Raw genomic sequence first — 72089 nt, 5'->3', positions numbered from 1 at the left:
AGCTGTAAAATTGAATTCATTTTTTTTTCAAAGTATGTTAGCTGATTTCCGAAAGAAGCCAAGACAACCTTTACAACTTATTAAATCATGTGGACCATTACGAGAATTAATTCGGTTTTGGCGAGGTGCTATTATAATACCTTCGTTATATATTTGATCTGTGTTGTGGATAAAATCTCCCTTTTTCCGAATAGAATCAATTAGAATTTTTCGATTGCGATCGTTAGCTGAAAGAACCATAAATTTCTTAACATCTGGTTCATTCATATGAACGTTTTGTAAGTGTCGACCAAATTTTGTTTACAATTTTTTGCAGAACATACAAAAGTGTCTTTTGCTCTTTGTTTGTGTTTTTGTTCTGTAGGTATTTCAACATCTCTAAGATCAAAAAGAGGTACTTGAGCTTCATATGAAAATGACTCGTTTATTGTTAATGATGAGTTGATGCCATCGTATGTTGCAGATTCTGGCCAATTAGAGCCGAGTGATTCCAAAGTGTCGGTATAGCCACTAACTGCTTTTGAACTAAGTTCTGTTGAATCTATTAAAAATGAGTATTAAGCTTTCTTAATTAACATTTTAAAATTAGCGTATCTTATAAAACTATAAAAAAAAAAACAGGCTATAAACACTCTGTTCACTTATTACGAAAGAAATATTTCGTAGACGGACGGGACATTTTATGGATTAGTGACATTTTTATACTCTATACATGAAATGAAAAATGCGAATACTTATTAGGTTTGTGCAAAGTGAAAATGTAACATGTAGAAGACGACAGACCCTACAAATATATATTATTGATGATCAGCGTGACGAGATTAGTCCATTGAGTCATGTCTGTCCGTCCAAATGAACAACTGGATCTCAAAGATAATAAGAGCTAGAGAAAATTTAAACACAAATGCCCTATGTATATAAGCAGTACGACTTTGTTTAATTATAGAAATTAAAAAAGGTAAGAGAACTAAAAAAAAATTTGATCGATTTTACCTCTTTTGGTATTCGAACTCACGTAAAGGGTGTATAATTGCACATATACAAAGCAATTGCGTCTATGTGAGTGTATGTATGTATATGCTCGTATATTCGTGTCTGTGTTGTAATGTTCTTACTCTGCCGCGGGTATGCTCGCCGGCCAGAGTTTGTTAAAATTTAATAAATATTAGGCACCCCAAAGTGCCGAGGCGTCCGCTGAATAAAAGAGGGCGGTATGCCGAAATCTGTTTCACGTGTTTTTTTTATTAAAGTAAAATTTATAAGCTGCGCTTCAGTGCGCGTTCGGCCTCCAAAGCCACCAAAAAATAACTAACACTCCTCAATATTCAAAGAACTTAAAACTACTTTGCCTTCATGGCTTACAACTACTTACAAATACTTATTACTACTTAAACTACTCAACGTGACGATGCGTCTGAAATTGCTGTATTAATGGCCAATTGTGCTTCCGGCAGTTGTTCATCCCACGTGTTGTGCTGCCCGTCTGCCAGCTGAGCAATCAATGTTTTGACCGTTCTATTGGTCCGCTCCGTGGGATTCTCCTGAGGTGTGTATGGTGCCGTCAGTTGTTGCTGTATGCCTGCCTCGGCGAGGAACTGCTTCAGCGCGCGGCTCGTAAGCTGGGCTCCGTTGTCTGTAATGAGCTTTCTTGGTGTGCCAAACCGCGCCAGAATCCGCTCTCGTAAGGCCAGCTTCACTGCCGCTGCCGTCGCCTTGCGGATGGGGACCAGTTCAGCCCATTTACTGAACTTATCACCAGGACCAGTAGATACGCGTTGCCTCGTTTGGACCGCAGCAGCGGCCCCACAAAATCGGCGCAGACGACGTCCCACGCTGCCTCTGCTGGTTTGAAATGCATCTTGCCTGCCGTCAGCTGTTGCTGGGCTTTATAGCGTTGGCACAACAGGCACTGGTGCACATACTTCGCTACGTCGCGATACAGACCAGGCCAGTGGTATCGGTCTGCAACGCGTGCACAGATTCGGCGTACTCCCATATGGCCCGCCGTTGTGTCGTCGTGGCATTCTATCAACACCTCCTGTCGTAGAGGCGCGGCCACGCATAGCCTCCATGGTGACACCTCATCTTCTCCTAGCACGTGGGCGATGCGGCGGTACAGCCTGTCGTTCTGTATGGCGTAATCTGGGTACTTGCTGGGACTCTCCAACACCGCTGCCGTCAGCCGCTGTAACCATTTACAAGTTGGCGCTGCCTCTGGCTCCACGTGTGCACGGCCGGCCACCTCGCGCGGCTGTCGTGACAGCGCGTCGGTCACCACGTTCAAGGATCCTTTCCGGTACTGGACATCGAATGTATACTGTTGCAGCTCCAAGGCCCAGCGTGCAATGCGACCAGTGGGACTCTCGATTGTGTTGAGCCATCGCAACGCCAAGTGATCGGTCACGACGGTAAAGTGATAGCCCTCCAGATAGTGTCGCAGCTTTCGGATTCCCCAAACAATGGCCAGACACTCCTTCTCCGTGGCGCTGTAGTTGACCTCTGCTTTCTGCAGTTTCCTACTGGCGTACGAAATCACGTGCTCCTAGCCGTCTACGTTCTGTGTCAAAACCGCGCCCAGCCCATACTCGCTGGCGTCAGTCTGTAGGCAGAAGCGTTGTGTGAAATCGGGGCACGCTAACACCGGCGCTTTCATGAGCTGTCTTTGGATACAATCAAATGCCTCCTGCTGCTGCATTCCCCAACTCCACTTGTGGCCTTTCTTCAGCAGTTCGGTGAGGGGCCCAACCGTTGTGGCGAAATTTGGTACGAAGCGTCGATACCACGAGGCCATTCCAATGTACTGCCGCAATTGCTTTAGGTTTGATGGCGGCTTCAGCTCGTGGATGGCTGCTACCTTCTCCGGATCCGTTTGGGTGCCTGCCTCCGTCACTAGATGCCCCAGGTACCTAATGGATTTACGAATGAATTGGCATTTATCTCGATTTATTCGCAGATTGGCCGCCCGCCGGAACACCTCGCGCAAGTTGCTCATGTGTTCCTCGAACGTCCTGCCGACCACCACTATGACGTGGAGGTATGCAAACGCGTGCGGTGCCATGTCCGGGCCGATGACGCTGTCCAACGCCCTCTGGGATGTCGCGGGAGCCGAGTGAAGGCCAAACGGCATCACACGCCACTGGAACAGCCCGCGTCCTGGCACCGTGAACGCTGTATATCGCTGGCTTTCGCGCTCCATCGGAATCTGCCAGTACCCATTCCGCAAATCGATGCTGCTTATGCATTTGGCCTGGCGCAGCTGCTCCAGAATGTGCTGGATCCGCGGAATTGGGTACGCATCTGGTTCTGAGCGTTCGTTCAGCTGTCGGTAGTCGATGCACATCCTCCAGGCGCCTGTCTTCTTGCGCACCAACACAATGGGTGCGCTGTAGGCGCTGTCGGAGCGCTCGATGCAGCCCTTTGCCAGCAATTCGTCGACTTCTTGATTGATCACTGCTTGCATGGCCGGATTCCGGGGGTAGTACCGCTGTTTGATGAGACGCTCGTCTTTCATCCGGATTGTGTGCACCGCTGCCGACGAGACTCCTGTGATGCTCTCGAAGCTTGCCAGTTCCCCCTCGAGGAACCTGGCTGCCGTCTGGGTCTGCTGCTCCGTTAGGTGGGCGGCTATAGTGAGCCCCGCCTGCTCGCTTGTCACCAAGGCTGCATGTCGGGCTCTGCGATTCCGCCTCCGCCGCCTGCGTGGCCGTTGGTCGTCCGCTCGCAGTTCTACAGTTTGGCCGCCCACAGTCACCGCCCCGTTGGCCATATGGACGTAATCTAATCCCAGTGTGAGCTCATCTATGCATCCGGGGAGCGTGAGCAGCGGCAGTACTACGCGACTGTCGCTCACCGTGATCGTTGCCTTCGTTTCTTCACGGACCGTCTTCTGTGTCCCGTCAGCCATGGACACAGTCACGCTCACGGACCGTACATTTTCTCCGTCTGGCGCCCGCAGGCGTTGCGCCAGCCTCGGATTCGCGAAGCTGCGTGTCGCTCCGGTGTCCACGACCGCCTCTACTAGTACACCAATCACAGTCTACTGATAGCGCGGCCGCTAACCTGCGTGTCGTTGTTAATTGGAGTTTGCCTGCGTGGGCTCGCCGGCTGTTGATGTGGGACGAGCCCCCCTGGCGTTTCCCGTCGCGCGTCGGCAGCATTCGTTCGCACGCACCCCCATCTTCCCACAGTGCCAACAGTAGAGCTGTTGAGTGTTTGGGCACGCGTCCATATTGTGTCCTCCCATCCCGCAACGTCTGCAGATGGGTGGGCGACGATGCGTGTCCGCTGGGCCAACAGCCACCGGCTGTGGGATCGGCGTAGGGTGTGTGGCGTTCGTCTCATCATTGCCGGCCGCCTGTGTCCGTGCACGCCATGTGCCGCCTGCTTGGTACACGCCATGTGCCGCCTGTACGTACCCATCGAGTGAGCTCACTTCTTCGCCTGCCAGGCGGAGGTTGGCGCGTATTTCTGGTAGCCCGTTGGCGTGGACAAGTCTCAGCTGCTCCTCTGCAGTCATCTCCGCGTCGCGCATCAGCCGTCGCACCTACTCGATAGGTGTCTCTGATGCACCCTGGACCCGGCTGTATGCTTCCCGCCGGCGCTCTTCTATATGGGGGCCTGCTGGATATTCTTTTAGTAGGTCTTGGCGGAACTCGACCCACCGTTGTGCCAAATTGCGCCTTGACCACTCCCACTCCTTTGCCTCGCTGACCAGGACTTCCGGTAATACTGTCACCAAATCGTCTAGTCGCACGTTGCTCATATCTGCCTTATCTTCCAGATCCCGAAGGAACGTTCTTGGGTCCCCGCTGCCGTCAAATCGGACGCCCCACTGTGCTACCTGTGTCTGAAACGCGACTCGTCTGTCTCGTTCGGCTGATGTTGGCGCATGTTGCTCTGCCACCGCCAGCGCACTCGCGAGTGGTGGCGCTGGAGTCGGTGCTATTGGGTCATCTTCGTCAGGTGCATCACCAGCAGGAGCAGCAGACGAGGTGGAAGCGCAGATCTGGCTCGACAGTTTCTGGAAACCATCCTCCATGGTCTGGGCCAACCGATGGGTGTACTGCGCCAACGCAACTGTCATCGAATCGGCAATTGCTTGTGCCAGGTCTACCGTTGAGGGCACTGGAGCCACTTTTGACGTCGCTTAGGCTGCCGTGGGCTCGGCTTGCCTCTGTCGCTACGAGTAGCCCCTCCGGTACGTCCTCTTGTTTCGGGACTCCCAGCTGTCCGCCGGGCACCGGGCTCAACTGGCCTGCCGCCGCGGTACGCGACGACATGTTTTCGTGATATGCCGCTAGTTCTTCCAGGCGGGGTCGGTACTCTTCTTTGGCCGACTTAACCTCGATTTCGAACTCGCGCAGCACCGCGCTGAGCTCTTCCTTCCGCAGCACACGTATCCAGCTCGTTCGTAGCATCGTAGGTCCACGCTCTCTTCTCTACTTGGTCGGATCTAACCTCAAACTTCTTTGGGGTCCCTGCTCTGGCGCCACCTGTAATGTTCTTAGTCTGCCGCGGGTATGCTCGCCGGCCAGAGTTTGTTAAAATTTAATAAATATTAGGCACCTCAAAGTGCCGAGGCGTCCGCTGAATAAAAGAGGGCGGTATGCTGAAATCTGTTTCACGTGTTTTTTTTAGAGAAAATTGCGATTCGCATGGGAGAGGGGGGAGGGAGGGAAATTCCAAGAATATATATACTTTGTGGGGTCTGCCGCGCCTCCTTCTGCCTGTTACATTTTCAGATCCCGCAAACCTAATATACTCTTGTACATTTTATGTACAGAGTATAATTAATAATACAGTCATCTTTATAATAATCAAGATACCTTACCAGAATCTTTTTGAATGTTTTCTTTGTTAACGCCACCATCAGAGGTTTTGCTCTTGGCCTCTAAAATGGAAAAATTTAATTAAAAATTCGTTTTTGTTTGACACTCTTTTATATCGGTGAAAAACATTTTATACTTACTGTATAACGCCTCATTCATCTTTTTGCATAGGCCTTCGAGAAGTTCTTTTGATTCTACATAAACGTAAATATGTACATACGAATGTACATAACTATGTGTGCATGTTAGTATGACCAAATTTACGATGCAACTTACCACTGGAATTAATAATTTCTGCTTCAAAAGTAGCTCCATTTATTTTTGTTAAGCAAATGTAGAATTATTGTCACCAATGATAAGAATAATTATAATTGTAAAAGTTTATTCACGAGTAATATATACCCATATTAATATTAAAACAAAGAAGAACGCTACAGTCGAGCAAGGCCGACAGTAAAATACCCTGTTCCCAGACTAACTTCCGGCACCGAGTTATACATATGGCGCACCCTGTATGTATGTGCCCAGTTGTGGGCGAAGTACTGTAGTGAATTTGTTTGTCTAACAACTTTTCTTTCGTAGAATAATTATAGAATTTTAACGAAATTGTAATATTATAAAAGAAAAATGTTGATGGATTACTATATAACTGAACATTTACATAGGAATTGTGTTTGTATGGGCATTTCATGCCTTTATACTTAAGTATAGATTTAAGTTTGTTGAAATAATCTGAATTGTAGATATAAGTTGTTTGAATTATCATTGAATTGTAGACTTAAGCCGTTTGTAAGTAATTAGTTGTAAGCGCTCATAAATGTTAATTTGTAATAACAGCTGTTTATGTTAGTCTCTTGGTCGCTGTTAAGTTAATGTCCACATTTTGTTATGCGTATGCTAAGCCTTGCATGGCTAGCAATAAAGCACTTGAAAATTGGAAGTCGATTTGTGCAGTTTACTTTCTTTCGTTTCGGTGCTCTTCAGTGAACATAAGCCAGTGCGTTCGTGCATATAAGTACAAGGGTACTTATATACATACATCTTGATTGGATCGTCGCGACGAGGGACCCCTTCACTTTGCCTACCGGCAACTTTGGTTGATCTGAGCGATCATTTTGGCGCCCCCGGGTGGACTCATCGTGGTGACTTGTTGGACACTGGACATTGGGTCTGGAGTCATTGCTGCCATCTGGTTGCGTGTTCTGGAGATTTGGTTTGGAACTTTCCTATTTGCGGTAGCTGGCGATGCAGTGCCCAATTCCACAGGGAAGTTATACACAGGTAACGAGTGCAAATTAAATAGCGGCCAAATCTGTCTGATTGGAATTGGCACATACATATGTACATCCATATGTTAATTGTCTATAAAGGCACATATGTATGTGAGTGTATGCGTTCAATGCTTTCGCATGACTAGGCCGCAATTTACATGTTGGCATTCGATTTGTTTGTTACCATATACATACAGTAAACTTTTAAATAAATAAAGTTTAATATACATTTGTTGGTACATGAGTGCATAATTTTCATTTGGTCGTACGTACATGCAAATTTGCCAACATACATACATACATACATGTATATATACACATATATATAAATACCTATGTATATACATTTGTGCTTGTACATATGTGCATATAACTGCTGTACTTTGGACATTTGTTATACCAACGTACCGCAAGAATTTGAAAGCGCCAAAGTTAGAGTTCAGCGCGCCTTTCTTCTGTGCCGTTTGATTTTGGATTCTGCCTTTTGCGCTCTCTTCGTTATTGCCGCACTGGTCTCGCAACTGCAAGCTAGAGTCAATTTCGCTTGCTTGTGCATTGTTGTTGCTGGACTAATTGCTAATTGCGCTGTGGTTCTTGTTGTTGTTGTTCTAATTGTTCTTTGCGCTGCTTGCGTTGCTTGCAGGTTCAGCCGTCGACGTGCTTCGCTCAGCTAGCGTCGACGTCATTCGTTTCCCTTACGGACATATTGTTGTTGCGTGGGTTCGCTGCTATCGTGCAGTTTGCATTTGTTCAGCATTAATTCTAACAGCTGCGCGTCTCTCGCCTCTCGCTGCTGTTAAAATAGTTGCGTACATACATAGGTTTATACGTGCGTACAGTGCTGGCCACAACTGTAGACATTACATTTATTTACCATACAAAGTTAAACCTTTGCGCCTGCGCTTTCTTGCCAATAGTATACAGTGTATACATTTGTGTATATTTTTGTGTATATTGTGTATATTTTTCTGGACATAGTCCGATTATACATTTATACACTTTTAGTCTTGTGCAAACATTTAAAGACTCGCTACAAACATGCCATCAAAACGCAGCAAGCAAACTTACGGCAAGCTGTCGGATGATTTGGAGTCGAGCAAGTTCGATGCATTATTGCAATCACACAACAATGTTGTCAGAGATATAGAACGCATTAAAGATTCCGTGCAAAATGCCATTAAGCCCATTGAGTCTGTTGAAATGGAGTGCCGGTTGAAAATTTTAACCAGATATATTGACAGAGCGTTCAATCTGCAGGAAGAGTTGGATCAAATCGATCCGGCCTTAGCCTCATATGGATAGCCTGGCAAACTCTACAATGTTTGGATCAGGTTGCCATAGCAAGCAGCTGCCGTCGATGAAACTCCTTAGCCTCATATGGATAGCCTGGCAAACTCTACAATGTTTGGATCAGGTTGCCATAGCAAGCAGCTGCCGTCGATGAAACTCCCAAAATTCAGTGGCGATTATTCGGAGTACAAAAATTTCATTGGTCTGTTCGAAAACTTGGTTGACCATGACGCATCTCTGACGAACATAGAGAAATTTAATCACTTGCTTTCTTGTTTGGACAAAGAAGCGCTTGGCACAGTCAAAGCTTATCAAGTGACTGATGCCAATTATCCAAAGGCGCTAGCAGCATTAAAACGAGTGTATGACAATAGTTGCCTAATCGTTTTCGACAGCGTGTCCAAGCTGTTCGACTTGCCCAAAATGCAAGGGCCGTCTGCTTCATCTTTGCGCTCCCTAATAGATAATGTAAGGGCAATTTATGAATCGCTGTTGTCATTGGGTGATGAGAAGCAAATAGCAAACGTCATTCTCATACATTTGGTTATGGGTAAAGTTGACTCCATCACTCGATCCAAATGGGAAGAGGGCCTTGACTACAGTGAACTTCCATCTTGGGAAGAATGCGAGGCCAGTCTTAATAAACGCTACCAGCATCTGTCTGCTGAGGAGGCATCGTCTGGCCGGCCCAAGAAGCCGAGTTCCGATGGGTCAAAAAGGAATGGTAAAACGGCGTTGGCAGTAGCACAGCCAAGTCAGCCATTGACCCCTAAGTGTCCGTTTTGTCAGTCGAATGACCACTACATACAAGTAGTGCCGTAGTAGTACATACAGCGATCGCTAGATATGAGCGTTTTAAATTTGTGAAACAGGTCCAGTTGTGCATAAACTGTTTGCGAAAGGGTCATACTACTAAATCCGGCAAGTCTGGTTGTTGCAGAGTCTGTTCGAAGCCGCATCACACGCTCTTGCACAAGTACGAATATAGTTCGAACATTTCGCAAGCTGCGGCTTCTAGTCACACGTTGGTAGCACAATCGGCAGTACCAACGCAAACGTCGGCGGTAAACCACGCCACGACAGTGACTGACCAAGTAATTTAGCAACAGCAATTGTTAAGGTAATGGACCAGTCAGGTTCCTACCAATTAGCCAGGGCACTTTTAGACTCTGGTTCGCAGGTCAATTTTATGACCGAGGACTTGGCCAGAGTCCTAAAGCTTAAGAGGGAGCGCAAAGACATTTGTTTATTAGGCATAGGCAAACGAAAGTCTGAAGTACGTCATATCGTTCAAACTTCTATAGCTTCTCGAATTGACAAATTTGAGCTGACGGCAGAATTTGCAGTGTTGAATAACATTTCTTCGTACCAGCCTGAAAAACTGGTAGTAGACGTTGACGTGCCTAACAGTTGTGAATTGGCAGATCCGCAATTCCATCGGCCGCAACGCATAGATCTGCTACTTGGGGCAGATGCATTTTTTGATTTGCTACGAGAAGGGCAAATAAAGGGTACCAGTGACTCGCCGGCTTTGCAATTTACGGCACTTGGCTGGATTGTAGCTGGCCGTTGCCGTTCTGCGGGGTCAACTGAGCTGCCGTCAACATCGCTCGTGAGCTTAAATCAAAGCTCTTCTTTAAATCCAGAATGTCAGGAACTAGATAGTCTCATCCGTAAATTGTGGGAGTTGGAAGAAGTTCCAAATTTGTCCGATCAGAGTTTGTACACCCGAGAACAAGTGCTTTGCGAGAAAACATTTCTCGAATCGGTCAATCGCTTACCCTCGGGCAGGCTGACTGTTTCGTTGCCATTCAAATCCAGTCCCAAAAGTCTCGGAAATACGTATGAGACAGCCTTAAGGCGGTTTTTGGCTCTGGAAAGAAGAATGGCAAAGCAGCCTGATACACAGTCGATGTACATTACCTTTATGAAAGAGTACATTTCGTTGGGCCATATGAGTGCCATTGAGAACAGTGTACCGAGAGAGCCGCATTATTTTATACCGTACCAATGCGTGCTAAGGCCACAAAGCACATCAACAAAGTTGAGGGTCGTTTTCGACGCGTCTAGCAAGACGTCGTCACAATTGTCTTTAAATGACATCCTGATGGTTGGTCCAACCATACAGCCATGTCTATACTCAACATTGTTGCGATTTCGACTTCATCCATTCGCCCTGCCGGCAGACAGTGAATTTGTGAATTTGCTGACTGCAAAGTCAAAGGTAGCGCCTCTGAAGACAAAGTCGGTGCCACGCTTAGAATTGTGCGCAGCACAGTTGCTAGCAAATTTGTGGGAGAAAGCTCGGCATCTTCTCCATGTGCCTGTTGACCAAATCGTATTTTGGTCTGATTCAGAGGTAGTCCTGCATTGGTTGCAAACTCATCCTTCACATTTGAATACATTTGTCGCCAATAGAGTTGCTACCACACAGTTATTGACATCAGACGCCACTTGGCGCCATGTACCGACTGCAGAAAATCCAGCTGACTTAACTTCGCGTGGTTGTACCACTGCAGAATTGATTGATTCACATTGGTTTGGTGGTCCAAAGTTTTTACAGAATGACCAGAACCTTTGGCCAACTAATTCTCACATTAAGTTGACCAAAGAGCAATTAGTGCTGGAGAAGCGGAAGAATGCGACAGTTCTCATCGCGGCCGATAATGCTTCAAATCCAATTTTGGATTTAATTGAAAGGTCGTCGTCGTACTTAAAAATTCTCCGCATAGTGTCGTACATGTTTCGATTTATAAACGGAAAGGGGTCAGGACACATATCGCTTGTGCCAACTTCGGCTGAATTGCACTTCGCCTTTTTGGCTATTGTGCACGTGATCCAGCATACTGCTCTCGCAGCCGAAATAGTCAAATTAGACAAGTCGGTGATCCTGCAACCGTCGTACCAAAAGCTTAATCCATTTGTGAGTCCGTATCAGTATGGAAAGCGAACTTTGATGTTGGTACGAGTTGGCGGCCGTTTACTCAAAGTGCCGTTGCCCCACAATGCGAGATTCCCATTACTCATGCCATATATATCTGCGATACTTGCACCTTACCAATTGCCATGCAGGCCCTCGTGCGCTCTTGGCTATTCTTCGCCAGAATACTTGGCTGGTAAACGCTAAGCAAGCGTGCAACGCAGTGGTTCGGCAGTGTGTGCATTGTTTTCGATACAAGCCAATACTAGCCAACCAAATAATGGGAAATTTACCTGCTGATCGGCTACATGGATGTAGGCCGTTTGAAGTCAGCGGAGTGGACTTTTGTGGTCCAATTCCTGTCACGCTGGGGATACGTGGCAGAGCGCCAGTTAAGATGTACGTTGCCGTCTTTGTTTGTTTTACGTCCAAAGCTGTGCACATTGATATCGTTTCTGACTTGACTGCTAATTCTTTTATAATGTGTTTATCCAAGCTTTTGGGTCGCCGTGGAGCAGTCAAGCGGCTATATTGCGACAATGCCACCAATTTTGTGGGTGCAGCACGCTTGCTGGAGGAGTTCCGGGCGACTTTCATCAACAACCAGGATGCCATCAGGTCGTATGCTGCCACCAAGGGAATAACGTTCCAGTTTATTCCCCCTCGAGTGCCGCATTTCGGCGGCCTATGGGAAGCGGCGGTAAAGTCGGCAAAGGGGCTCCTCCTCAAGGCAATAGGAAGCGCCAAGCTGCGGCAGGACGAGCTAGCAACCGTACTGGTAGAGGTGGAGGCCATCCTCAATTCGCGGCCAATCGTGGTGGACGGAGCCAATCCCAACGACGGCGAGGCGATAACTCCAGCTCACCTACTCGTAGGCGGAACGCTCGTGCCGCTTCCAACCGGGTCAGGGCAGCCCGTGAGAGACGACAGGCTGACCTACTTGCAACGCTGGCAGCTGATCTCAGGCATCAATCAGCGGTTTTGGGCAGACTGGTCAAAAGACTACCTGCTGAGCCTGCAGCAGCGCCAAAAGTGGGCAGTGGGTCGGCCAGATCTGGAAAATGGAACGATCGTACTCGTCCATGAGGACAACGCGCCGCCTCAGCAGTGGATGCTGGGAGTCGTCCAAGAGGCGATAAAAGGCGCAGATGGAAAAGTGCGCGTGGCGATAGTACGGACGAAGGCAGGAGAATTTAAGAGGGCAATTCATCGCTTGGCGCCTCTGCCAGTCGAGCTGTTTTGAAGCGAATCGCTTCAACGCGGCCGATGTATGGGCATTTCATGCCTTTGTACTTAAGTATAGATTTAAGTTTGTTGAAATAATCTGAATTGTAGATATAAGTTGTTTGAATTATCATTGTATTGTAGACTTAAGCCGTTTGTAAGTAATTAGTTGTAAGCGCTCATAAATGTTAATTTGTAATAACAGCTGTTTATGTTAGTCTCTTGGTCGCTGTTAAGTTAATGTCCACATTATGTTATGCGTATGCTAAGCCTTGCATGGCTAGCAATAAAGCACTTGAAAATTGGAAGTCGATTTGTGCAGTTTACTTTCTTTCGTTTCGGTGCTCTTCAGTGAACATAAGCCAGTGCGTTCGTGCATATAAGTACAAGGGTACTTATATACATACATCTTGATTGGATCGTCGCGACGAGGGACCCCTTCACTTTGCCTACCGGCAACTTTGGATGATCTGAGCGATCAGTGTTTTTGTGATTCTATGCGTGTATGTATGTACATATGTGTCAGCATCAAAAAAATTATAAAATACATACATATGTCTGTATGAACGCAAAGATCTCAGAAAGTATAAGTCTTAGAATAACCGAAGAGAAAGTACGAGTTTGAGTTTTTTTCCGACAATATATTGTTATCGAAAATTCTTCAAAACACTTAAAAATTTTTTTACTTTTTAATAAATATCCTCTGAGAAATATCCCCTGTGTCGCCAAAGAAAGAGAAGGCAACCAAAGCATGTGTCTCGCGCAGCTGGGTATTCATATATTTCAGCTCTACTTTTAACGTTCTTTTTCTAACGTTAGGCTTCTAGCACTGATTTAGCTTAGCTTTGGCATTTTTTATTTGGCGGGAGAAATAAAAAAAGTGGAATAGGGGCTGTCCCTACATTAAAATACTCTGTACATGTGTGTAGAATATTTATAGAAATTAAAAAAAAAGAAAGGAATGCTAAAGTCAAGCAACACTTAATTACCCTGTACCACCCCACAAAAAAAATTATTAAAAAAAATGTAAATTAATTTAATTAATTAATTAAATTAAATATAAAATATTCCATACATAAATTTACATTTACATTACATCATATGTGTGCATTAAATAATTATGTCAAAGCAGCAACAAATACAGAGCTTAGGCTTGGTTATATGGCTATAACTTTCTTTGTAATCAACCTATTATAATGAAACCTGATATGCACATATATAATCACTAATTGGATGTGACTACCAAATCAATCAATTCAAAAAATTCAAATGAATTGATCAGGATGACAAGGCGAGTCGATATAGCCATGTCCGTCTGTCTGTCTGTCTGTATAAACGCAAGGATCTCAGAAAGTATAAGAGCTAGAATAACCAAACTTGGTATCTAGATTCTCCTGAGCCCGAGAAAGGACGAGTTTGTTCATTTTTTCTGATTAATTAATTAATTTAATTTCTTTTTTGTGGGGTGGTACAGGGTATTTAAGAGTTGAGCCTGCTCGACTTTAGCATTCCTTTCTCGTTTTCAAATGAAAGGTTTGTGTTATAAATTTTGTCCGATCGATTTCAAATTTTGGGCTACAAATTCAAAATTGCTAGATATACTACTTGGCATTCAACGATTTCAAAATATAGAAATAAGGCTTTCAACTCGCATATAAAGCAAATAACAAAACAAATATTAAATAGTTGGGGACATCACGTAAACACACTCAAAAGCACACAGTCCCAAGGATTAAATATATATTTTTTTATTAATTAGATACATTTATTTATAAATTATGTTTAGAAAATATTTTAAAATATTTTTTCTTTTTTTGCTGGAGTAAAGGGTATTTTACTGTCGGGCTTGTTCGGCTGTAGCGTCTCTCTACCTGTTTTATTGGGGATAAGAGTGGGCGTGGTCGGATCGGTCCAAAATTTAGCACAGTTCTTATACATGTCATTACAAGTACAAGTACTAAATTTCAAGTCTCTAACTTCACGTTTCGAATTTATGACAAAAAATCGGCTTTCTGGCCCAATGTGCAATGTGCATACATCTGCCCGAAATGCGAAGCAAAATATGCGTAGGTCCGTTTTCAGTTTCTGCTTTACTATCGCTTACACAGTCGTTGCCTAGCGACGGTAACTGTAAATTTTTGGCATTTTGTCTAGCAATAACAAGAGAGAACGCTGCCAGGTAAACTTCCGTCACTGAGTTATATGCGCCCATAGCAGCAGCAAAAAGAGGAAGAAGAAGAGCGAACTTGTTGCGGGGGGGGGGGGGGGGGGGGGGGGTTGTACTGTAGAGAATTTGTTTCGCTAATAACTTTTCTTAGAATTAACCGATTTAGATGAAATTGGAAACGAAAGTAGACTATTGTGTCTGAATTATGTGTGCAAAGGTGGTTTAGGTAGCATTTAAAATGTGGACGCTATTGACAAAATTCTGTAGCGGGGGAAGGGAAGGAGCTACGTAACTAGTGGCGCCCGGGCAGGGACCCTAAGAGAAAGTGAGGTTAAACACGACCGCGCCCACGCTGGTTACAAAAGTAAGGCGACAATTGTTGGCTCGGGATGGTGTGGTCGAGTTGGGTGCGAGCAGTGAAGAAGGAGGAGCTGGTAGAGCTGTTGCGGGAACCCGTGGCACAGTGGAACTGATGAGGACGCGTTTCACCAATCCTGCGATGCAAGCCGTGATTGACCACGAGGTAGACGAATTACTGGCAAAGGGCTGCATTGAGCTGTCCGATAGCGCGTACAGCGCACCCATGGTGCTGGTACGTAAGAAGAATGGGGCGTGGCGGATGTGCATCGACTACCGCCAGCTGAATGAGCGCTCGGAGCCAGACGCATACCCCATTCCGAGAATCTCACATATTCTCGAACAGCTACGACAGGTGAAGTACATCAGCAGTATCGACTTGCGAAACGGATATTGGCAAATCCCCATGGAGCGACACAGTCGCAAGTGTACCGCATTCATTCAGTGAGAGAAGACGGGATATCAGTCTCCTGTCGTGCCTATCGAAGATATTCGAAAAACTACTCCTGAATCGGATATAAAACCGCACCTACGCACCAACAGTGCAATCCCAAATCACCAATTTGGTTTTCGCGAAAAACATGGAACCATTGAACAAGTCAACCGATTAACCTCTGAGATACGAAATGCATTTAAAAAAACGAGAGTATTGCTCCGCTGTTTTTCTGGATGTCGCCGAAGCCTTTGACCGCGTTTGGCTAAATGGCACAAAATCAATATATTACTTCCACAGAATATCCAAATTCTAGAGTCATTTGCTATAGCAAAGAAGTTTCGCAGTTAGATGCAAAGATTTCCTCTCCGCATACCATCCAATCGAAGCAGGTGTACCCCAAGGAAGCCTGCTTGGACCGACACTGTGTATCATATGCACAGTAGATATACCGACAAACAGTCATACAATAATTTCGACATTTGCTGATGATACTGCCATCCTAAGTCACTCCAAGTGCCCAACAAGAACTAAAGAACTCTTATCATCTCAACTCGTGGCCATAGAAGAATGGCTAGCAGACTGACGCATACATGTAAACGAGCAAAAGTGCAAACATGCCACCTTTACCCTAAGTAAACAAACTTGTCCTCCATTGTCTCTAAACAACATCAATATTCCACAAAAAAATGATGTAACTTACCTTGGTGTCCATTTGGATAGACGGCTTACTTGGCCATTAATCTACATTGGCTTATAAACGTCCGTTCACCACTAAAACAAAACAAAAACACTAGTACAAAGTACTCTTGTATAATGCAGTTCTCAAACCAATTTGGACATATGGCTCTGAACTATGGGGAAACGCTTCCATTAGTCAATTAGAGTTAATCGAGAGAGCTCAATCGAAGATACTGAGAACCATCACTGGGGCACCCAGGTACATACGGAGGAAAAATATCCGGAAAGATTTAAATGTGGGACCTCTTAAAGATGAAATCGCCAAGGTGAAAGCAAAGTACCAGCTCAAGCTACGGAACCATCCTAATAAACTTGCGCAGAATTTAACTTGGAAGGCTAGCCATACACGACTCCGGCAAATAGACCTCCCAACCCAGCAATAACAGTTAGGGCCGCAATTCAAATATTTAATTGTAATTAATTAAAGAACTATATTAGATTAAGATTTTACTACTTATCGTAAGTCTCCGTGAAAGAAGATTCGATAAATAAATAAAACTTGACAAAAAAAAAACGCTATGGCGGGCAATACACAGTGAAAGCGTTCCTATCACCGGTCATTGTGCGTTTACAGCCAATAGCAGGAGACAGGAGCAGAACGGCACACGTGCGAGATCTCAAAACCACGGCTGTCGAGGCATTCCAACAGCCTCGGCAGCGTGGAGGAGCTATACCCAGGTGAGAGAAGAACACAAACATAATTTGAAAATTAATTACAGGTTCATGGCGGGATAACCTTGTTTTTCCTATTCACCAGCCCATGCCCGGGCGAGGCAGCGGAAAGTGCAAAGGAGTAATTGCAAAACTTCAAATGACCAGATATTAAATTGCGAACCCCAAAATTACAATAAACGACAACACGTATACAGCAGCTGCAGCCCCACAACACATGGTCAACAGGTGACAGCGCTGGCCGTCAGATCCCAAGCTGACCGCTGCAGAAAACCAACGCATTGAATGGGTAGCACTGTTTCCTAACACATCTGGTCAACAACAACAGCACAGGCAGCAGCAGATCGCGACACAAAAAGGAGAATATGGAGGGCAGAGCAGCAGCCGCAAGTCCACAGAGCAGCAGCATCAGTTGCACAGAGCAGCGGTCGCAGAGCAAAGCAGAACAGCAGGGGTAGGCAGGAATTTCGTTGCCAAACCGGCGGTACCAGCGGGCCAACCGGCAGTCAGCCGCTCCGAAGAAAGGGGGGAGTGTAACGATGCCCTGGCGACCGTCACTGGGTATCGTCACTAGAAAATCACGGCGAGGTGTAGTTTTAAGGAAAAGGAAAGATGTATAGTACAGTTTTCTGTATAGTTTTTGTACAGCCACGAAGGCGAGCAGTTGCTCTGCCACCGAATTTGATAATAAAAGTATTGTAGTTAAGTTTCCCCTAACCCCTCGCCCCCATCGATTCTGTCAGTTGCCACTGGAGGCGGCATACCATTAAATAAAACGAAGATTCTACAGAATTGACAACCAAGTCAACAGTTATTTCGGAGCCTGAAACCGAATAATTTTGCCAGAGCTACGTTACAGTATCCAGTTCTGTCTTTCCCTTGCCCATATCAGTCGTTTTGTTATTGGCTCAGCTTTGAGCAAACTTTTTCTTTGACATAAAAACATCAAAATTATTTGTTATGTTCAGCAGGAGCTGTAATCATACCTTATAGAAGCCATATTAAGTTCGTTTCATTTTCTGTCGCGTCCATTCATAGTTTACTGTTTTCCCAATATTTTCAGACCATTTTTCCTCTATATCTCTCACAGTATTTTGCTGATTTTGCATTACAGTCGACGAACTTCTTTTGTTACGTGAACTCATTTTCGAGACTCGACCAATTATGCTTTGTTATTTTTTGGCTATGCGCTCCAAATTGTGATTTTTTCAACAATAAAATACATGTAAATACATAACACAATGTTTTAAGATAGACTTTGTGCAAAAAACTGGAATAAATATTAGGGTATTTCCTAACTGTAAATTATACAATGGTGGTGTTTTTTTTGTTTCTATCGCATTTTCACGTTCGTGTCTTTTTGTGCTTTATTGTGTCACCACGAACACGCACGAAATTGGAATATGACACACGGCACTCGTGTCCACGCAGTGCAGTGATGTGCCACGAACAATAAAGAGCACCGATTTTGCCCATCTCTGTGTCTGTGAATGTGTCACTGTGTGTGTTTAAGTGATGTCCCCAACTGTTTGATATTGTGCGCTCTTTGTTATTTATTATTTTATTTATTTATTTTAACATTTGTAACTTAGAATTAATGCTAAATCACAAAATTTGATACATATAAAAAGTATATGTATAGCCAGAGCAACGAAGGCCTTCAGGCTGTTTTTTTTCTATTAGTTATATGTTTATATGTAGTTTAGAAATTAGTTTTATGAAGTTATTAATATTTACATTATTTGTCTCTGCGAGTAGTTGATTTGGCGTGGGAATTTTAAAGGAAGTACATTGGTTGAGGATAAATTGGCAGTAGTTGGTGAAGTGTTCTATAGTTAGAGTGCTTGCGTTGCAGTAAGGACATAGCGGCGGTGATGATTTGGTGAGCAAGTATTCGTGTGTAAGTTTTGTGTGTCCAAGTCGGAATCTTGTGTATATAGTTGCGTGTTTTCTGTTTATTGCTATTGGTATATCTGTTGGCTTTCGAGACGGATTTATTGTCTTGTAGTGGTGAGTGTATTCATCCCAGATACTTTTTAAACATATTTTGCTTGTTGTGTTAATGAGATTGTTAATGTCTCTTTTGTTGGAGGTGTTGTGAAGAATTATTGGAGCTATTGTGGCGGCTTTAAGTTTGATTTTAGTTTTTCCTGCGGAGATCATGTCCCTAATTTTGCTTATGGTGGGTTCGTTGTTGTTGGTGTTTTGAACAGCAAGGAGTGTTGAGAGCGAATCAGTGCATATTATATATTTGGCTCGTTTATTTGCGCTTGCCAGCTCGACTGCAGCTAAAATTGCTTCTGCTTCGGCTGTGAAAATGGACGTATAGGAAGGTGTTATTGCGGATCTGGCAATATTATTCTCCTCAGTGACCACGCTAAAAGCTGTCGCGTTGTCCGTTTTAGATCCATCGGTGAAGAGAAATTTCCATGCTGGGAAGTTTGATCGGATACTATTGAAGTTTGTTGTGTATATCTCCTTAGGAGTGGTGTCCTTTTTATAATGTGGAGTTGGAAAATGATTGAGTTGGTGTCAAAAAACCAGGGAGGAAACTTTCGTTTATATCTTCGCTGGGGGGATATTATTATGTTGAGTTGCGAGGCTTTTTTGATGATGAGTTGGAGGCTTGATGGGATTCGTTGTTCTTTTTTGCGTTTGAGTTGGTTTATTAGTGTTGTGTGCAGCGACGAACCAGATGTGTTGTTCAGTCTGTTGATTTGCCTGCCAATGCTCCATTCGAATCTGGTGCTCAGATCTGAGAGTCCAGCTTCTGCGAGAATGTTGGTGATAGGAGTGGTCCGGAAAGCACCCAGGGATAGTCTTATGGAGGAATGGTAGGGGGTGGATAGTTTGTTTTTATTTGTTTTGTTTGTTTTGCCGTACACGCAGAGACCGTAATCTATTTTTGATAATATTACAGCTTTTGTGATATTAATCAGAGAGGTTGTGTTACACTTAAGGTTTTGGCTACTTAAACATTTTAGTATATTTAATATATTGTTTAGTGACTTTATTAATGTTTTAACATGTTCGTTCCAAGAGTGCTTAGTGTCAAAAATTAGTCCTAATATTTTAAGGTGTTGTGTTTTAGGTACAATTGTATTGTTTAATCTAATATCTATGTTTGTACATGTATATTTTTTACATATATGTAGGTGTGATGACTTTTCACTTGAAATTTTGGTGCCACTTAAATTGCACCATTGGTTTATTTTAACAAACAGATTATTGATTTGTATGTTATAGCCGGCTTTTGGGTTAAATATTAGGCAGAGATCATCTGCGTACATCGTATGTGAAAAAAATTTATTTTGATTAATTATATGGCTTAGTTTGTTGAAAGCTATCAAGAAGAGAGTCACTGACAATGGAGATCCCTGCAGGATACCTTTGTGCAGTTGTTCTTCTCTTGAGAGGGTATTATTAACTTTTACACGGAATCTTCTGTTGCTAAGGTAGTTGCGTATGTAATTTATTATTTTTGGTCCGAGCTTCCATTCATATAGCTGTTGTATGATGCAGTGAATTCCTACTCTGTCAAAAGCTTTTTCCATGTCGATGGAAAGAAGTGAGACATGATTTTTTGTGGATAGACTATTGCAAATATGATTATCTATTATTAAAAGAGGGTCTATGGTACATCTATTTGGTTTATATGCGTATTGGTTTTGGGAGAGATTGTTTTCTTGATTAAGAAACCACATGATTCTTTTTGATATTATTTTTCCAATGGTTTTTGAGAGACAGGAAAGGAGTGATATTGGGCGGTACCCATTTATTGAATTTTTTGGTTTGTTGGGCTTGCTGATAGGAATGATTGTTGCTATTTTCCACTGCTGGGGGATGATACTGGTATCTAGTATTCTGTTGTAGAGGTCTAATAGTTTGTTGATGCCGGTTGGCGGTATGTTTTTTAAAATTTTATAAGGTATGTTATCAAAGCCGGGCGTGGAGCCTTTTAGACTGTTGAGGCAGGACTGGAGTTCTGTTTTTGTAATGGGTGTTTCGATAAGTTTTGCTTTGGCTTTCGGGATATATGTTGGGAGTGATGGGCTATGTGTCGGTGTTTGTTTTGCCTGAAGGAATCTGAAAAGTTTGAATCTTTCGAGTAATCGGACCAGACTTTACTGAAAGCATTTGCAATTTCGCTTGAATCACAGGTATTGTATGGACTTTGTCCCAAAGCGTTTTTGTTGTTGTTGTAGGGTTAATGTCTTTCGTAAATTCTACAAAGGAGGTTTTTTGAGCTTTCTATGCTTCATACTTAAACTTTGCATTTGCTTTTTTGTATCTTAGCATGTTTTCTGTGCTTAATTGTCTTCTGAGATTATTTAGGCATTTAACTTTTTCTCTTTGTAAGTACTCTAGTTCCCTGTTCCACCAGTAAGTTTTCTTTTTCGTAGGTCTTTTAGGGTTTGTTATTGGTATGGAGTCGTTTGCAGACGCCTTAATAATTTTGAGAAATTTGGCAGCGGCTTGGTTTGTGTTGTTTGATATATTAATTCTGTCTGACCATCGGTTGATGTTATTTTGAAACTATTCCCAGTTCGCTAAGTGTAATTTGTATCTATGTGCTTTGAAACCTATGTTACGCGGTTCTTTGGGAAAAAAACGTATGCATATCGGGTAGTGGTCGCTTCCATATAGGTCTTCACAAATAGACCAAGATGCATTAAGGTTAAGTGGTGGCGAGCAAATGGAGATATCTACATTCGTGAAGGTATTGTGAGTTGTGTAATGGGTGTGATTTCCACTGTTAAGGAGAATCAGGCCGCTATTTTGTATAAAGTTTGCAACTACATTGCCCCGCTGGTTGTTAGAGGAAGATCCCCAGAACGAATGCCAGGCGTTAAAGTCGCCTATCATAAGTATTGGCTTATTAAAGTTGTTGAGTAGATCGTGAAGATCGTGCTCGACAAATTTGTCAGTTGGTGAAATATAAACGCTTAAAACTATAAAAGGAATTTCAGATTGTATTTCTGCAGCGATAACAAGAATGTTGGAATTAAAGCTTATTATTTTGTGTTGGATGGATTTTGATATAAGGAGAGCAACTCCTCTGCTTGCTTTTGTGTGTAGTGGGTCTATGTCGTTTTTTTGGTATAAGAAGAATTGCTTTGGAGTTTGAAACGATGCGTTGTCGTTGACGAGATGGGTTTCTTGTAGCGCTATTATCTTTGGTTTGTATTTAGATAGTAAGAGAGAGAGACTGTAATAATTGGTCTTGTATCCGTTAATGTTCCACTGAATTATATTGAGTGTCATTGTTTAGTTTGAGTTGTTTTTTTTTTTTTTTTTTTTTTAAAGCTTACATGATGTCTCTCTTTGCTACCTCTCTCAAAGTCGCGATAACGTTCCGATTATGCATCGGGTCATAAAAGGCGTTCGCGTGCATTGAGAGCGAAGAGGGCATGATAATTATAGCTCAATATCTTCTCTGATATCAGCATCTGAATCAGAGAGAATTGAGTCATATTGGTAACATTTTTTGCCTAGTTGTTTTTCGTATTCTGTGAGCTCGTATGTGTCGATTTGTGAGTCGTGTGTTGTTATCATTTGTTCGTGTGTTGGGTGAGTTGCTGCTTTCGAGGTGGACGGTTTTGTTTCCGTTAAGTTTTTTTCTTGAGTTGTTTTTGCGTAGTTTGTCATTGTGAAGTCGAAAGGTTTTTGTAGAGTGTTCTTCGTGCTTGGTTTTTGTTTTTTTGAGTGGTCTATTGGTATTGAGATGTTTTCTTTTGTGGAGGTTTTTGGTTGTGTAGCTGTAATTTTTGAGTATGTTTCGCTGTTATTAGGGAGTGCTTGAGCTTTCGTTTGAAGGAATTTTGTTTTGGCTTCGTACATTGTACATTTTTCCACGGTTTTGATTTTTAGAATTTCTCGTGCTTCGATATATTTTGGGCAGTCTTTACTGCTCGCAGCGTGTTCACCACCGCAATTCACGCATTGAATACGTGGACACGGGGTCGAGTCGTGGAGGGGAAGACCACACGGGTCGCAAATGCTTTTGCCTTTGCAGAATTTTGCTGTGTGACCAATCAGTTGACATTTCTTGCATCTCATAGGATTTGGGATGTATTCCTTTACACGAGCGGTGTGCCAAGATCAAAAGTAAGCTGTACCACTCCAGTTGGAGTAGCTTTGCCGTCTATTTGGCGCGAGAATTTATAAATATCAACAACTCCCTGTGATTTAAGCTCTTGGATAATCTCATCGTTAGGAATATGATTGAGACAAGGAGCATATACAGTGCCTTTGCAGTGGTTGAGGTTTTGATGATATTCAGTTTTAATTTTGCAGATGCCGTGGAGTTCTTTTGTGGCAATGAATTTTTCGGCAATTGCTTTATTTTCAACAAAGATTAAAAGCTTGCCATCGCGCAATTCATTAATTTTTAACACTTTATTGCTTACTAATTTTATTGCCCTTTCGACTGCGAAACACGAAAATGAGGAAAGTGGCTTGTCTGGGTTTAGGGATGACATTATAATTAATTTCGGCTTTGGTAAGCTGACCGTTGGTAGCTCTGGGAATGCTTCTGAAAGTGGGATTGGCTTTTTTCTTTTACTTTTGGGCGTGGCAGACCCCACAAAGTATATATATTCTTGATCAGCATGACGAGACGAGTCGATCTAGCCCTGTCTGTCTGTCTGTCCGTCTGTATGAACACCTGGATCTCAGAGACTATAAGAGATAGAGACACCAAATTTTGCACAAAGATGCGTTATGTGTGTATTCTATACGAGTTTGTTTTATTTTTTTCATTTCCCCCCCCCCCCCCACTTCCCCCCTATGAGGGTTTTCCCGATTTTCCATTCGTATAACCGCCTATCTCGGAGACTATAAGACCTAGGAACACCATATTTTAGTCCAAGATGCCTTATATGAATACGCAGAAAATGTATATTTTGGAATTTCCCTCCCTCCCCCCTCTACCCCACAAATCGTAACTCCCGTAATTCTTGGAATTTCGAACTAAAATTTTGCAAATACCCCCAGTTAGTTATTATGTGTCCGTATGCCAAGTTTCACTATGATAGACCGATTTAACAAGAAGTTATAGCCATAAATATATTTGCTGCTGCAGCGCTGCTCAAGTGCTGCCCGCGGCTGTTGTTGATGTTGTCGTTTGGTTGACTGCGAAAATGCTTACACAGACACGAATAGATGCACATAGGCATACATACACTCACACAGACGCAATTGCTATGTAAATGTGCAATTATAAACCCTTTACGTGAGTTCGAATACCGAGAGAGGTAAAATCTACCAAATTTTTTTTTTATTTTCTTAATTTTTTTTTATTTTCTATAATTATTGTAAACATATGTACAGAGTATTTCAAAGTCGGGACACCCGACTTTAGCTTTTTTACTTGTTATTTATTTAATTACACCAGTTTTATAAATTTTACAAAATTTTGAAACCCTTAAATGTACATATTTTCATATAAAATATCGGCCAATTTGTCAACCACCATTTTTACCAAGAACATAAATTAATTAAACATAAATTTTTAAACTAATATTTTTAAATTAATTTGATTTGAATGCCAACTGACATTTTCACGGTGAAAGTTTAAAGTTAAGTTTTAAAGTAAAACTCAAAATTAATCATTAAATTGTGAGCGAATGAATAAAATTAAAAAATAATCATTATTTTGTAATTTTTTTAATAACACTAATAATGATTACAGTCCCTGTTTTCACCAAATATTTTTAAATTTATATTTGTGGGGATCTTGTTGTGATAATAATAATAATTGTAACAATAACCACTTTATTTAATAACTGAATTGTACAATGTGCGAAATTAACGTGCGGAGATGGTGGACGATGCTGCTGTGTATCGAAGCTCAGTTAACAAGTGCTTCTAATGCTATCGATAGGTTGCTATCGATTAGGGGTGTATACATTGGTGTATACCGACTGCATGTAACCGCCACAGTGCTCCGCGGTTAGATGGGAACCTATCGGTATCTTGGAGGGAACCGGACGGGTCGACCCGATTTTGTGGTGATAAAGGATGGAGTCGGTGTTTCTTCTCTGGAGCCCTTTGCACGTGAAAGTATTTCGGGATCCGCGGCGATCGTAGGCGGTGCTCACCGGGAATGCGAAGTTATGATCCCAAAAGCATTTCCCCTGGGCTGGCTCCTAAGTCTTCTTTCCACGTGGCACGTAATCCAAGCAGGACTAGAGGCAGGACATCGCACCAGTCGTTGGTCCTGTAACATTTTATGGCTGTTTTGAGAGAGGTGCCAGCGCTCCACCAAACCATTTGACTGTGGGTGGTAGGCGGTTGTGCGTAAATGGTTAATACCCAAAATTCGCATCAATCAAGAAAAAACGGCTGACTCGAACTGGCGTCCAAGATCGCTACTGATTTGAAGTGGAACGCCAAATAAAGAAATCCATCCATTTATCAGCGCTGTGGCTACAGTTTCAGCTGATATGTCGGGAATTGGAATTGCTGTAGGCCATCTGGAAAATCGATCGATGCAAGTCAAGCAGTATCGGTTTCCTCGTGAGGTTGGCAATGGTCCGATGATATCGATGTTTATGTGATCAAAACGTTGATCTGTTGGTCCATAGCTCCCGGTTTGCATCTCTGGCATTGCGTGCATGTGCGTACAAAATTGCCAACGTCTTTTGACAATGACGGCCAAATAAATCATGTTGAGATGAGCTTTTGTGTAGTTCTCCGTCCTGGATGTGATAGACCATGTATTTTTTGCAGCACCTTCTGCCGAAGCTGCTGTGGTATGAATGGTCGAGCTATGCATGTGCTAACGTCGCAGTAAAGGGAAAACGACGTGTTCGGCAAGGTTATCCTTCAGTATTTGCATCAGTTCCGGATCAAATTCTTGGGCAGTATCATCGAAATTTATTTCGGTGATTGCATTAATGCGAGAGAGTAAGTCCGCAACTTCATTGTCTCTACCAGACACATGTTTGATGTCAGTGGTGAATTGGCTTATGAATTCCAAGTGCCTTCCTCTTACGGGTGGAGTTTTGTCCAATTTTTGCGAGTATGCGAAGATGAGTGGTTTGTGATCTGTGTAAACAGTAAATTGTCTGCCTTCTAGAATATATTGAAAATGACGTATTGCCAAACATATTGCCAGCAGTTCGCGGTCGTAGGTTCCATACCTAATTTGTGCAGGATTCAGTTTTTTTGAAAAAACAACCAACCGGCTGAAGTTTGCCATCCACTAGTTGGTGTGCTACAGCTCCAACAGCGGTGTCAGAGGCATCTGTGCTTAACGAGAGTTTTGCATTTGGGGCGAGAAATGTCAATAAAGTAGCGTTAGCAAGTTGGTCCTTACAGTCCTGGAATGCTCTTACAGTATCAGGAGTCCATTCCACTGGAGTTTTATCGTTCTTCTTGTTTCCCTTTATCAGCGATTGCAGTTTGCTTTGACTGTTTACCGCATTCGGTATAAATGGACGGTAATAGTTTATCATGCCTAAGAATTTCTTCAGTTGACATGCTGTTGCAGGTTGCTGAAAATCTCGTATGGCTGAGACTCGTACTTCCAATGGTAGAAATCCATTTGCATTAATTTTATGACCAAGATATTGGACCTCATTCTTTACAAACTGGCATTTGTCAGCGTTGATTGTACTTGTTGTGCTGAAGTCGTCCAAACACTGTTCGTAAATGTTGCTTATGTTCTTCCATACTGATAGAAGCGATGAGAATGTCGTCGACATAAACAAATGCGAATTCTAGATCACGCAATACGTTGTGCATAAATCTTTGAAATGTTTCGGCTGCATTGCGGAAACCAAAGGTCATGTAACAAAACTCAACCAATCCGAAAGGTGTGGTAATTGCGGTCTTCGGTATGTCTTTTGGTTCGACTGAAATGTGGTGATACGCCCGCTGCAAGTCGATGACTGAGAATATCGTTTTGTTGTACAAAATGTTTGTGACATCATGCACGAATGGTAGTGGGTAGCGACAGGCACTGTCTTTGCATTTAGTGCTCTATAATCGCCACATGGTCTCCATTCGCCGTTGGGTTTTCGAACCATGTGAAACGGACATGCCCAACTACTACTAGAGGGACGACAAATTCCACGTTCTACCATGTAAGCAAATTCTTTCTTTGCGGCAGCTAGTTTGTCACCAGTGAGCCTCCGTGGTCGGGAAAAGACTGCTGGTCCATTGGCCTCGATGACGTGCGTTACGTCGGAAGGAGACGGCTGTGTGTTATGGTTGTGGATTGCCAGTTGTTTGAATTCAACGAGTAAATCAGCAACATCGTCGTTAGTGATGTGCGATACTATCGTCGGGTCGCACGCTTGGACAACGATGCCTCGTGATTGTAGCGATGATTTTGTGTCGATAAATGTGCACCGCTTAACATCAACCAACAGGTCGAAATGGCTCAGAAAATCTGACCCAATGATTGGCATGTAAACGTTTGCCAATATGAATGTCCAAACAAAATCGCGTCTCAGTCCAAGTGAGAGTTTGAGGCGCCTTTCACCAAACGTTTTGATAGGCGTGCCGTTTGCTGCGAATAAACTGAAAGAGTTTGTTAGATTAAATCTATCTTTGGGTAAAACCGGCAGAACTGAAACGTCAGCACCTGTGTCCTATAAAAATTTGTGTTGAGTGCCCTTGTCGTAAATTGTGATGCGTGCTACGTAGCTTTTGACTTCTGGTTCGGTGGGCGGCGGAACAGAAGTGGTTTTTAGTTTTTTGAATCGTTAAATGAGCATGGTGGCTTGCATTTTTTGGCCTTGTTGCCAAATTTCTCATGGAACCATTTCTCATGGAATGCATTTCTCCAAATTATCCAAGCGAGCAAAATTTTGTCTATTGGGTTAGATGGCGTTGCGGTACTAGAAGTTACGTTGACTTGGCCGAATCCTCCAAATTCGAGGACCTTGTCAGCTAATTTCGCCAAGCCTTGTAAATCATCGCCTGATGCTTGAAGAATGGCACGTGCATGTGGTAGCAGACGTTGCATCCACAAAGATTTGAGAAAATCTTCACTTATGCGGTCTGTGGCCAATCCACGAAGTTCATTAAGGAGCTGCTTCGGGCGGCGATCACCCAAGTCAATATCAGAAAGAAGTTTGCGAATCTTCATCTGTTCACTCTCACAAAATCGCTCTATAACACTGCGCTTGAGATTCTCGTATTTGTCATTTGCGGGCGGATTGAGCACAGCGTCGGTAATTTGAGAAACTTTGTTTGGTCAGCTTAAATTCCTGCGATACAAAATTGCGATTCAATTTGAGCGAACCAGATCTCGGGACGCTCGGCCCAAAATGGCGGGACTTTCACTGCCACTCGGTTAACTATGTTGTTTGACTCCATGTCTGGTTCAATCGAAGTTGGATCAGCAGAGGAGGTACCTTCAATTACTGTGTCGTCTGAAGAACAATCACTCATGGTCCGATGTTTCATCAAGTTGTGAAATTATTTGAAACGTGTGTATATATGTATGAGACGCGGGCACTTAATGTATTTACGTTTGTATGTATGTGTGTAATTCCACAGAAATCGCCGTAGCATTTGATAGTTTATATTCTTTAAAATTTGACGTCTTCGCAGTGTTAAATCACGTCGGGGTCACCAATGTGGGATCTTGTTGTGATAATAATAATAATTGTAACAATAACCACTTTATACAATTATACAATGTGCGAAATTAACGTGCGGAGATGGTGGACGATGCTGCTGTGTATCGAAGCTCAGTTAACAAGTGCTTTTGATGCTATCGATAGGTTGCTATCGATTAGGGGTGCATACATTGGTGTATACCGACTGCATGTAACCGCCACATATTCAAGTCAATCAAACAAAAATAGGAAATAGTCAATCAACAAAATTGCCTGTGCATAAATACAAGTTGAGGTAGGTCATGCCAATGTCAAGGCTACTGTCTGCATATGAACACTACATTTGCATTCATACATACATATGTATGTATGTGTGCTTTTATAGGCATTATTAGAAACCCATACACTGTTGACAGAGTTCACTTGCATACTCATACAATGCGACAGAAGATGCCAACAGTGTATGAAATTCTCATGCCCATGAAAAGCGAAGCTACTGCTCGCTAAACAGCAAAAGAACAAATACATATAAACGTATACATGTATATATGTGCACGCACACATTCAAAGAGCATAAGCGGCACAAATTTACCGTCACTGTTGACTGCCTCTCTTCATAGGAAAACTCCCATATTTCAGGTCTCAAGAAAAATCTCAAAAAACCAAGTACCCAATTTTCGAAAATCGCTTCTTATCGTCAGCCTACGCTATGAAAGGATACTTAAGTCCAAATTTCAGCTTCCTAGCTCTTACCCTTTGGGCTGTGCGTTGATCACCAATCAGTCAGTCAGTCAGAACAAACTGTTATATATATAGATGTATATTCTATACGGTGTAAAAATGAACCATTGAATTTAATATTTCAACTTACATATGCATTATCTTGTAGTTTTCGATAATTTGCTTTAGATTTTTAATTGTATATAATTTTACCAGGTATGTAACAGATAAAAGCCACGTAAAAACATCGATGTATCGAGCGTCGTAGATTTTTTTCAACGATACAACGATGTTGTCCGATATTTTTTGTGCTTGCATCGCATTTCTAGATTTTGTTAAACTCGGATAGAATTTGTGTTCTACCGGTATAGGCAATTTTGATCCTTTCTTATTACATTGTAAATATAGAGATATGTATTTCCAATCAATATTTGTTACCCACTTTGATGTGTATATAATGCAAAAGTTGTTTTGATCATTTGTGGTTCTTAAATAGAATGCGCATATCCATGGTTAACATTAAGTATGTGCGTTAGTGCGTGATTTCCTCCTAAAATAAACTTATATTTTTTACGAAGCACCGAAGACGTATTCATTTTTTACAAATAACCATCGAAAACATCATTCGCGTGTGCATGGGCTGCTTAAGGCCGATGTTAAGTGTATAAGAAATTAATCGATTAATTTAAAACAATCGCTTGTGTTAATGACAGCTTACATCACTAGTTCTGATAGAAACCTTATGACTATTCGGTTAAGTGTTGTGTTTGGGGTTTGTGTATCGTTCTCTATTATGTTCTGATGAAGGCACTTGGTGTATAACAATCTGTGATATATGATATATACATATCTGTAAATTAGCACACTACAAACTTTAAAAGTATCAGAAACTAAACGATGATTAATAGCAGTACTGTATCAATTACAATGCTTCTCGTTCGTACTAAATTGCGGAAAAGCGAGGAGTCGCTCGGCTCATCGCCAAATATTACTGCCCAGCAGCAGTATCCTCTTTACAATTCTTTTGGGGAGTTTATGTCAGATCAACAACAAAGTATGCCGCCTGAAGAAATGGACAATAACAAAGGCGGCGCCATAAAAGACAGTCAACACATTACATTTGTGCGCGCCAGTAGGATAGAAACATGGACGTTTCCTCCCAAGGCACCAATTCCACATATTTATAAAAACATCAGCCCGGTATGTAACAAATAATGTACGCAAAAACAAAGCCATATGTATGGATATATACATATGTACATACGTATTAGGTATCAGCCTGTATAAAAAAGTATACACTTTTAAGTGGCTTGAGCCATCATACTTAGATACTTATGCATACGAGTATGAGGATGCACATACAAGTACATACATAAATATGTATATGTACATACATATATTAATATACATATATACAGGCAAGTGCTATGTACGTACATATTGCATTATTAAATAATGTATATGCATTTGTATAAAAACAATAGGAGAATGCTGAAGTCCAGCGAGCTAAACTCTTAAATACCCTGTACCTCCCACAAAAAAGGAAAAAGAAGATAGAACGCTGCAGTCGAGCAAGCCCGACAGTAGTGTACCCTGTACTCTCCACAAAAAAAAAATGATTTAAAAAAAGTTAATTAATTTAATTGAATTAAGTATGAAATATTCAACACATCAGAATCGTGTCTCTGCGTGTATGTATGCAGCACAAATTTGGATATATAATAACTAACTGGGTGTGACTACCAAATTTTAGTTCAAAATCCCAAGAATTATAGAAAATCGTGAGTGGGGGGGGGGGTGCATCAGAAAAAAAAATGATGAAACTCGTCCTTCCTCGGATTCAGGATAATCTGGATACCAAGCTTGGTTATTCTAGCGCTTATTCTTTCCGAGATCTTTGCGTTCATACATCGACTGGCTATATCGACTCAGCTTGTCATCCTGATCAAAAATATACATATATACTTTGTGGGGTCTGCCACGTCTTCTTCTGTGTGTTCCATGTACAGTCGCACAAAACTAATATACCCTTTGGGTACAGAGTATAAAAATTAAAACAAAATTGTTTTAAAAATTAAATTTTAAATTAATTTAATTAAATACAAATTATTCAATACATACATACAAAAGTGGAGGCATGTTCATGTACAGTTTTAACATTAGAATCGTGTCTGCGTATTTATATGCATGTTTGTATGCATCACAAAGTTGAAGCAAAGCTGCAACAACAACAGCTACGGGCCAAGTTCATGTTTATGGGTACAACTTCCTATCATAATGAAACTTGCATACGGAGTCATAATCACTAACTGGAGGTATTGGCCAAATTTGAATCAAAAATTCGATTATGGGAGTTATGGAAAAAACACGAATTGCGGGAAAGTGGGGGTGCATCGAAAACTTAAACTCGAAACTCAAACTCTTAGGAGAATCTGAATACCAAGTTTGGTTGTTCTATACTTTCTGAGATCAGATTGCTGAATTATTGCGGGTAATTTAAATAAAATTATTACTGACTTTGACAGCGAATATAGCAGTGGTTTGCCAACTTCGAATTAATGCCGGTGCTTACGGCCTTGACGAGAAACAAAAATATGTACAGGCGCGCTCTAAAATGACACGTACAGCTCAATTATTTTTGGAATCGACAACAGTCTTCGACTATAAAGAACTTTATGAATTGTTGGTCTATGAATTTGGAAAACAATATGTGTGCAGTGCGTCGGCACTGGAAGCTCAAAAGAAAATCGAAAGCGAAAGAAGCAGCATGGTTTTAATTGCGGATCAGCAGAGCATTTACATAAAGAGCATAATGTAAAGCAGAGAAAGGTGTCAACATGGTCTATCAGGCGAAACGTTTAAAGAAGCTGATGGTCAACAACGTTTAGGTGCACGGGTTGGTCGACACAGGCGCTGACGTCACAATAATGGGAGAATCAGTTTTTAACAAAAATCGGTGAAATGCAGCGACTTTTTTTTTACTTTACGTGGCTTTGGAAGCAATTCAACGCAACCTCTTGGTTATGTTATGCCCGAAGTTTTGCCCGAAGCAACAGATCGACAATAGAATGCACGCACTTATGGGACTGGATTTTGTGAGCAACATGTACCTTCGCTGTTTAAAGATTCAGTGCAAACAATGATCGAGAGCTACAGATCAGCCGAAAACAATTTGACTGCTGCAGAAACCGACGTCATGCTGAAAATCGTTCCAGGTGAAGAAATCATGCCGTTTCACCACTCCCCTAGTCGCGTTGGAAGCAGTAAAAAATCAAATTGATGAGAGGCTCAAGGCAGAAATCATACGGCCTTCTTCAAACTTTGCAAGCCCAATCGTGGTTGTGAGGAAAAAGCAACAGAGTTTGTGTCAATTTTCGAAAGCTTAATTAAATAGTGTTGAAGGAATGTTTTCCAGTTCCCATCATTGATGACATTTTGGAAAATCTGGAGAAGGAGCGATACTTCACTACAATGGATTTAGAGAACGGCTTTTTCCACGTCTTGGTCGAGAAAAACAGCAAGAAGTATACTGAATTTGTGAGTCCAACAGAGCACCTTTTGGCTTTTATAATTTACCGGCTGTTTTCAACGTAGAGCACCGTGCAGGAGAGCGACTGAAGCATGTACCTAAGTAAAAGAATTATATGTGACAAACTATTTTTGCTATATTCTACGTATTAGGTAACGGCACGTTATTTTTTTGGAGAGTGCAGTTTATAATTTCCTTGTTCTCTGCATATTTGGTTTACCGTTAGCTCAAAAAGTACGCGTTCCTTTGGCATTTGGTTATAAATAATTACATATGTCTTTTAAAATTCGCTCGCTGCTCCGATACGTTAATTGGATTTAAAAGGTTTAATTGCATGAATTTTATTCTAAACTTAAACGTGAGTATACATATGTTATAAAATGCATTTCTTTAAATATTGGTGTATTAGACTGTGCAAAATGCCTCGTGGAAATAGCCTTTCGGAGAATGAGCAAGGATTAATCATTGGAATGCATGAAAGCGGTTCCAAAAATGTTGAAATTGGTAAAGAACTCAATCGTCATAAAAATACTATTATTAATTTCCTCAAAAATCCGAGTCAATATAAAACAATATCACGCAGCGGATGGAAAACTGGTATTGACACCCGATGCGAACGTCAAATCCAGCGACTTGCTGCCGTGGATTTAATGAGCAATGGACAGATTAAGGATCAATTGGGACTCAATGTAACAAGGAGTAGAATTATTCAAATAATCCATGAAAATCCGAGTCTTAAACATACTACCATGGTATCTAAACCTAAGCTTTTACCTCGCCATATTGTGTTTTACCTCGTATTGAGTTCGCACACAGATACCAATTCTGGGAGGAGGAATGGCGTAATGTCATTGTCAGTGATTGAAAAAAGTCTAATCTGGACGGTCCTGATAGCGCGATAAGCGACAGGATCGACGCACCTGTTATAAGCGTGGTCATAGTGGTGGGCGGCAATGGTATGGGCTGCGTTTTGCTACAAAGGAAAGAGTCCCATGTGTCAAATGTCAAAATGTATATTTACCTATTGGACGACGAATTGATGGAGTTTGGTGGCCAGATATATGGCGATTAGTGGATAATGTGCCAATACATAGTGCCAAGCTGACCACCGAATATTTTAATGAGAAAAATATTCCAGTTTTAAAGTGGCCAGCAATGAGTCCGGACCTTAACCCAATTGAGGATCTCTGGGGTATTCTATCCGCTCAAGTGTTCAAAAATTGACGGCAGTTTGAGATAGCAAACGAGCTTAAATTGGCCATAGAGCAAGAATGGCACTTAAAATCCATGCCAATTTCACTTAAATATATCGAATTTAATTCATTTATTAATTGATTAATTAATCCCAATAAGTTGATCATATCATGAAAAGTCATATATAATTCTTTACAATGAAGGAAAAGTTTACATTCAGTTTTGTACATATTGAAATACGATTTCTGTAACCATTTTTATATCCTATACCCAAAGGGTGAAAGGCTATACTACTTGTAGTTTTGTGCGCATGTATGTAACACACAGAAGGAGGCGTGTCAGACCCACAAAGCATATATATTCTGGATCAGCATGACGAAACGAGTCGATTTATGTCTGTCTGTCCGTCCGTCCGTATGAACACCTGGATCTCAGAGACTATAAAAGGTGGAGACACCAAAGATGAGTTATGTGTGTACGCTGTGCAAGTTGTTTGTTTTATTTTTTTGATTTTCCCCCCACTTCCCCCCTATGGGCGTTTTCCCGATTTTCCATTCGTATAATCGCCTATATCTCGGAGACTATAAGACGCAGAAAATGTGTGAATACGCAGAAAATGTGTAATTATATGTCCGTATGTCAAGTTTCATCATGATAGACCGATTTAACAAGAAGTTATAGCCATAAATATATTTGCTGCTGCAGCGCTGTTCAAGCGCTGCCCGCGGCTGTTGTTGATGCTGGTGCTTTGGTTGACTGCGAACATGCTTACACAGACACGAATATACGAGCATATACATACATACTTTGTATATGTGCAATTATACACCCTTTACATGAGTTCGAATACCAAAAGAGGTACAATCGATCAAATTTTTTTTTTAAATTCTCTTACTTTTTAAATTTCTATAATTATTGTAAACATATGTGCAGAATATTTTAAAGTCGGGACACCCGACTTTAGCCTTTTTACTTGTTTTTATACTCTGTACAAGAAGTATATTAGGTTTGCGGGAGCTGAAAATGTAACAGGCAGAAGGAGGCGTGGTAGACGAGTCGATCTAGCCCTATCTGTCTCTCCGTATGAACACCTGGATATCAGAGACTATAAGAGGTAGAGACATCAAACTTTGCACAAAGATGCGTTATGTGTGTACGCTTTGCAACATTTTTTATTTTTTTGATGAGCTGCCAAAAAGTGACGAAACTTCTGCTTCTGCTTTACGATCGTGCAACATTCCAATAAATCAAATGTGTATCAAACCTGACGTCGACGAGGTCTTATCACTTCTCATAGAGGCAAACATGAGCAAACATAAGCAAACATCAATATTTGCTAATATGAAGCTTTATAAATTCTAAAACGTCCTTCGAACTTTTACCAAGCTACAAGCTATTGCTAAAAGCGAAAGCATCCAGCAACCCCGATATAAGCTGCAGAGCTGCAAAGCTTGCTTAATAACATGGCGTCGCGGATTATAAAACTTCTTGACATTGCATATGATTTCGTTGAGAACCTAGTTCTAATTGGAAAATGGGGATTTGCCATTGCAACTTCTAACAATTGTAGATGATCCTAAGCACCGTAAGATAATTTGGAAGAATCCGCGACCTTTATCGACATGTTACTAAGAGGTCTGCCTCTTAGATTTCAATTTAAACAAGATAAAACGCTACAGTCGAGCAAGACCGACAGTGAAATACTACTAAAAAACAATAATAAAAAAAAGTATTTAAACAAATTTCTTTAATTTAAAGAAGTAATTAAATTAAATATAAAATATTCAATACATGCATACATACATAAGTGTTTATGTACAATTTCAATAGAATAAATTTACATCAGAATCGTGTCTCTGCGTGTTTATATGCGTGTATGTATGCAAAGTTGAACCAAAGCAGAGCTGCGGGCAGTTTGAGTTATTGCTATAACTTTCTTCAGAATTGACCAATTATGATGACTTAACATACGGGCACATAATCACTAACTGGATGTAATAACCAAATTTGAGTTCAAAATTTCAAAAATGAAATACGGAAGTTATGGAAAAAACACGAATTTCGGGGGAGTGGGGGGTGCATCGAAAAAAAAAACTCAAGCTCGTAATTTCTCGGACTTAGAAGAATCTGGATACCAAGTTTGGTTATTCTAGTTCTTATACTTTCTGAGATCCTTGCGTTCATATGGACTGACAAACGGACATGGCTATATCGACTCGTCTTGTCATCCTGATCAAGAATATATATACTTTGTGGGGTCTGACACTTCTCCTTTTGCCTCTTACATACTGAGAAGAAACCACGCCCCTTTCCTCAAAATATCAACTTTAATGTAACTAAATTAACAAGTGGAAAAGCTAAAGTCGGACGCCCCGACTTTCAAATACTCTACATATGTGTATAAATAATGTTAACAGAGGCATAATTTATCGTAGGTTAGCACATTATATTAATTTGTATAAATATATGTTTATGTTAGTGTCGCCGCTCGAATTGGCTCTCGATTAATGAATTTAATCGGTACCCAGGGAACACCACGGGGAGGGGGGGTCCTTTAGCAAAAACTAATATTTTTTGCAGACTTACGAGACGACTTGAATTGTGCAAATACAACTCCTGTTCCCCAAAACTAAAAATAAAAGTATGTTATTAATAAATACTTAATATATTTTAAAAAAATTAGAAAGTAAAACATAATATAAATTTAATAAATAAAATATATATAAATAATAAATAACTATTTATTTAAATCAACAAGTGGTTCTGTCAATTTATTCAAAAACAATGTATAAGTATTAACATATTATGTGTATATATTAAGATTTAAAAATACAAATATGATTAATATAACAAAGTCTCAACTTAAAAGATAAGAAATCCTACAAAAAAGCTGTACAATAACGTCTATAAATGCCCCCGACACGCTGGGGGAATTTTATTTGCCAGTTGGCCAGCTATGCCCCGATTCACAGCAATATGTGGTCAGAGACATTATAGACCTGACAATCTAAACAAATAGTATGTAGAAGAGGAAAATTAATTCTAATTAGGAGCTAATTAGAAAAAGAAAGGAGTAGAAAGAGACAGAGGTAAAGAGGGAGAGAAAGGAAGAGGAGGAGAAAGGGGAAGAGAGAAACAGGGAAAGAGAAAGATGGAACAAGAAAGACAAAAGGAGAAAGAGGGAAATCTCCAACCCGATGGGGGAAAGTTTTAAGCCAGTCCGGCCAGCTATGCCCCGACTCACAGCAGTATGTGGTCAGAGATTTCCACGGAGATAACTATAAATAAGAACTTTTATAGAATAAAGAGAGAGTTCTGTTGAAAGTAAATGAGAAAGCTCATTATAATTGGAACAAATGACTCGAAAACGATTGTGCGCAGCGTAATCGGTTGTGCACCTAGACAAGACGAATGGCAAATAATTCCTTGTTGGTCTACAAGGAACGGAAAAATTAAGGCGACCTAAGAGGGAAGAGGAGTCAACCTCGCCGATAATCAACTTGTGGAGAAAAACTACTCCAAGAACAGTCCTACGATTTACTAAAGAAGGAAGGTTTATAAGCATCAGCCTGCTAGAGTACGATGGCAAGCGGAGGTTGGGATCCCAGCTTAAACCACGTAGAGCAAAAAGAAGGAATCGCTTCTGAACAGACTCAATACGTTCTTGTTGCTTTCTATACTGCGGACACCAAACGCATGAGCAGTATTCAAGCACAGGGCGTACTAGTGCAGTGTAAAGAAGCTTAGTGGTATAAGGGTCATTAAATTCCTTGGACCAACATTTAATGAATCCAAGTAATCCCTTAGCCTTATTGACAATACTAGATATGTGAAGGTTGAAGTTCAATTTGGAATCAAAAAGAACCCCAAGGTCTTCAACAGTCGATATACGTTGCAATGGCACATTGTCAATCGTATGGGGCAAAGTTCGGTGAATGTCATGAGCGCAATTGAGGTACAAGTGGTTAGCTAAGCACCACGATTGCATGCAGTTCAGATCATCCTGCAGGCGATGAAAATGAGTATGGTCTTTATAAGTCAGAATAAGTTTCACATCATCAGCATACATAAGAATATGAGAGTGTGACAAGGTAGAGGGGAGGTCATTAATAAATAATGTAAAAAGTAAGGGGCCAAGATGGCTACCTTGAGGCACACCTGATGATGCAAACACGGGCTTAGAAATGTGCGACCTAAGCAAGATCCGTTGGGTCCTATTTTTTAGATAAGACGAAATCCAACTCAAACAAGAGAGAACACTACAGTCGATCAAGCCCGACAGTGTAATACCCTGTACCCAGGTAAACTTCCGTCACTGAGTTATATGCGCCCATAGCAGCAGCAAAAAGAGGAAGAAGAAGAGCGAACTTGTTGCTGCAGTTTGTGGGGGTTGTACTGGCGAGAATTTGTTTTGCTAATAACTTTATTTAGAATTGACCGAATTGAATAAAATTTTGAACAACAGTAAACAATTATATATAAGCTATGTTTGCAAAGTTTGGTTTAGGTAGCATTTGGAATGTGGACGCTATTGACGATTCTGTAGCGGGGGAAGGGGGGGAAAATTAAAAAAAAAAAAATAAACTCGTCCTTACTCGGACCTAGGAGAATCTGGATGCCAACTTTGGTTATTCTAGCTTTTATAGTTTCTGAGATCCTCGCGTTCATCCAGACGGACAGACGGACGGACATGTCTAGATCGATTTCTCTCGTCATGCTGATCAAGAATATATATACTTTATGAGGTCGGAGATGCTTCCTTCTGTATGTTACATACTTTGCACAAACCTAATATACCCTTTTTACCCTACGGGTACAGGGTATAAAAAGCGGAGGGAAATCCTATACGACTTAGCTTAAAGAGCAGAAGATCATGGTTCACAGAGTCAAATGCTTTACTGAAGTCAGTGTAAACGACATCAGTCTGCATTTTTAGAATAAATGCTTCATTTACCAAGGAAGTAAATTCCAGCAAATTGGTCGTAGTAGACCGTCTCCATGAATCCATGTTGAGCTGGAGATATGACAGATTTACAGAGGTGCTGCAAACTATTTTTTCAAATAATTTTGGTATGGCAGACAACTTTGCAATTCCTCTGTAGTTTGATATATCAGACTTACCACCCTTTTTATAAAGAGGAATAATAAAAGATTCTCTCCAAATAGTTGGAAAGATTGAGGAACCAAGTGACAGATTAAAAAGTTTAAGTATTGGTTGTAAAAGGGAACTAGAACACTCCTTGAGAACACAACTAGGAATGTTGTCTGCTCCAGGAGAGTATAAAGATTTTAAGGATTTGATAGCAGAGAGTAGACAGCTATCAGAAATTATGGGAGCGTAAATAGTGTGGGAAGATGAAATGCTATAAGGATAAGAGGTAATACTAATAGAGACAGAGGAATATGTTGATTGGAAGAAGTTGGCAAACAAGTCAGCAGCTTCAGAATCGTTGCTGGCTTTTTTTCACCAAGGAAAAATGACGAAGGAAGGGAAGCAGATTTACGTTTAGAGTTAACGAACTTATAGAATTGTTTAGGGTCTTGTGCAAATTGTATCTTGCGTCGGGCAAGGTAATTATTATAATATTTTGAATTAAGGAGAGCAAAATTGGATCTCGCTAAAGAGTATTTATAGAAGTCAATAGACAGGCCCGACTGCTTATACTTTTTAAAGCATCTAGATTTAACATTTTTTAAGTTTGAAAGTCTTGGTGAAAACCAAGGAGGTTTTGATGACGCAGACGAAATGACAATTTTTGGGATGCAGACATCAAAAAAAGCATTAATAGTGTCATAGAAAAACTTTACGGCTATGTTGATGTCAACAGCACTATACAAATAGGACCAATTAGTTGCTGCAATAAGTTCGTTTAGCAAAGAAAAATTTCCTTTGCGAAAGCACAAACTAGTATTTTTGGGAATAAGTGCTGGAGTAGAGGTAGGGTTTGAAATTGAGAGGGAAATTTGCAAAGTAGGGTGGTAAGAATCTTCAGGCAGTATAAGGGGAGAAGACCTACAAATAACTGTACTAGCAGGGTCGGTGACAAAGACGAGATCAAGCATTCTGCTTAAGTGATTAGGTATAGAATTAATTTGGAACAATGAAAGGTCAAACAAGCAGTCTAAACAGGCATGCTCTGCCGAGGGTACCAAATAATTATACTGATTGAAGAATGACCATTCAATGTTAGGCAAATTAAAATCACCTACCACAACGAACGCGTAACTGTCACGTAGGAGATTAGAGATTCCTTTTATACAGGTTATATGTTCCATATAGACCTGTATATCAGAAGAGGGAGGTATATAAGAACAAGAGATGTATAGTGCAAAAGACGGAAAAGATACTCTTACAGCAACAAATTCAACATCATTAGGTACATTTACATCAATTATTTCCGACCGATAGGAGGAATTGACTGCAATCAGTACGCCTCCACCACGTCGAGCCGGACGATCTCGTCGAAAGATACAAAAATTATCTGATAAGATTTCGTTATCAGAAATCGTGGGATTTAACCACGTCTCTGAGAACGCAATAATATCAGATTCAAACGAAAAACTACTAAGAAATAAACTACTGAGCTTGGACACAATACCCCTAACATTCTGATATAGAATGTTTAACGAAAGTGGACGAACTCCTAGTTTTTTGATGTCGAGCTTGAGGTTGGCTGCAAAGGTTGGCCAGCAGACTGTAAGTTGACCGGCAAAGAGCGAGCTCGTTTTTTCTGCCTAAACTCATGTACAATCATTTGTGGCGGCCAAAATTTTGGGTCACAAATAGTTGTAAATGATTCAGGCGGTACACTTATTTTGAACGAGGCTATTTCTCGGAAAAGCTAAACTTAGAAATAGATACAGCAGATGTCGACTTACTTGCGATATAGGCAGCGAAAACTTGCTTTCTAGGAGCTACCACTGTAAGAGACGGGGGCAGAGGAAGGGCTGGGACTGCCGCACCTTCTACAGCTCCTGAAGAAACTATAGGAGGTGGTGCCGACGTTTTAGAAGAAGCCCTTGTTCTTACAGGTTTAGATATATTAGGCACAGGAGGAGCTACCAACGGGGCCAACATAACATGAGCCGGCGAAGGCAGAGGGGAAATTTCAAATAAATTTCCAGGCGAAGTAGACAATGAAATTGCCGGCGACACATCTACATTTAATAGCGAGGGAATCGGAGAAGCTATCTGAGCCGAGCTAGGTGGCACCTCTAAGAATTGAGGTTCAAGCCTACGCTTGGGAGGAGATTCGAACTTATATTTACTAAGCAAGTCGGTCCCTGTGTCAAACTCACTTGAGAGTTGCTTAGTAATTCTATGCAAGCTCAAAAATTTATTTCTCAAATTGTAATACATACGAGAGAAATTAAATTGTATGTCTATGCAAACAGGGCATGATCATTTCAAACCACCACAACCTTTTTTAGGCGAGTAAATTTTATCAAGGTCACGACCACTTAGTCCAGCACACTTAATATGCATAAAATTCTCGCACAACCAACAACTTACAAATCGTTGTTGTTCGGAATCAATTGCATCCTTAATTGTGCATGACTTATTGCAGCACGACATTATGACACGAGCAAGTAGAGGGTTAAAAATGTAAGTAAATGCAAGAGCACACAGAAATGAAATTACGGTAAATGAACAAGAATATACACTCACTGAGCGGCGATATATGTGGACTCTTAACACAGATAAAACACGTCGATTACACTCAACAGAAATCTCTATACAAATCTTAATTCTCCTGCAAAATAACTAAAATTCCACCATGATGGCTATAAGCCATTTCCTAAGTGCGCGCCGTGGTCCTGCGTTCTGAAATATTTGAACACGCCCAATCAATATGTATATCACTATTGGTCGTAGACGTGTTCAAATCTAACAAAAATCGAAAACTATAACTACGTAAAAAATCTAATATGCTCCTTCTGCACCCTGACAGGGACCGTAGGCAAAAATTTAAATCTTCTAGCACTAATGAATTATCTCAACATGGAAACTTTCGATAAAAATCCTTAAACTCTGTTTTAAACTTTGGCAGGGGATATGCTGGGCTTTTATAAACTACTAATAACCCTAAAGACTTATACTTTAACACGGCATACTCAAATACTGCAGAACGCACATTTTCGGAATTAGCAAAGTACCGACCACTGGAGCAAAAAATACAAGAATGCCTCTTTTCGGTCGGGGCCTAGTAGTTATTTGCGGATCTACGCGCACTGCACTGGTGAAGTCAGGAATTTCATATGTTTCGTTTGAGTATGTGGAAGCCTCAACGAAACATAAGATTGAAGATTTAAGCATTAGTTGATCGGAGCATGTGGCAGTGCAAACTTTCCGTATTGTGGAAAAAAAACATTGAAAATTGAATTTTCAAATAGATTTGCAAATAGATTGTGTGGACCTCAACTTTGGTATATGTAGCTCCCTGACTTTTATGAATAGTTATACCTTCTGCAGGTATAACTGGAAATTGATTACGGTCAATAGTAATTTGCTCATTTGATAAATTCTGAAAACTTCTAGCCGTTTTCAAAACTGGGGTCCAAGAAGGCTCTACGCGATGTGGGCAGTTAGCTCGAGCATTTACTCCTACACTGTCATCTAAGAATTTAATCCAAAAATATGGGGGGAATTGGATGAATTGAAACCTACTTGCATTAAAACGCGTGTGGCTCTATTGACGAGACCATCTGCTGTATCTACATTGACCATCATCATATACTTTGCAGTGGTTTTCAAAATCAGAGTTGTGCACAACCCTTGAGTTTGAGAAGATTTAAAATTCTTGACGGAATATAATTTGTGTTGCTTTCTTTCAGCATTTAGGTGAGCGACCTTGATGGAATCAAGAGCAACTGAAATATGCTGTTCTGTAGCAATCGATTTGCAATTTAACCATTTGTATCCTCATTTCTAAGAAACATATGAATTGCATCATCTGGGACTTCACGGACATTAAAAATACAGGACCTAAACAAACGAATATCCTCTGACGACATTTGATCGGATGCCATGCCAAGTGTTTTTGCAAAGGCTTGGTCGTCTCTTTGCCGCATTATCTCTATGAGTTCAAAGTTTGTTGTCTGAGATTGCCGAAAACTATAACAGATATTCCTCCAAATGGAACATTTCTGTTATTAAAAAAATTTTGGCACCGAACATTGAGTTTTCGTCAATTATAAGAAGTTTGAGATCAATGAATCTCGAACGCAGGGTATTTAACAAAATTGCACCTAAATGACGACCCGGACTGGCTCACTATAAGTATTGTAAACATGTGTACAGAGTATTTCAAAGTCGGGACACCCGACTTTAGATTTTTTACTTGTTATGCTTTGCATTGTGCAAAACATTGTTTTTTGCCTTAAATTAATTGATCTAACTATACTTCCTACTTGTTCAATAGATATTATTGGCGGAAGCTTTATTACTTGAGTAGTATCATCCGATTCTTCTTATCTGCATTTACGTTTAAAACATTTATTTGAGAATTTATCTCATTATCTAAAACTGCCTGATGTTCTATATTTTCCTCACTAACTTCCTCATTTTCCATGGCCCTTCGAAGCGCGTCTTCTAATTCTTATAACACATTGTATTGACAAATGGAGGCCCTAATGGAATCTGTATTTTGATTATAAATTTCCTCGCAATTTCTTTGAACTAATTCTGTCTGTTCATCTCTCCACGGTAAGAAAAGCATTAGAAGTTCCCTAAAGTTGTTCTGTCTGTCCAAATTGACATTGAACTTTCTATACCGAATTATACACGGCTTGGTCATTTTTCTAATAAACCCACTGCCATCACGGAGAGGAAGAAAAACTCTACCTAGGACCTCATTTTCTTCTGCATCGTCATTATCACTTTGGCGAGTTGCTCTGCGGCTTTTCGAAAAACTATAAAATGCTACAAAATCGGCTAAACACAAGCTTTCGAGACTATCTGGTCGGTGTATATAATGGTCGAGAAGACGTTCTGAGGCAAATTTTGTACCAGGTGTCTAGACTTGAGCATTCTAACTCGATGCTCTGGAAGTGAAGTATTTATGTACACTTCTGCGTTGCTAGTCTCAGACAATCCCATTCCTAGACAACACCACACGGCTTCCTGAGCAGAGATCTCAGTGTCTGAAATAAATTTATGACCAATATGCAACAGCTTTTTCCTGATGGCTAAGTCGCCTCTGTGAATCTCGTTCACGGCTTAACGCATCAGTTTCGAAATTCTCCTTTGGCTTTTATTTATATAATTAATAGCCCGCAAAATAAACTGAATATCCATTATTATTGAAATAATGTGTTTATTGAAAGCGTTTTCTTTAATTGCTGCAAATGTTCTCTTTAGAAAATTTGAGACCTAAGAGAATACTTATAGTCTTCGTAGCTGAGGCTCACTTGATCGTGAGAAAGAAAAGGTTCGAATACGCTGAAGTGAGTAATAGAGTCAGACGGGAAATTTAAAACATTTTGAATTTTCTTTAAATTTTCGGAATGAAGAGAAATGTTACAAGTTTTTTCTGGCAGTGGCTTCAAAATTTCTGTTTGGGGCCATTGGAGGATATGGAATACCAAAACGACAAAAACAGTTGCCTCTAACTTCTCAGCCCAACAAACGCGCACGAGAAAACACCGTCACTGACCTTAAGGAGGGCCGCCAGTCAGAGGGAATCTCGGCAAAGATAATGGCTACAATAAACCTGCGTTTTGAGGAGCAGGCCAGCCTGATCACTGCCAATATGGGAGATGCTGAGCAGCGCATCCTAAACGTGCTGCTGGAGCGTTTCGACCGCATGGTAGAAGAGATGAAGCAGCTACATGTTAGGGTGGATCAGCTTCATGAGCGGGTGGATAATATGGAGCGCGAGGTCGGAGTGTTGTCCAAGCTGAGGGAGCGGGTTGGAGTGCTGGAGGCGAAGCTCGCTGCGCAGCTCAACGCCAATGCTGCCTGCGACTTGCGCATACACGGCGTCCCTCACATGGAGGGGGAAAATGTGCGTACTTTGTACACGCTCTGCTTCGCCATCGACACTACACCACCGCCTAGGATACGGGAAATTTTTCGTGTTCGGAATAAGCAGGTAGCAAATGTTGATCCCGATATCATTATAAAATTTTAATGAAAAAGCCACGTTGCTGAAGGCAGCGGCAGCCTACCGTCGACAAAACAAGAAAGCACTAAACTTAGAAATGCTGGGCTTTGACTCTCCAGCCCCCATTTACATTAATGAGCAGCTGACTAGAGATAACTACTTAATCTTCAAAGAGGCGATAAAGCTTAAAAAACAGAAACGTCTTGTGGCTGTGTTCTCACGTAGAGGCATAGTGCACGTGAAGCTTAGGGAGAACGAGAGTGCGCAGCCCATACAAAGCAGGGACGAGCTTTTACAGCTCTCTCACCATAATGAGAGTGGATTTCGCTCTCCCACTGCCTTTAACTCTGTGGTGTAAACATATGTTAGCTTTTAATATTAATATAAGTTTTAGGTTTAGTTTTTGGATAAATTGTTTTTGTAATATTTGTTTTCTTGTAAATGTTAATGTATTAATAGTGTGCAGATCATCTGTTAGTGCTCTTGATCGCTGTATAATGCGTGAGCGTATGATTGTTTTATGGACTCAATGCAAGATAACTTAAGATGTGCTTCCACAGCGAACAGTAATTCTATTATTCGGGTTCTATGTAAACAAAAGAATGGTTTACACATATGCCACCTTAACGCGCAGAGCTTAGTCAAAAAAATGGATGAGTTTAGGTATTTGTTTGTTAATTCTAATGTAGACGTAGTTTGTGTATCTGAAACTTGGTTTGTGTCTTGTCTTAATGATAATAATATATGTTGTGATGGGTTTAGAGTTTACCGTTCAGACCGTGTGGGGCATGCGGGGGGTGTAGCTATATATGTTAAAAATAATATCAAAGCTAAAGTGATTTGCAAACAGCCAGTAGACAGCAATATTGAGTACTTGTTTTTGCAATTATCAAACAGTAGAAATATGGAAAGCTTATTAGTCGGATGTGTGTATAGACCAAACCGAAACACTGACTACACTGATTTCTTGAGCATTCTCTCCTCTGTGTCCCTGAAGCATAACAATATTGTCCTGGCTGGAGATTTCAATAGCAATATGCTTCTTGAACGACATTTAAAAGACGATATGGTGTCTCTTGGCATGAAGCTAGTAAACTCTACAGTACCTACACATTTCTCTAACACCTCTGATACCCTTCTTGACTTATTTTTTGTAAATGACACTGAAAAAATTCTCCTATTTGACCAGTTGTCCGTACCAGCTTTTTCCAAACATGACTTGATTTTTATAACTTACGATATATTCCTGGACCACACTGACCACTCATTTAGTTATAGGGACTTTAGGAACATTGACCATAGACTACTGTTTGACTTCTGTGATAACTTGAATTTTAATGAAATTTACCTAAAACCCACTGTAGACGAGCAGCTCCAACTGTTTAATGACAATGTTGAGCTACTGTTCAATACCTTTGTGCCGCTGCGGCACAAAGTAATCAGGCCTGTAAAACATGAATGGTTTAATAGGGATATCGAATGTGCAATAAAATGCAGGGACGACGCATATAAAAAGTTGAAAAGGTACAAGACAACGGCTCACTTATCGCAATATAAGAAACTGAGACGTAGAGTTGGGCTGAAAATTATGAATGCGAAGCGTGCTCACTTCTCCTTGAAATTTTCATCGGTCACATCGTCCAGACAAGTTTGGGCCGAAGTTAATAAGTTAGGGATCGGAAAAAGTAGACCTTCTTTATGTATTGATGTCGACGTGAATGAACTAAACAACAAATTTGTACAACTAGCAGTACCTGAAGCCCTTGAAAATACGTACCTGAATTCTACCTCGTTATTAAACTGTGATACTTCTTTTAGTTTTATGTGTGTACGTCAATGTGATGTCTTAGATTCAGTTCTTAAAGTGAAGTCCAACGCCATTGGCCTTGATGAGTTACACCCCAAATTTTTAAAATTATTGCTTCCGAAAGTCTTAAATTATATAACTTACATATTTAACTCAGTGCTTACGACATCGTGCTTTCCGTACAAGTGGAAATCAGGAAAAATTATTCCTATCCCGAAAGGAAGCAATGACTTCAGGCCAATCACAATTCTACCATTTCTATCAAAAGCACTTGAACACTTGATGACCAAACAAATTAGCAATTACATGGTAGAAAACTCACTCTTGAGTGATAAACAATCGGGCTTCAGAAGTAATAGAAGTTGTATTACATCATTAATTAAAATTACCGACGATATTAGGAAAGAAATGGACGACAGCAAGGTAACTTTCCTAACCCTACTAGACTACTCAAAAGCTTTTGACTCTGTTAATCATAACATACTGTGTACGAAATTAAAAAGACTTTATAATTTCTCTGACTCAGCTACTAATCTTGTCCAGTCATATTTGTCCTGTCGTCACCAAGCAGTAGTTACTTCGCATAATTTTTCGTCTTTTTTATTCATAAAGCGTGGAGTCCCTCAGGGGTCTGTCTTAGGGCCACTATTGTTCTCAATTTATGTCAATGACCTTCCATGTTGTGTGTCTAATTCCGAGTTACACATGTATGCTGATGATGTCCAGATGTATGTTAGTCGTCCGTTATGTAGAATAGATGAATGTATACGTGTCTGCAATGATGATCTCTTCAAAATCAGCAAATGGGCAAATATTAACGGATTGGAGGTCAACCCTAAAAAGTCAAAATGTTTAGTAATATATAAAAAAAAAATCAACACACAATCTTGAGCAAGTACGCCTCAACAATGAGCCCATTGCGTATGTAGAGCAGGCAATAAACCTGGGAATAAAAATAAACCAAACATTAACTTGGTGTGACCATGTCAATAAGGCAGTAGGTAGATTATATAGCGCAATAAGGCGTCTGTCTTTGACGCAGAATTTTCTTCCTGTAAAACTAAAGCTCCTTATTTCCAAAACATGCCTGACACCCTTGCTATTTTATGGGATTGAACTTTTTGGATACTGCGATGCAGTAAGTCAAAAAAAATTAAAAGTAGCCTTTAATAGCATAGCACGGTACATTTTCAACATTCAAAGAAGAGATTCAATAACGACATACACCAATAAAATATTCAATCTAACCCTTGACTCCTGGATTAAGCTTAGAACCCTAATCTTCTTGCACAAAATTATTGCACGTAAGGAACCAAATTATCTGCACTACAAAATTGCTTTCACGACATCAAGAAGAACGAACAACATAGTTTGCACTAAATTTAAATTAGCAATCTCGGAAAAACATTTCTTTATTTCTGCTGTTCGTCTGTGGAATGATCTTCCGCATAACCTAAAAACAATTAGCAGCGAGACGCACTTTAGAGTTAAGATTCTAGCACACTTACAAAACATTAACTAAATTAACGTTACCAAAAATTATAATTTTAACGACACACTTAGTTCAGTAGGCAATTTAGATTAAGTATAAAACTATTAAACTATTCAATTAAAAATATATAATTATAAAGAATAATGAAAATGTTTAATGTGAAAACTAAAACTATGATTAAATTGTAATGACTAGCGTAATAATTTAAAAGTAACCGATACTTGTAACGCTAGGATAAGGTTAATAAATAAATAAATAAATAAATAAAATAAATGAATGCCCATGATTATGCTTTTGGTATTCTATAAACTGCGTTAAGTCAGTATTTGTTACATCTGTGGTAACGAAATGATCAATGAAGCTATCACTGGAGAAATTGACGCTTCATTGTATATGGGGAGAACCTCCTTGTTGGAACTCAACTCGCCAATAGTACCTAATAACGTTATGTTCACCGAAAACACCCCAGCAAGCGACATAGTGATAGAGAAAGAAGGTAGGCCGAACGGACTAATCATGGCCATAACCCTGTTCTTTTCTGCTTCCCAATGAGCAGGTGACGTCCGAATACCTCTAAGGACCCTATAGCCTTCATCGTGGCGAAAGAGACGATCCATATGATCATCATTAAGGGCGTTAGTAGCTGTTATGCCGTGAGGGGCGCTATGCTTTCTTAAGCATATTGAAGTATTATTTCTAATCAGCTCTAACTTTTTATAATTAAAGAATAATTTATCAGTTCTACAACCTGTCCTATCTGCATTCAAAAGCTCAGACCTAACAATGGTTGTACAACTTTGGGAAGTTTTTCTTTTTATGCCAGCAAATATTGTTGGGAAAGCTAACTCTTCTAAGTCAGCATCAAGAATCATATCCAGGGGTCTTTGGCCTTCGCCAGGACCAATTATGATTCTTTGAATGGCAACATTATCTATTTGATTATTCTCAAGCAGAGTTACTTGACCCCCAGGATTTGCACATCTTCATCAATATGGGATGGCTCGCGACTTTCGCATAATTCCCTCCACTAATTCTGCAACTGCTCGTGGGAGGGAAGTCACGATATTGCTTACCGGTATAAGGACATTTACTACAGCTCCTTTAATAGCACTTTGGCGCTCAAAACCTAAAGACTTAATAGTCATAAATGGAAGTCGAGGAGAAATAAGGCGTTCCTCTAAAGGAGTAAGCCCTATAAGACAATCGGGCAAATTAGGAAAATCTAAGCCATTAGAAATGGAAAAATTTAGTTTTTTTATTAGTTTTAATACTGCCGGCATATATTTTGCAAAACTTGAAAATGCCGTCAACAGAAGGAAATTGACTGGAAGAATTAAAATGTCCGCACGTTTTATTTTTTCCGTTTGGTGCGGAAACCATAAGCGTTTGCAACAAACGCAAATTTGGTCTGGTCCCAACTTAACCATCCTATTATGCTATGGTAACTGAGCCTCCATATTATTGGGTACCATGACATTCTGAGAGATATTAGATAGTTCACCTTCATTTTGGGAAGCATTTTGCCGATTTTCTGCTTCTATATTAACCCTATTACTCCTATTACACGTTGGCTAATTCTCCTTGAGGCATCTAATGCTGCTTGTCGTGCTAACAACCGTGCGCTACGACGCGCTGACATATCACGCGCTCGTTCTACAATCCTTCTAATAGGATTGTCCCTAACTTGTGACCTATTAACCTTGTTCTGCTCTCTTTCTAATATGCGGCGTTCTACATCGGACGTTACTAAGGCCCTTCTATCAGCGTGCTGCCTCTGTTCATTAGCCCTATAGTTGGCGTCTATCCATCTCCGGCTTCTAAACTCAGTATTCTGAGTCTATTCGCTTGCTTGAAATTCCCCATTTAATCCACGTCTCCGTTTTCCAAATATCGTATTCTGACTTTGCTCCTGCTGTCTAACCGTAGCGGTACGCCTTCTAGTTGAACGCCGCACGCTATTATTTTCCTGCTCATTGTCCTTATCCTCTTCATTTGCTCCACGGTTCCGCTGTGAGAGTGCATTTCTTGCTCTTTCTGCCTGTGTATAAACAATGTTTTCCCTATTTGCCCTATTTCTCAAACGACGATTTTCAGCTCGTTGAGAACAGCAGCAAAAATACGAAATAAAATATATTTAAATATCCAGCGATGTCACCGCATCTTATGCACAAGCAATTGTTTATTAAGGCGTCAACTATTATTATTTAATTCCGTACAACAAACACTCTCACTTGCACTCGCCACAGCAACTTTCACGCCTAAAGTTGGCTGGCTACTGAAATCATTATGCTCGATTAAGCAATTGACCTGTCACCGAAAATCCACTCAATTACTCTTAATTTACAACCCATTAGTCTGTTTAATTGTTCTCTTTCTAATTTACACGCCCTTTACAAGTGCCGGTTGATTTGCTCTAGTGTGTTTGTGAATATCGCTCAACTTTCGTAAACTCTCTTAGCCGTCATTAAATTGCCTTTAATCGAGTTAAAAGTCATAAAATTAAATTATATCACCAATAAAGATCTAAAATTTTGAGAAATAAATAAATTAAATGTGTGCATATGCGTAGCAAACAATAAGTCACAAGTTTTTGTTTGATTTGCCGGCTGCGGGGAGAAACGTCGCAGCAGGGAAGGAGGGGCGGTTACTCTTAAAATATATTTTAGACGGCTCTCTCTTCTTCCTCTGATTGCTTTGACTTCATACAGTCGGGTGCACATGCACTTTGCACGTTGGCATCGTACGCAGAAATAACATTCTTTCTCTCGCAATTACACTGCCGCTCAACTGAATAGGTTCAAAGAATGCTGCCTTAATTTCGTCCAATATTTCAGCTTGTACTGCTTGGTGTCAACATTTTTTCTAATTCTAATTGGAAGTATTTACCGTTGTTTTTTGGTCGAATGGATCGCGGGAAACAATTGAATGACTTTGAAAAAGGTCAAATAAAAGGATATTCCCGCCTAAATCAGCGTGAAATTGCACTGATAATTGGAAGAAGTCAAATTGTTGTTGGTAATTTTGTGCGCAATGAAGAATTTTACGGGTAACATATGAAAGGAGAGTCTCCGCATGCGCCAACTCCAGCTGACAGGAGATTAATCCTTAGAACCGCCTCTAATTCCCAACGTTCTGCGGCTAAAATCAGGGAAGAATGTGGTGTAACCGCAAGTTTGGCAACGGTAAAACGGATTATTCGGAGTGTCAAGCATTTGAAGAGACTAAAAATAAAAAGAAAACCACCTCTCACACACGTGAGGCGGCACGCCTACGATTTGCCAGAAAGCACATGTCCTGGGACAATCAATGGTAGAAGGTAGTTTTAACGATGGAAAAAAATTCAGCCTGGAAGTACCGGATGGCTATAACTTCTACTATCACGACTTATGAAAGGAAGAATGTGTTTTGAGTCGAAATCACAGTTGTATAGGCGTCGTAATGGTGTGGGGTGAGATTTCGGACTATGAGACGTGTGAGCTTCAGTTTGTGTCAACAAAAATGAATGCAAATGTGTACAAAACTGTGATCCAAAAGGCATTTCCACATTTTTCTGATATTTTTAGACCGATTCCATGGTTGTATCAATAAGACAACGGTCCTATTATACCGCAGAAGTGGTAAAACAGTGAATCAAGGACCAAAATGTTGAGTTGCTCGAGTGGTCGCCATATTCACCTGACCTAAACACTATCGAAAACGCTTGGGGATTGTTGTCTCGAAAAGTATACGAAGGCGGGCGAAAATTTAACGACACTGAGAGCCTAATTGACGCCATACACAAATCCTGGGCTACTATATCGATTACAGTCCTAGAAAATTAATATAAGTCCTAAAGAGATCGAATCTTTGAAGATATTACAACCAACGATGGAAGTACTAAATACTAATTTACTCGTAATTAGTTTATTTTTATGATTTAAGTTACTAAAGCCATGCAAAACGCGTTTATTATTTACTTCTTAGTTTTCAAGTTACTGAACCTATTCAATTGAACCAAAAAAAAGGCATTTAATGTTATGTTTTTTTAAAAATTAAAAAAAAAAACAGGAGAGAACGATACAGTCGTGCAAGCCCGACAGTAAAATAGCCTGTACTCTCCACAAAAAAGAAAATTAAAAAGAAAAATTTTAAAAATAAAAAAATGAATTAATTAAGTAATTAAAGTAAACTAGAAGACATGTTTTTGTTCAGTTTTTACAGCATACATTTACATCACGTGCCTATTCGTGTTTATATGCGTGTATGTATGCAGCACAAAGTTGAACAAAAGCAGCAACAACAACAACAACTGCGGGCAGCGCTGCCGACAGAGCTGCAGGCAGCGCATGAGCAGCGATTTTACTTATGGCTATAACTTTCTTCAGAATCGACCTATCATGATGAAATCGCATACGGACACATTAGTACTAACTGGATGTACCTACCAAAATTGATTTCAAAATTCCGAGAATTACGGAAGTTATAAGAAAAAACACGAATTGCGGGGGAGTGGGGGGGGGGGGGTGCATCGAAAAAAAACTCAAACTCGTACTTTCTCGGTCTTAGGAGAATATGGAAACCAATTTTGGTTATTCTAGCTCTTATACTTTCTGAGATCCTTGCGTTCATACGGACAGACAGACGGACGGACGGACAAGGCTATATCGACTCGGCTTCTCATCCTGATCAAGAATATATATACTTTGTGGGGTCTGCCACGCCTCCTTCTGTGTGTTACATACATGCGCACAAAACTAGTATAGCCTTTCACCCTTTGGGTACAGGCTATAAAAAACGAGAAGAGCTAGGCCATGGCTGATATTCCTTGTTGTCGCTTTATTAAATACTAGCAGGTATTGCCCGTCTTAACCCGGCTCAATATAATGTTTCCAATTGTATTTATTTTGTGTGTGCATAACCTACCCATATGTTTTCACCTTATAAGTTACCAGTAGGAAGGCAATTAAGGTATTTAAATGAACATTTTCTGTTCCTGACAAAAAATTGTTCAGTAGTCCGTTACATTTTTGTTCTTGCCAAACTATTTCGTTAAACGAACATGACCACTATAACTAATATTTTTTAAGCTCGTTTTCCCCCCTTTGGAGCTAAAATGTTCCAAAAGCCTTTCTTAATGTGCTCCTACACTATGATGGATACTATGAAAGGATACTTGAGTCCAAATTTCATCTTTTACCGTTTGGGCTGTGCGTTGATCACCAATTAGTCAGGACAAACTGTTTTATATATAGAGATACCGCAACGTTTTAAGATAGACTATGTGCAAAAAAGGGGAATAATTATAAGGGTATATCCTAATTTTAAATTCACATTTGAGTCTTTTCGTGCCATATTGAGTCAATACGGTCACGCACAAACTCGGAATATGAAACACGGCACTCGTGTCAATGCCGTGCAGCGATGAGCCACGATCAAAAAGCACTGACAATTCTCATCTCAATTTGCTAGAGTAAAACTTTCGATAGTTGAAGCCACCGATACCATCAAAATATCGAAGTTTGAATGCAATAAGCAGAATATTTAAATAATAAAATCTAATTATTTATTGAGATCAATAAGAACAAATCATATACATACATACATCTGCCCGCAATGCGAAGCAGAATATGCGTAGCTGCGTTATTCGGTTTCTGCTTTACTATTGCTTACGCAGTCGTTGCCTAGCGACGGTAACTGTAAACTTTTGGCGTTTTGCCTTTGCAATTAACATTAAATGGTCAAAACGAAAGAAGAAGAGCGAGCCAATGACTTGCAGTTGTTGTTGTTTTTAGAGCATTATTTTTTTTACAATCAAACAACTGTGTTCGATTGCCCAATGTATACATTAATACGAATGTACATACATGCTATATTCATACACAGGCATACATACATACATACATATGTATGTTTCTCTTTACTTTTTCAACCGTACGTAGAGAACCGCACACATAGACACGAACTGTTGCTTGTTGTGTGTGTGAGTGTGTGTATGTGATGTCCCCGACTATTTGATATTTGTTGTTGCTGCATAAATTTATTAATGAAAACCCTAATACCAAATGCACTAAGCAAAGAAAAAAATGCTTTTAAAAATGTTATATAATTTTCAATTAATTAACATTTCTTGCTCTGTCAGTGCAAGACGAATGTACATACATACATATGTAGATACATATGTACATACATAGATGTGCACATATGTATGGACATTCACACATTAGTGTCTCACATTTTGCTTTGGCTATTTCAATCGTTTGCACGCAACTACATCAACAGCTGATTGCATGTGTGTGTGTGTGTGTGTATGTGTACTTAGTTGTCCCCAACTGTTTGATATTTTGTATTGTTTGTTCTGCCTGCTTTTGTAAAATGCATATTTTGAATGCAAAGTTGTAGATTTAGTTACGTAGATTACATTACCCAAATTTTAAATCGATCGGACTAAATTTATAACACAAACTTTTCATTTGAAATAGTGAATAAATATTTAAACCCCAATAATTCAAGCTCCAACACAATTTTCGAAAATCGAATGCAGTTTTGTTTGTATTCTTTAATTGATTTTAGAAACTAAGTTTTAAGTCGATCGGTTGAAAAATGCGGATTTTTCAAACAAACTTTGGAGCTACTTTTCCCCCCCTTTGGAGCTCGAATTTTCCAAAATGTGCGCATCTACACCATGATAGGATACTTGAGCCCAAATTTCAGCATCCTAGCTTATACCGTTTGGGCTGTGGGGTGTTGATTGTGTTTCAATTTTTCCACGGAAAACCCCCCTTTTTTCATGCCCCAGGAAAAATGGTGAAAAACCAAGTATACAGTTTTTCTTGTATTCTTTTTGAGAGTATACAAACTATGTTTGAAGTTAATTGGATGAAAATTGTAGATTTTTCATACAAACGTTGGAGTCCGTTTTCCCCCCTTTGGCGTTCGTATTTTCCAAAACCGCTTCTTAGTGCTCACCTACACCACTAAAGACAACATGTGTCCAATTTTCAGCCTCCTAGCTCTTACCGTTTGGGCTGTGCGTTGATTGCAAATAGCTTTTCGTTTACCGAATTTTCCACCGGAAAATCATTATTATTCAGGCCGCAGGAAAAATATTGAAAATCCAAGTATACAGTTTTTTTTTTTTGTATTCTTTGTAAGAGTATACAAACTAAGTTTGAAGTTAATCGGTAAAAAATTGTAGATTTTTCATACAAACGTTGGAGCTCGTTTTCCCCCCTTTGGAGCTCGAATTTTCCGAAACCCCTTCTTAGTGCTCACTTTCATTTTAGCTTCCTAGCTCTTACCGTTTGGGCTTTGCGTTGATTGCAAATCAGTCAGTCAGGACAAACTGTTTTATATATATAGAGATTGAAGTTCATGTGCACACACATGTATATTTATTTATTTATTGTCATCGACAAACAATGCAGTCGAAGAACATAATAAAAATGAATACAATAGAGAACTTAAACTAAGTAAAACTAAAGAAAAAAAAGCATATAAAAATGACAAAAATATCTAATAACGAATTCGACACGGTGGGGGAATTTTATTTGCCAAACGGTCAGCTATGCCCCGATTCACAGCAGAGAGTAGTCAGATACGTTATTAGACCTATCAAAAAAGAAGTGAAGATGAAAAAATATAGCAATAAAAGATAGAAGAAAACAAACTAAAATTAAAATACTTAAAAAATAAAAGATAAAATATAGTAATTAAAATTTAAAGGTGAAGAATCACTGACCCGTTGGGGGAAAATATATTAGCTACAGCAGTGGTGATCAGTTATTCTGCCGGAGGTAGCTGAAAAAAAAGATGATTTTAGTGAGGGGAGAAAGAGCTCACTTGAGATTAAAAAGTAAAAAGTATTATAATTAGCGCATAATACTGTGCATGGCGTAATCACTAGTGCATCTGTTAAGTTGAAGAGGCAGAAAGTTCCTTGCTGGCCTAGAAGGAACAGAAAAATCAACATCTCCGACAATCAATTTGTGGAGGAACAGAACACCAAGAACTATCCTACGGTGAGCTGAAAAAGGCAGGTTCATAGGATGGTAATCGCAGATTAGGATCCCAGTTTAGACCACGAAGAGCAAAAAGAAGAAATTGTTTCTGAACCGACTCAATACGATCCTGATGCAATTTATACTGAGGACACCAAACACATGAGCAGTATTGTAGCACTGGCCGTACTACAGAACTGTACAGTAACTTGGTGGTGTAGGGGTCGTTAAATTCTCTGGACCATCGTTTAATAAAACCAAGAACACCCTTAGCTTTGTTAACGAAAGTGGATATGTGAAGATGAAAGTTTAGCAATACCTCTATAGTTGGAAATGTCTGACTTACAGCCCTTTTTGTGGAGTGGTATAATGAACGATTCTTTCCAAGAAGCAGGAAAGATTAAAAAGCCCAAGCAACGGTTTGCAGAGGGAAGTACTAGAACTAGGAATGTTGTCAGGCCCAGGAGAGAATGAAGCTTTTACAGATTGTATATTAGATAAATAACAAGAATCTGAAATTATTGGAGCAAATATAGAATTTGAAGGCATAATGAGGAAGGGGTAAGAATTACCGTTAAAAGACGCGGAGGAGTACGTCGACTGGACAAAATTTGCAAATAATTCAGAACTTACAGAGTCATTATTGGACAGGAAAAATGACGATGGCAAAGTCGAAGATTTTCGCTTAGAATTTACGAAGTTATAGAACTTTTTAGGGTCATGTTTAAATTGGAGCTTGCAACGCTCAAGATAATTTGTGTAACATTAGGAGTTTAAAAGAAGAAAATTAGATTTTGAAATACAATATTTAGAAAAGTCAGCACCTAAGCCCGACTGCTTGAACCCTTTGAAATATTTGGATTTTATGTTTTTAGGTTAGAAAGTCTACGCGTAAACCATGGAGGCTCAAGAGAAGAACTTGATGCGACGCTATTGGGAACACAGACATCGAAGATGGAATACATGGTGTCATAAAAAAATTTTGAAGCAACATTTATATCGACGGCGCTATACAAGAAAGACAATTAGCATTAGAAATCAAACTGTTAAGCATAACAAAATCATATTTACGAAAGCATTTGCGAAGCAAATTACACTCAGAAGACCATGCACTAGAACTAGAAAAGGGAAGACAAATTTCTTGAATAGGATGATAAATATCTTCAGGCAGTGTTAAAGGAGAAGATCTAGAAACAACAACATTAGTGATATCATTAACAAACACCAAATCGAGATATCTATGAAGGTGATGGTTTTTTTCTTTTTTTTTAATTCCTTTTTTACTCCACTTGGGAGGGGAGGAGCTTAGAGCTTCTACAAGCACTTTCCATCGAACTCTATTTCTGACCGTCTGTCTAGTTGTGTCCCATGTTATGTTGTTATGGGATAATTCCTGAAGGGTGGTCCGTCGCCAGGTTATCTTAGGTCTGCCGACCCGTCTGCTTCCTTGGGGGTTCCAGTCTAGCGCCATCCTTACAATGCTGTGTGGGTCCTTCCGCAGTGCGTGGCCAATCCACATCCATTTATTCTTCCTTATCTGGAGGTGGATTGGTGACTCACCAGTCATGCTCCACAGGTCTGCGTTTGATATTCTGTTCGGCCAGAATATAATTCTGAGGCATTTGTTTATAAATGCCTGCAGCTGTTGGATCACTCTTTGTGTGGTCAGCCACGTCTCCCTCCCATACAGTAATGTGGATTTCATGCAGGCATTGAAAATTCGGAGTTTGGGTTTTCTGCTTAACTGTCCGCTTCTCCATATGCGATACAGTCATGAAGGTGATTGTATATTGGATTGGATAACTAAAGAAAGTTCCAGCTCCAACGCAATCCAGAAAGTCATGCTGTGACGAAGGAATAAGGAACTATTAAAAAACAAGAGAGAACGCTAAAGTCGAGCAAGCCCGACAGTAAAATAGCCTGTACTCTCCACAAAAAGGAAAATAAAACAAGAGAGAACGCTACAGTCGAGCAAGCCCGACAGTGTAATACCCTGTACCCAGGTAAACTTCCGTCACTGAGTTATATGCGCCCATAGCAGCAGCAAAAAGAGGAAGAAGAAGAGCGAACTTGTTGCTGCAGTTTGTGGGGGTTGTACTGGCGAGAATTTGTTTCGCTAATAACTTTTCTTAGAATTGACCGAATTGAATTGAATTTTGAACAACAGTAGACAATTATATATAAGCTATGTGTGCAAAGTTTGGTTTAGGTAGCATTTGAAATGTAGACGCTATTGACGAAATTCTGCAGCGGGGGAAGGGGGGGAAAATTAAAAAAAAAAAAATAAACTCGTCCTTACTCGGACCTAGGAGAATCTGGATGCCAACTTTGGTTATTCTAGCTTTTATAGTTTCTGAGATCCTCGCGTTCATCCAGACGGACAGACGGACGGACATGTCTAGATCGATTTCTCTCGTCATGCTGATCAAGAATATATATACTTTATGAGGTCGGAGATGCTTCCTTCTGTATGTTACATACTTTGCACAAACCTAATATACCCTTTTTACCCTACGGGTACAGGGTATAACAAGTAAAAAAGCTAAAGTCGGGTGTCCCGACTTTGAAATACTCTGTACATATGTTTACAATAATTATAGAAAATAAAAAAAATTAAGAAAATTAAAAAAAAAAAAATTTTGATCGATTTTACCTTTCTCGGTATTCGAACTCACGTAAATGGTGTATAATTGCACATTTACATAGCAATTGCGTCTGTGTGAGTGTATGTATGCCTATGCGCATCTATTCGTGTCTGTGTAAACATGTTAGCAGTCAACTAAACAGCAACATCAACAACAGCCGCGGGCAGCGCTGCAGCAGCAAATATATTTATGGCTATAACTTCTTGTTAAATCGGTCTATCATAGTGAAACTTGGCATACGGACACATAATAACTAACTGGTTTAGTTTAGTTCGAAATTCCAAGAATTACGGGAGTTAGAGAAAATCGTTATTTGCATGGGAGAGGGGCGTTGAAGGGAAATTCCAAAATACACATTTTCTGCGTATTCACACAAGGCATCTGGGACTAAAATTTGGTGTTCCTAGGTCTTATAGTCTACGAGATATAGGCGATTATACGAATGGAAAATCGGGAAAACCCCCATAGGGGGGAAGTGGGGGGGAAATCAAAAAAATAAAACAAACAGACAGACAGGGCTAGATCGACTCGTCTCGTCATGCTGTTACATTTTTCAGCTCCCGCAAACCTAATATACTTCTGTACATTTCATGTACAGAGTATAAAAACTGTGATATGCTTGTATCAAAAAAAGTGCTAAAGAACTACTAAGAAACCATGCTAAAGCAAGTTGTTATTCTCATTTCAATCGTAAATTCGGAGCCTAGCATATACTTAACGAGCTAGCAGGAATCCCACAATGTTTGTTTGTTAGTAGGGTTTTGGTTCGAATCACGCCGGAACCATCAAGGCTGAAGACTGACTGAAATTTAAAATGTGTGCATTGTTAAAACTAATGGGAATAAACATGTGCGTATATGTATGTACGTACGTATTTTACATGATGTGAATACATGTTGGGAATAACACCTTACTTTGGAATGGTGTCTTAGCAGTCCCTTAACATTATGCATTTTAAATATTAGACTTATTAATATGACACATATTTTTAATTTAAAATTTTAAAATTAATGCAAATATACGCTCCTAGCTTCTTTTTATACCCCGTAACCAGAGGGCACAATAGTTTCACAATATAATATGCACAGGAGAATTGATCCCGCTCGTCGTTTTCTTTCATTTCTTGTTTTACATTAGAAATTATTATTAAAAATTTATGGATCGATGTTAAGTTTTTCGCTGCATCGATGCTTGACATGGCGATTTTTGTTTCCGATGTAAAACGTCGATGTTCATTTCAGATTTACATCACTAGTATGGAGGTAATCCTTTGGGTAGCAATAGTCAGTGACGGATTATGTTGTTTCCTCTCAGGATTTTGGCGTGACGAAAACATTCTTCTGACCATTGGTTGGTTACTCTCATGCGAAGGGCCGCCAGCGTGACGCTCATTTTCCCCATGAGATGTATTGGGAGTATTCCCAGAATCGCATAAAGTGCGTCGCTGGGAGGGGTGCGAAGTGCACCCGAAATCGTTAGTTCAGCCTGTCGTTGAACTTTATTTAGTCTCTGAAAAGACGAGTTTTTTTGTCAGTGATGGCCACCATATAGAGACTCCATATAAGAGTATGGGTCTGATTATTGCAGTATATAGCCAATGACCACGTAGGGGGCCATGCCCCATTTCAGTCCAATGGATTTCCTGCAGGTGTAGAGTGAGATTGTGTCTTTCCTCTCTCTGTCCTCGATATTCAGGGCCCAGTCCAGCTTCCTAGTATATTTGGCTGAGCTGCTGAAGGAAAATGGTATCCCATTTGGTAATTGGGGACGAAGAGGTGGAATAGTATCAGCTCTGTTTTGCTGGGGCTTATACTTAGGCCACTTGACGCCGCCCAAGTAGACAGTATGCTTAGTACATCGGTCATGCGTTCGCACAGTTTAATGGAATTTACCCGAGAAGGAGATGGTCACACGCCATTCGCATAAGCCACCGCACGGCATCTATCCCATCCAAGGATCGTAGGAGTGTGTTGACTTCCTCGTTCCATGAGAGAACGCCGCCCTGAGGCGTTCCGCTACTTACATATCTGGATACCGTGGACAGCCCCAGTGTGGATTTGATAGACCGCCTGGTGAGAAGCTGTCTTACAAGTTCCACAATGGAGTCGTCCACACCCAGGTTTGTAAGTGATCTTGTGGTGGCGTTTGTTTAAGAAGGCGGTAAAGGCATAAAGTTTGGTATTGAGGGCCTTTTCAATACTCGAAGTAACGGCGTGGAGTGCCGTTTCTGTAGACCTGCCTTTACAGTAGGTATGTTGGGAGCTTGAAAGCTCTGAGAGCGGGATCATGCTTCTTAAATGGAGGCCTAAAAGTCTCTCGAACGTCTTTACTTTGAAACCCGAGAGAGGTGGTATGCGTGGCTATTATTATGGATATTATTTTCTGATAATAGATCAGTCAGAGCGTGAAGTGGACTAACGCTTGGCGCGTTGCTGGTCAGCCTTGTGCTTGTGGAGCTGGGAAAGTGGGTACCTAGAAGCAGCTTAAGTGACTTCTCACTTGAGGTTGTCCAAGTCTTGTCTGGCTTCTGAAGGTATCCCGACGTGGGGAGAGTTTTTGGGAGAACTTTCCTTAACCTTGCGGCGTCGGAGGTGTTCTCGATATCGGAGCAGAAGTTTTGCCAAGAGGATCGTTTCGCCTGTCTGAGTATTTTCTTGTACTCTGACAGGCTCTGCTTGTCCACTTGGAAATGCGGTTATAGGGTGTGTTTGACGCTAAGTGAGATCAAGAACCTGGCTTCGATTCCTAATCACAAAAGTTGGATCTGAGCCATCATTACAAAGCAGTATGTTAGTAGTCAGTATGTTAGTAGTTAGGAGGTAGTTAAAAATGGACTCACCCCGTAAGTTAGTGTCAGTGCTGCCCCACTGAGTGTGATGAGCGTTGGCGTCGCGTCCTATGAGCAGATCTATATTTCTCTGCCTGCTGTCCTCTATGAGCTATCTCGTAAGCCATGTAGGCGGAGCATTTTCTTATAGGCTTTGGCTTAGCCTCTAAGCACGCCTTTATGTTGTCGCCGTCGCTAAAATTGGATAGTAAGAAAATATTTATGTTTTTCTTGAATAAAATGCAGGTTCGGGTCTTGCCTGTGCTGTTTGCTGTGATCAGATTGTACTCATTCATCCTCAATCCAGAAACTTTGCCTCTGCAAACCCAAGGTTCCTCAATGTGGACTGCGTCGACATCGTCTTTGCTAAGACAATGTAGTAGGGCAGCTGCTGCTGCTTTGCAGTGGTAGAGATTAATCTGTAGAAACCTCAAAGGCATCTACATCCATCTCCACCACTGTCCTGTCGGCCTCGTTATCTCAAGAAGGTGGTGCTTCATTATTTGCTACACACCTTGTCTAGTCATAGTCAGATCTAATTCCGCCTTTATTTGCCTACAGCTCATGTTATTGTTAGTAGCTATGTCCTTTACTCCGCTAGATATCAGAGCCGGAGTTCCTTTATACCGCTAACATGCCTATCATATCAGATGGAAGACTACAGGCTGCCGCGTATGCCGACGACACGGCCGTTTTGGCAACGATGTCTCGTCACAGACTGCCACTGACTGCTAGATCCACTCGTCGCCTAAGAAGATACAAGGTGTGTTCCAAAGTAAACAGGACTTTTTCAAAAAAACAGAACAAATGGTTTTTTCGGCAAAATCAATTTATTTTATTCAAAATAGTCTCCTTCTGCTCCAATACAGCTTTTTGCACAATCCAAAAGCATGTCGAACGAGTGTTTTAGCTCGTTGGCCGGTATGGCCACCAGTATGCCGGTGCAAGTCTTTTGAATGGCCTCTACGTCTGCATAACGCTTTCCTTTCATGAGCAAATGCATTTTTCCGAAAAGGTAGAAGTCGCACGGTGCCATATCAAGTGAATACGGCGAGTGGTTAATGGTTAAAGTGTGGTTTTTGGTCAAATAATCGGTCACAATCGGTTGGATTCTGATCAATTTTCGTCAGTCAATTTGTGCGGAACAAACCGTGCACACCTTTCGTAAGCCCAAATGTTCGGTCGAAATGCGATAAATCGATGTTTTGGAGATGTTCAATTCCATTTCCATCAATTTTAATGATGATTTCTGCTGATTTTTGATGAATTCACGCACAGTTTCGGGGGAATTTTCGGTGATCACGAATTTTGATTGGCCCACTTGTTGATCGTCATTTATGTCCTCACGACCACTTTGCAAACGTTGAAACCACTCGTGCTATCTTCTATGGGATAGGCAATCATCGCCATAAACTTGTTCCATCAATTGAAACGTTTCGGTAAAAGTTTTACCAATTTTAAAACAAAATTTAATGTTGGCTCTTTGTCCGAAGCTCATTTTCGCACCGATAACACAAACGTACTGACACTTAAAACGCAATAGCTTCACTTCCAATCGATGAAATGTCATGAAATTCTCACTGGACAATCGATAAAGATAGCAGATTCTAACGCACCAGTCGACATATAGATAGTGCCACCAGGGGGCGCTAGATTCAAAAAGTCCTGTTTACTTTGGAACACACCTTGTATAATTGTAAAAGCCTCAGACGGAACACTTATTTGAAACAGCGCTATTTCACGAAATAGCGCTATTTCGAAATAGATACACTGGCCGTCGATTTACTGGCAATATAGGCTGCTATAGATTAACAAGTGGTATCCGAAGATAATCTTAATACAAAAACTTGTCTTCTGGGAATTATAACAGTAAGAGACGGGCGCTGAGACAGAGCAGCAACTAACGCACTTTCTGCAGCTCGTGATGAGACTGCGGGGGATATTGCAGAAAATTTTATAGAGGAAGCTTTCTTAGAAGCTTTCGAGGCCACTACTGTCTTGCTTACAGCAGGAGGTTCTATCAACGGGGCTAAGGTGACATGAGCAGGAGAAGGCACAGGGGAAATTTCAAACAAATTTCCAGGGAAGCAGACAACGAGGTTGCTGGCGATAAATCAAGATCCACTGGAGAACTTGGGCGTAATGATGTTGACGGGGCCGAGCAAGACGGTACCTCTAGAATATAATTATTATAATTTCATACACATTGTTAAAACGTAGCGGGGCCTATTATTCAGGTTGAGATTGTTTGCGAAGATAGAATACGAAACTATTAGTCGACAGACAAAGACTGCCTGAACTTTTAAAAAAATAATTTGTAGAGGCCAAAGTTTCATCAGGTGATGAAAATATAAAAACCCTATATCAAAAATTCTTTATTTCACTCTTATAAATTATCTCAAAATATTTTTATTTCAGGATCTACTAATGGCGTCAAGTGACAGAAACGGTTTCAAAGGATTTCGAAAGCAGTTTAGTGGACGGTTCAAGCGTTTAGTAAATAAAAAACCGGACCCCGAACCAGTGATACCACCAGAATTAAAGTCTCAGCTGAAGACTATTTATGTCTACTAAATAAAAAAAATATTGTACATACATGAAAAAAATAAAAGGTATACTTATATGTAAACAGAGGGCTTATCGCTATAACATTTTAAGATCCTCGTCACCATGACAGGGCTTAGGAAGATATGCATATATTACCTATATAAAAAATATGAAAAAATTCTATTGAGGCTTGCGTCCAATTCACACGACTCATCCGCCAAAATTAAAGAAAAACAAGAACAGCCCACAGCCCAAACGGCAAGAGCTATGAAGCTGAAATTTGGGCTCAAGGATCCTATCATAGTGAAGGTGCCTACTAAGAAGAGATTTTGGAAAATTCAAGCTCCAAAGGGGAGAAAACGAGCTCCAAAGTTTGTTTGAAAATTCTGAATTTCTGCACCGAACAACTTTAAATTTGATTTTTATAATCTATAAAAGAATACAAACAAAACTGCATCTACTGCATCTGTAATCTACGTAACTAAATCTATAACTTTGCGTTCAAGGATTTTCAAAATATGCATTCTACAAATGCAGGCAGAACAAACAATACAAAATATCAAACAGTTGGGGACAACTAAATATCCATACACACATACACACACACACATATATAAGCAGCTGTTCGTGTAGTTGCGTGCAAACGATTGAAATAGCCAAAGCAAAATGTGAGACACTAATGTGTGAATGTACACACATACATACATATGTACACATCTATGTACATGTACACATCTATGTACATGTACACATCTATGTACATGTACACATCTATGTATGTATGTTCATTCGTCTTGCACTGACAGAGCAAGAAATGTTAATTAATTAAAAATTATTTAACAGTTTTAAAAGTAATTTTTTCTTTGTTTAGTACATTTGGCATTACGGTTTTCATTAGTAACTTTATGCAGCAACAACAAATTACAAAGAACGCAAATATCAAATATCACTCACACACAGAACAAGCAACAGTTCGTGTCTATGTATGAAAAAGTAAAGAGAAACATGCATGCATATGTACACACATATGTATGTACTAGCAGGTATTGTCCGTCTTAACCCGGCTCAATATAATGTTTCCAATTGTATTTATTTTGTGTGCGCATAACCTACCCATATGTTTTCACCTTATAAGTTACCAGTAGGAAGGCATTTAATGTATTTAAATGAACATTTTCTGTTCTTGACAAAAAATTGTTCAGTAGTCCGTTACATTTTTGTTCTTGCCAAACTATTTCGTTAAACGAACATGACCACTATAACTAATATTAATACTCTGTACATGAAATGTACAAGAGTATATTAGGTTTGCGCGAGCTGAAAAATGTAACAGGCAGAAGGAGGCGTGGCAGACCCTACAAAGTATATATATTCTTGATCAGCATGACGAGACGAGTCGATCTAGCCCTGTCTGTCTGTCCGTCCGTCCGTCCGTCCGTATGATCACCTAGATCTCAGAGACTATAAGAGCTAGAGACACCAAATTTTGCACAAAGATGCCTTATGTGTGTACGCTATACGAGTTTGTTTTATTTTTTTGATTTCCCCCCCCCCCCCCACTTCCCCCCTATGGGGGTTTTCCCGATTTTCCATTCGTATAATCTCCTATATCTAAGAGACTATAAGACCTAGGGACACAAAATTTTAGTCCCAGATGCCTTATGAGAATACGCAGAAAATGTGTATTTTGGAATTTCCCTCCCTCTCCCCTCTCCCCCGCATATCGCGATTTTCTCCAACTCCCGTAATTCTTGGAATTTCGAACGCAATTTTGCAAATGCCTTTAGTTAGTTATTATGTGTCCGTATGCCAAGTTTCACTATGATAGACCGATTTAACAAGAAGTTATAGCCATAAATATATTTGCTGCTGCAGCGCTGCTCAAGCGCTGCCCTCGGCTGTTGTTGATGTTGCTGTTTGGTTGACTGCGAAAATGCTTACACAGACACAAATAGACGCGCATAAACATTCATACACTCACATAGACGCAATTGCTTTGTATATGTGCAATTATACACCCTTTACGTGAGTTCGAATACCAAAAGAGGTAAAATCGATCACATTTTTTTTTTGATGATGATCTAAGAAAAGAGCATAATTTAGTTGTACTGCAAAACCGTGCCGGTGGTGTAATGGTATGGGGAGGAATAACATACTATGGAACCATAAAATTGCAATTTTTTGAATAAATCCGTATGAATGCCACAGCATGATAACGTAACGTACCTATATATGCTGCATGAGTCGTAAAGTCTTGAATTGAGCGTCAAAACGCGCCATTATAAAAATGTTTGGGGAGTTAGCTCTCAAAGTATACGAATCGGGAAAGCAATACCACCCAACTGAATCGGAACTAATTGAAGGACCATTTCACTAAATTATATGACTCCTTAACCAACTGGGTGTAAGAGGTCATAGTAAGCCGTGGTGCTTCAATACATTATTAGTTCTTTTTAATTAAGTTAAGAAAATACAATATTTTACAGAAAAATATAATTTGGGGGTCTGTAGTGTCCCTTTTCTTATGTTATTCAATATTTACATGAAGGTGTGCTAATCAAATTTCGCAAAAATTATTTATTTATTAATATTTAACAAAGAACTGCTAACTTTACAAGAAAAAGAAATGTAAAATAAAAAAAATAATAATAATAGGAAGAAGAAAAGAAAACATAAGTATACAAAAGAATACAATATATTAAATAGTATAGCTTAAAATAAAGTTCAACAAGTGAAACAAGTAGTAGAGTAAGATAGGACAGTCTCTAGTTAGAATCAAGTTGCAAGTATTTTAATGATGAAATAGTCTAATGGAGTGTTCGAAGGCTATGTTGTGTGAAAAATGTTTGTAATTAGAACACAACACTCAAAGTGATTCATGAGCAGCAAAGTTAGGTCTACAAATAAGCAATCAAAGGGTACGAAATGCATGAGTAAATCTTAATGGAACTGCCAAGTCTACGAGGCTAAGAAGAAAAGGGAAGTCTATATCACGAGAAAGAAGTTTGTGAAGGAGGCTAACTCCTGAACAAATTCTACGGTGGTGTAAGGATGGTAGGTCTATTAGTTTTAATCTGGATCAATAAGGAGGCAAGCGGCTGTGCGGGTCCCAATTTAGACTCCGAAGAGCAAACTGTAAGAATTGTTTTCGGACAGATTCAATTAACATTTGTTGTTCATTGTATTATGGACTCCATACGCCAGAGCAATATTCCAAGATAGGGCGAACCAAAGATATGTGCAATGATTTCAAAGTGCACGGATCGTCAAACTCTTTCGACTAACGTTTTATAAAAGCTAGAAGTCCTCTTGCCTTCGTGACAATAACTGAAATATGGATGTTAAAGCATAATTTATTATCAACAAGAAAGGAATGCTAAAGTCGAGCAGGCTCAACTCTTAAATACCCTGTACCACCCCACAAAAAAGTAATTAAATTAATTAATTAATTTAATTTAATTAATTTAGTTAATAAATTAACTAAATTAAATATGAAATATTCCATGCATGCATACATACATTTACATTTACATCAGAATCGTGCCTTATGCGTGTTTGTGTACTTGTACATATGTATGTATGTGTGCATTGGGCCTGGTTATATGGCTATAACTTTCTTTCCGATCATTCTATCATAATGAAACTTGGTATACGGTATATATAATCAATAACCTAATGTGACTACTAAATTTTAGTTCAAAATTCCAAGAATTACGGGAGTTATAGAAAATCGTTAATAGGGGGGAGTGGGGAGGAGGATAAGAAAAAATGAACAAACTCGTCCTTTCTCGGTCTCAGGAGAATCTGTGTACCAAGTTTGGTTATTCTAGCTCTTATACTTTCGGAGATCCTTGCGTTCATACAGACAGACAGACGGACATGGCTATATCGACTCGGCTTGTCATGCTGATCAAGAATATATATACTTTGTGGGGTCTACCAAGCCTCCTTCTGTGTGTTCCATGTGCACTCGCACAAAACTAATATACCCTTGTACCCTTTGGGTACAGGGTATAAAAAGTTCACCAAAATCGTTAACTGTGGTTATTCTATTTAAAGTAGAATACCCAGGAGTATAGGAAACAAAATTGGGCAGCCTGGCGGTGGAAGATCATATAGCTGCATTTCGAAAGGTTAAGCGACAGAAGGTTATTAGAACACCACAAATGCAATTCATTTAGGTCAGAAGATTCAGATGTGATAATACTTGTAGATCAGAGTACGACATGAAAAATTATTACGTCATCGGCATAAATTAGGATATTTGAATAGGAACCTGCGGCAGGTCATGTATAAAAAGGACAAACAACAACGGCCCAAGGTGACTACCTTGTGGCACGCCAGAGGTGACATTAACGGCTTTTGCCAGTGCATTTTAATATAATACGCTTTGAGTTCTTTTACATAAATAAGAAGAGATCTAGTTTACTAAATACGGGGGGAAGCCAACGAGTGAGAGTTTATAGAACAGAAGAGCGTGATTAACTGAGTCAAATGCGTATGAGGGATGTGAACTCAATTATGTTGATAGACGTTGATCTATGGGGTACAAAACCATTCTGAGATGAGGCGATTATCGAATTGCAAAGATGTTGCAGCTGAGAAGTTACTAACTGTTCCATAAACTTGGGTATGTCAGATAGCTTAGCGATACTCCGAGGTCTTTCTGAGATATAGATGATTATACGAACAAAAATCCACCATGCAAGGGAAGTGGGGGGAACATTAAAAGCATCTGCACAGCGTACACATATAAGACATCTTTGTGCAAAATTTGGTGTCTCTAGCTGTTAAAGTCTCTGAGATCCAGGTGCTCATACGGCGGACAGACAGGGCTAGATCGACTCGCCTTGTCATGCTGATCAAGAATATATATACTTTGTGGGGTCTGCCACGCCTCCTGCCTGTTTCATTTTTCAGCTCGCAGAAACCTAATATACTCTTGTACATTTCATGTACAGAAATAAACTAAGGATAGGACGCTTTCTTTAACGAAAACTGTTGCGACAAGTTCTTTGATTGCATAACTCACGCTATGTTGTAAGGCGGAAACGTGCAAAACTTCACTTGACAATAACTTTATCTAGGATGGTCCACATGCTCTTTTTGTAGGGCGGCGTATAAGACCGTGTAATTCTATCGGTGAGTCTATCTCAAACTGACACAGCGTTGTAAGTAGCTATGAGACCTTAATGTATACGGTTAACTCTATATACGATGTAGCTTTGCTATCCTAAATCACATTTAACACTGATTTTCTTAACCATCTACATGTAAGGTGTAGTATTGCAGGTAGCTATGTAATGTCTGTTGGTCGTTTAAGCAGTCGTGGATACTTATACTAGTCCTGCGTCCGACGACGCCTTATGTTCATGGCTAAGCTGCGTATATTTACCGATTTATAACTAAACTCCAATTTCAGCTTACATATTAAGCTAAGCCCTGTGTGACAAAGAAAGGGCGCGATCGTGCTCTTCTCTCGCCCTAAAGTACAATTCAACAAGCACACATATATATGAATTCGCTCGAATGTGTTCATAGAGCTTGCGGAGACGAAGCTGACGCTGTCAACTTCAAATCGTCCGGTACCTATTTTGAACACTAATCGCTAGCTGAGTATGCTTGTTGTTTCCATTGTCATTTATTTTCGTCTTTTCGTAACTAATCGTACAAGTGATGAAATTCACCATAGATTTTTCGTGACAAATTAATTGGGTGAAAACGTTTGAATTAATTTTAATTTTGAAAATAAATTTCCCTCTAGAAAAGCTCATAATCTCATGACGAATCCATTGTGACTATCGAATTTTTATTAATCTTGTTCTCATGACACGTATTTTTATGTATATAGTATAATAGGGATAAATCAAGGCAAGTAATTTCTAGAATTAAAAGCTGTACAATTTGGCAACGTTATTTGGTCAACTTATGCAACTGCACAACATTTAAATGAGCATACAAATTAGTGCATTTATGAACGCTACTTTGGTTTGCCTTTGCAATACCTTGCTGATAATGCTTCCTTCTGCATGTTACATACTTTGCACTAACCTAATATACCCTTTTTACCCTGCGGGTATAGGGTATAATAAGCTAAGCTTGCAGCGTCGCCATAGCTGCTGCAGAGTCGCTGTCGCTGCCGCAGAGTCGCCGCCGCCGCTCCCTCGAAAGTGCAGCGTTAGCACCTTGTGTGCGGTGTCGGATGCCCGTCGCTGCCAGCAGTGCAGTTGCGACACATGTGGCGCAACCACGACTGGTCATTGACTTTCCCAAAACGCTGGGTCAGCAATTGCCAATAGTCAGTGGTGGCTGCGATCGTTTATGATGATGATGCCGTCGTCCACCACGGTGACAGGGTCAAGGTAACTCGGCTGTGTTCGGCAATGGGCCGTACCTCCTGCATGGAGGCCTTGTGCGCAGCTGCTGCCCTTGGACCGCTTGCAGAATTTGGCAGTCGCTGTTTGTGAGCAGTTCGACACGGCCAGCACCTGTCCATCGCAATCGGCCACCAGATTGTTGTGGAGTTGAAGTACAGATCCATTACGGACGACTGGGAAAATGATTATCTTCCTGCATTGCTTGCTTATTATAGGGAACTCGATTATACAACTTATCACATTATTCTTACGTTCTACCTTAGTAATAGATACTTTCAAAATGTCTGTTATAGGGGTCCCTGTGATTTGGTCAGTGAGAATATTTCTGAGATCAGAGTGATCTATTATTGTTGGGTTTATTACATTTATCTTTTCCAAGGTCAAAGTAAGCATAAGGTTTCCTATTTCTGTTATCATTATCCTATTGCGCGTTGTTAAGGTTTCAAATTCTGTTCACAGTGTCGGTCAGTTGGCTAATCTTTTCCTGCATCTTAGAATTTATAGAGATTTATTTGTCTATTACTTACAGTGACCCGCTGCATCTGCGTTTGTTCTGTTTTCCTAAAGTCGTCCGTGTCAGGGGTGCCCGCTACCACTTTAAATACTATACTATACCAATACTATAGAATATAGTATTAATGGCGTGCGGGTTCTTGTTTATAACATTTCTGATACTACTATGTACACATTTCAAAGTGATACATATTTTATTATATACTTAATACTTTTCGCAGCATGCTCAAGGGTGAACAATCCAACGCTTGGTGAATTTTGCTTCACAATGATAGGAAGAGCCGACATCGAAGGATCAAAAAGCGATGTCGCTATGAACGCTTGGCCGCCACAAGCCAGTTATTCCTATGGTAACTTTTCTGACACCTCTTGTTAAAAACTCTAAACCAGCGGTGGGCACGAACTTCCGTTTGGGTTATGAGACATCATAAACTGCGAGCAAAAAATTAGGAAAAAAAAGTACACCGAAAAAAATTTTGATCACATTTATGAACATTCGTTTAATAATTTTTCGAAGTCTATTTCCTCTTCACTTAAAGCAATTCGTAATAAATCTGATAAATTTATGTCACTTAATTTATTCCTATAAACATTTTTAATATATTTAATGTTTGAAAATGCAGCTTCGCACACATAAGTGCTGGCAAAAAAAAACCGCGTCTCAATCTCGGAAATATTAATTTCATTAGCCATTGTTCAGTTTTAAATCAAATATAAGTAAGATTATAAGTAAATAACTTGACGAAAATCATAAAAGTTTTACTGAAACACTATAATTTATAATTTGTCAATACACTTTGAATGTCAGTGCATAAGTGACCGTCAGCGGGTATTGCAAATCGATCATCAGTACACACACTGTGTGTATTTTGTTATTG

General features: G+C 40.2%; 1 protein-coding gene across 1 annotated transcript; it reads left to right on the top strand.

The window, feature by feature from the left end:
* The first annotated feature begins 29977 nt into the window (after positions 1-29977).
* Positions 29978-64403, top strand: LOC115628204. The gene is made up of 2 exons (XM_030524197.1): positions 29978-30399; positions 64193-64403. Exons 1-2 carry the CDS (start codon positions 30097-30099, stop codon positions 64346-64348), a joined length of 459 nt encoding a protein of 152 aa, XP_030380057.1. The 5' UTR covers positions 29978-30096; the 3' UTR covers positions 64349-64403.
* The last annotated feature ends 7686 nt before the right edge of the window (positions 64404-72089 follow it).

Source organism: Scaptodrosophila lebanonensis, unplaced genomic scaffold (genome assembly GCF_003285725.1).
Source record: "Scaptodrosophila lebanonensis strain 11010-0011.00,11010-0021.00 unplaced genomic scaffold, SlebRS2 tig00000112-arrow-arrow-pilon, whole genome shotgun sequence".
Taxonomy (NCBI): domain Eukaryota; kingdom Metazoa; phylum Arthropoda; class Insecta; order Diptera; family Drosophilidae; genus Scaptodrosophila; species Scaptodrosophila lebanonensis.
Note: the sequence above shows the minus strand (reverse complement) of the source record. Positions and strands in the feature narration are given on the sequence as shown.

What these genes read in the sequence shown, in the direction of transcription:
- LOC115628204 (XM_030524197.1), top strand. Translation starts at nt 30,097, where the DNA reads ATGATTAATAGCAGTACTGTATCAATTACAATGCTTCTCGTTCGTACT. An exon ending in TTTATAAAAACATCAGCCCG is followed by an intron (nt 30,400 to 64,192) that starts GTATGTAACAAA and finishes TTTTTATTTCAG; the next exon opens with GATCTACTAATGGCGTCAAG.